Source organism: Bombus pascuorum, unplaced genomic scaffold, assembly GCF_905332965.1.
Source record: "Bombus pascuorum unplaced genomic scaffold, iyBomPasc1.1, whole genome shotgun sequence".
Taxonomy (NCBI): domain Eukaryota; kingdom Metazoa; phylum Arthropoda; class Insecta; order Hymenoptera; family Apidae; genus Bombus; species Bombus pascuorum.
The window spans coordinates 106,167-178,255 of NW_026869752.1; the positions used below are offsets into that span (position 1 = coordinate 106,167).

The 72,089-nt window shown below is 33.0% G+C and overlaps 2 protein-coding genes, 1 long non-coding RNA gene and 1 pseudogene across 3 annotated transcripts; 2 read left to right on the forward strand and 2 right to left on the reverse strand.

Annotated features, from left to right (window-relative positions):
* Positions 1 to 14,386: 14,386 nt before the first annotated feature.
* LOC132915903 (uncharacterized) lies at positions 14,387 to 16,442 on the forward strand. The gene is made up of 2 exons (XM_060975672.1): positions 14,387 to 14,723; positions 15,783 to 16,442. Exons 1-2 carry the CDS (start codon positions 14,418 to 14,420, stop codon positions 15,936 to 15,938), a joined length of 462 nt encoding a protein of 153 aa, XP_060831655.1. The 5' UTR covers positions 14,387 to 14,417; the 3' UTR covers positions 15,939 to 16,442.
* Positions 16,443 to 23,036: 6,594 nt separating this feature from the next.
* Positions 23,037 to 39,671, forward strand: LOC132915900 (uncharacterized; annotated as a pseudogene).
* Positions 39,672 to 41,007: 1,336 nt separating this feature from the next.
* On the reverse strand, positions 41,008 to 43,057 carry LOC132915898 (putative serine protease K12H4.7). The gene is made up of 8 exons (XM_060975666.1): positions 42,942 to 43,057; positions 42,672 to 42,872; positions 42,363 to 42,598; positions 42,147 to 42,282; positions 41,763 to 42,076; positions 41,556 to 41,688; positions 41,302 to 41,471; positions 41,008 to 41,229 (listed from the first exon to the last, which is right to left on the reverse strand). The coding sequence occupies exons 2-8, from the start codon at positions 42,800 to 42,802 to the stop codon at positions 41,120 to 41,122; spliced, it is 1,230 nt and encodes a 409-aa protein (XP_060831649.1). The 5' UTR covers positions 42,803 to 42,872; positions 42,942 to 43,057; the 3' UTR covers positions 41,008 to 41,119.
* A 2,451-nt stretch (positions 43,058 to 45,508) lies between these two features.
* On the reverse strand, positions 45,509 to 46,647 carry LOC132915899 (uncharacterized). Its single transcript, XR_009659979.1, has 2 exons — positions 46,145 to 46,647; positions 45,509 to 46,048 (listed from the first exon to the last, which is right to left on the reverse strand). It is a non-coding gene; the product is annotated as an uncharacterized LOC132915899 (long non-coding RNA).
* Positions 46,648 to 72,089: the final 25,442 nt, after the last annotated feature.

Consider the following 72,089-nt stretch of genomic DNA (forward strand, 5'->3'; position numbering starts at 1 on the left):
CATATTTCGTTCGATCTAATACTTCATATATAAAACCTATAGTACTCATTGCTACATATATATCTATTTAATTAATAGTTATTATTAATATTTGTAATAAAACAATTATCTATACAGGAAGCATAAAAGTTTCAGTAACGATATAGTACATGACATTAGCATTATGTTAGGCATTATTTTACATTAGTTTTGGATTCCCGTTTTCTCGCTTGCATGAAGGAAAAGGATTAGACTCTTGCTTCGTTGGAATTGAAACTTAAATAACTCAGTTTAATATTCCTTTGAAATTACTTAACTTGTGACTTAGAGAGTACACATAGATACCCCCCGACCATTACATTAAACAATTGTACGTCCCTGTTTATAAAATATGTACGTTGTCATTTACTATATAACATTTTGTTCAATCTTAATATCCAACTCAGCGATCTCACACCCACAAAGATATACCTTTGCCACTCGAGATATACCGATTACTTGAACGTTATCAGTTTGCTACTAATATTCCCTGCTTTCTGTTCGTTAGCCATAAGCGCGCGTCAATTTGTTCACGCGCCTTGGTCTTTCCTGTAGCTCCCGGCTATACGTCGCATTGATTCGTTTTCGCTTCTATTTCCTCAGCAGTCAGTGTAATTAACAACATTGGATTTGTCAAGATGGTTACGGTTATTGGCGATTTTAAAGTAAGATTTCCTCAAGTCCCCGATCAAGGGAACTTGGATGAAGGTGGTCTTATTTGCGCCTTTTGACGTTATATGAGATTTTCTTATTTCACAAGATCTTTACTAAGCAAATCCTTAAGACACGACCTTAAGATTAATCTTCAGTCGCAGTTATGAAATCAAAAGACATCTGAAGACTGTTCTTGAGACGATCTCAAGTATAAGACTGGGCTATGAATATCATCCATAGATTTATATGAAGCAGGTCATATGGGATGCAATTTTGAGCGTGAGAAACCTATCGTTGTATAGGACATAGTAGCAAAGTTCCTTTTGTCAAATATAATATGTGGAAGACAAAGATATTGTAAAAACAAAAGTACCTTTTCGTGTCTTTCGCGTAATTGTTATAGTTAAAGTATCTTCAACTAATTACTTTTTGACATAAATAGGTTAGTATCTTTTTGTAGGGGACGTTGGTACGAATCAATTACTTTATTTAAATCTATATGATTCAATAAAAAAAACGTATTTTGTCATCATATGATTTGCACATGGCCATATACAGAGAAAATTATTATACCAGATTATGTTTCCTTTGAAACTATTCATTTCTTGCCTTAAACATTTTTTCATACAGTGGGTAGTGTTTCAGTAATTTGCATATATTTCTTGAAATCAAACACCCTATATATATTTTAATGTTGGAAGTATAGCTAGAAAGAAAAATATCTGTTCCTTATACTTTTTATTTCGTATTTTCCATTTATTTCTTATTTTCTATCAAATATTATTATATATATGTCGGGTTCTTATTATGATTAGCGTTAGGGTCGTGTAACGAATCTTCGCCTGGGTTGTTCATCGTTGTTGTACAATCGAGATAGCGTTTATTATCACAGACATAGATAGTACAAGATTGACAAGTGGCTGCGGTAACTAGACGCTAATGACAATGACCTTAGGTTCGATATGACGAATCCACGGTCCACGAGCTAACTCTTTGTTAAACTGAGAATATATTTTGAAGCACAAAGTAACGTTCGCTGTGACGCTCGGTATATACTGCACGTAAAGACGATGTGTAATTCTCCAAGGAGATCGCAAAAATAAAAGACTGATGAAAACTTTTCTCTCCTTACGATCGCGTTCGTTTTGTTGAATATTGGCCGGGGATACCAACAAAACTGCAGCTGCCGTTGCTAAACTGACCCGCGTAGCTGAGACATTGCTCCTGCTCGAGGTTTGATTGTCAACACAACGTGTGTCTCATAATACTGGCACTTCTCTGTTAGGTGGAACGTTCATCCCGTGACCGTGGCTACGCTCGGCGAACGGTTGTCGCCTCGAGCCTAAGCTCATTGTCTCAAGTTTCGAATGACTGTGTCTGGATTATTTCGTAAATGCTACAGTATTGAGGTTTTCCAAGTAATTCCAATGGAGGGCCCCGTGAGATTCTTGCCTTTCAATGTAACTACTTATTTTATATAAACCATGGTCTTTGAATGCCATCCCTATCAACTTTCCCTATTTGTTATATATCTTTGAAGTATTTCCTGCTGAGACTACCTTATTTTCATTCGTTACTCTCGCATAGCTAACCAAGTTATTATCCATTTCTTTCACATAAAACACGTTAGACATTATGATTTTAATCATCCTTTTGTTTACTTCAAAGTAAGTTAGAATTTTTCCGACTTTTGTTCCTTTTAGAATTCTACCGCCTCCTAACTTTACATTTATCGGTTTTTTTAAATTTTCGTATTCAACAAAATAAGAGTCGTCATTTACAATGTGATCTGAACATCCACTATCTAATATCCAATCTATTTTTCGCGTATCGCTAGTATATACCGTAATTTCATTCTTACTATTTTCTCGCTCTACTCTCGTTAGGAAAGATCCAAAATTTTATGGTTGTCGTAGCCTTCGTTATGTGAATAATTTGCGTTGTATTGACTTGCCCCATTGTAGCGTTGTTGCCAGCCTCTGCCTTGTCCTCGTTGACCATATCGCGACCTCTGTTCTGCTCCGGCTGATACGCACCTCCTTGCCGTTGCGCTCCTCCGTTGTTTCCGCCATTGTTCCCGCTTCTGCACGTGTTTGTACAATTTCTTGCCACGTGGCCGTACTTTCCACAGCCATAGCACTTTATGTCCCTTTTTTCAGCTGTGAATACATTTGACCTCGTCCTATCATTATCCTTCTTGTTATGCGTTTCTCACATTGTAATTTTATTTTTTAAAAATTCACACGTTCGATCACTTTCTTTCACTGAGTCGATTAAGTCACCAATATAGCTCAATAATTCTGGTAGTGCTTTCAACATGTAGTCGAGTTTTTCACGTTCACTTATGTTTGCACCAGCACTCTTTAATTCATTTATCGTTTTTTCAAATTCCGTGAAAAATGAATTTGATTCTTCAAAGTCTTTCAGCCTCATCATGTCTAGTCTACTTCTTATACAGATTTGCAATGCTGTTGATTCCTTCATATACATCTCATCAAATTTTTTCATTATTTTTAAAGCAGTGTTCTGATCACCAACAAATTCTAATTGTTCATTCGTTATACTATGATTTTAATTTACACATGATTTACACATTCACTCCCGGTTACACATGGCACCTTACCCTTAAATCTCAGTAACCACGCTCTGCTACCATGTTAAGAATTGTGGATCTTTGGTGCCGAAACAATGTTGAATGAACATTGACTACACACTAGGATGTAATATTTAAATAATAATATATTTATTACTAGATGGATTTCTCACATGTTCTTCGATACATACTTGGACGCGTCTCCTCACTTTCTCTACACTCGACTGCTAACCGACTCTTCTTTCCAGATGCTTCCAAACTCTCGCCGATCGTCGTTTGTCCTGACAAAAGCCTGGACGCTCATCGACGCTTACACGCATGTATCCACACACTGATACTCACATACAAGTAACTCTAACACGCATTTAACCCAGTCCAGCACGAAAGATTATACATATCTCAACAATTTCATTAAACCATTATAATCTACAGGCTTTACAAAGAATACGACACGAAGGACTTTCTGTTGCACTTTTTGGTCCAGGTTGGACTCACGAATTTTTCGGATCTAAGACATTCCAAGAAGTAGAAGATCTATTTTGGGCACAGTTGTTTCCTTATTTATATGTTCATGTACCTATCTACGAAGAAGAAGTATTCAAAACATCATTTTGCCGTGGCAGTGGTAGCATGTATTATCGCTGTGGTCAGGTATGTCAAATTTTGACAAACACATTATTTTTAACAAACTGAATTTATCATAAAAGATATAACTTAGAAAACACGAAGTTGGCACCCTGCTGAGGGTAGCCACCCACATGTTATATTTATTTTTATTTTATTTTTTTTATTACCAATGAGATATAACACTTTACCAAATGTCCTTCATGACAAATTGTAAAAACCAAAATAAACCATATATATAAAAAAAAAAAAAAAAAAAAAACTGAATTTATCACATGAATATATTATAACTGAGATGCACATAGTTTATGCAGGCACTATATGAAAGGGATGGAAAAAGATTTAAACACAAACCATTTTACAATTTATCCCTGCAAAATCCACAAATTTCAGTACCTATACCGCACATGAAATTTACATCATCGCCTCAACTTCCAGAACCGAAAAGTGAAAACGATCGAAGTGAGTGTTCAAAAGAACCGATACAATATGTTTATGAAACGAGGAAGAATGTTATTCGAGTATTAAAAAATGTTGTAAATATTGAAAATAAAATGCCAATGCATAAAATTGCTACAAGACAAACACCGAATCTTCCGCACCTTAAATCGGCTGAAGAAGCTCTTCGGTACTCTATGTTACTCTATCCCATCGGTCATCGAACACGGCAAGGGATACAGAGCCATAAAAATGCTTATCAGTAAGGCCTCTGATAGATCCCGAGTTCTCTGCACTCAGAGAATTAAAGATTCCAAAACCACGTTTCCGCAAGTAAGACGAATGCTATACCTCTTGATCGGCGCCCTCAAATTTTCTTCGGACGATTCTCACCGTCTTCCATAGTTGAATAACCTCCTCGTATGACAGAACAGAAGATACATCGTTACTGGTACCAAGTTGACAAATAAGTCCACTTCGTGACGTCTCCGGTACCGCCGGCTTCCCAGAATTTACTAGTAACGCGATGACATGCCAAGAATAAGAATAAACGTCTACGCAACACGTGCTTCTGTTATTCACGATCTTGTGTCGTTTCTTCCTTTCAAGTTATAAACTGTTCTTTGTACAGGTCTTTAATTAGTATTGTGCTTGCGTGCTATTTCATCACTTCAAACTTGTTAAACTTTTATCACTCGTTCCAACAGCATTTGTTATTTGTATGTAGCGAAGCATTCTTTATCCGGTCTCCTTTCTACCGCGCGAAAAGTTTCGTGAATCCCACAAGACTACTGGGGACAAATTTTGGAAGTGTGCGCCGAAATGTGTATGATGATCTTCTCAGATTCCCAAATTTCATAATCTTGAAAATGCAGATTTTCGTTGAGCCGCTGGAACAGGGTCTGTACCTTCACCTGAGGAAACAGGGCTAGTAACCGCTCCGGCTCCGATGTCTCAGAGAATTATTTCACATCGGTAGATTCGTTAACGATTCAATTTAAGTTGCTGAATGGGATAGGTTATCAGGCTTCGATATCTTCAACGCAGTACCAATATAGCTATAGCTCCCGCAAAGATGCACATTCTTCTTCTCCTTGATGCTCAATGATCTCTGATACCAGCATACTTTTCTAAGATATGGAAGATGGGGAAAGTAGTTCCCTTGCTGGGGAAGGATAAGAACAAACCAACAAACCAAATCCAGCCAGGTACAGATCAATGAGTTAGCTGTTTGCAGAGTATCCATTAGTAAGGTCTTTGAGAGTGTGATACAGAGACTCATACCGTTTCATTGTAAAGAGGCTGCCATTCCTCTCGATCAGCAATTTGGCTTCCGGGTCAAATACAGTAAGGTCCACGCCATAATAAAATTCGTGACAGGCGTCTGCTGGTAGCAAAACTCTACTCATAGTCCTGGAAAGGGATTTTGACATGTTTCGATCGAGCGGTTTGCTATAAAAGCTGATACGATACGGTTTCTTTAAACATGCAGTTCAGGTGATTTGGTCCACAATCTTCGAAATGTGTCTCATTGGATGTCAAGCTCGAATATCGTCTTCGGAGTGAATAACGGTCTGCAACAGGGAACGTTCAACACCTCCATCCTGTTCAATTTGTATTTTAGTCGTGCTTCGAGCCTCTTCCATCTGAATAGCGACTTTAACCTATGCGCGTTAGTATTTGCCAATGGCCTCCTCATTTACGCGACGGGAATGTATTCATCCAAAATTAATTCCAAGCTACAGGAAATTTTCGATCGAATTATGGTTTGCTGTGGTAACTGAAAGTTCCGTACATTCTCGCTGATTTCTTATCACCGGCAATAGCCCCTATCCGTTCCGCATAAGAAAATGGTCAAATATCCCGGTATATATTTGTATTGCAAATTACAGATTACACAGCACGTTAAGACGCAAATGTAAAATAAATCAGAAAAGACTATTATAGCAAATAAAGGTTCGGTCCTCTCGAAGCATCTCTGCGTGAAATGTAGCAAATTGGGGCAAATCGGAATGAGATATGAGAAATGCACTGTTTACACAAATATTAAACGTTGCTATTTTATCGTTTGTTTGCAAAGGTGTATCTGAAATGACTGGCATTTCCCTGAGTCCAATTCGCGTTAGCTTTTCCTTCTGACATGCATCGCAATTTTTGATACAAGTCTCTACCCTTTCCATTAATCCTGGTATTTTCTATTTTTCTTCAATTCTTTGATAAGTTTTTTGTACTCCCAGGTGTCCTATAGTTTCGTTATGGTTTTCACATAGAATTGTATCTACTTCTTCTTCTGTCGTCTCTTTCATTGGTTCCCATGCAAAACTTAATCTTTTGTATGTATCATTGAAATAAAGAATTATGAGTTTCAACTGAATTTTTACAATTTACCGACCAAGCCGTACAAATATACTGTGATATAGCTTGTGAAACTGTGTGACCGTATGTTCCGAAATCTCTGCGATACAATGTATTTGATTCGTTACGCGGGCTTTCCCATCCAGGGATACGCACCACGCAAAATTTGGTGACGACGCGTTTCGTTTGGCCGTCGATAAACAAGCATTGTCGAAACAGGGCACGGCAATGTATCCCCTGCCAGCGATGTAAGGTCACCAGGCACATATCCACGCCCGTTGTAACATTCAAAAAACATATTAACCAATCAACAATATACACAGAGACATTATCGTGATGCAATACCACGTTTTGGCGTACCCTCGAAAATAAGAACCGATCAAGGACGTCAATGTGAATCAAAACTATTCGACGAATTATGCAAGCTGTTCGGCATCAAATACCATTGTAATGGTTTTCTACTGCTTTCCTTTTCAATAATGAATATCATCTATTCCTTTTGAAAAGGTTAAACTGTTAATATGACTTCAAACATGGTATACCTTGCTCCATATCACATTGATATATAGAAATATATAGCAATATAAAAAAATTGAGAGATTTTAGATAATTTTGTTCTTATAACACTTGGTATAGTATTAACATCATGCACAATACTGAACACAATAGAATCTAGTTAATTAATATAAATACTGAAGTATTTATATATAAAATTAAACAAGCATGAAATTTGTCTTTTGCATTTGAAATTTGTAAATAATAATTAGGAAAGGTAATGAATAAATGGAATTCATCACCTTTTTTAAATGGAATAGCGCATTCTACAATTAAGAGTGGATAAAAGAAACGGACTTACCGTGGCAGCATGGCGAAGAATTTATAAAGTCTTGACTTGCTCAGAAATCAATTTCAATCAGTAGACTCTTCAAATAATTTCCTAAAATATTATAGTCAATTAGAAGAATGAAGTAACTGTCGAAGTAAGAGCTTGAAGAAAACTAATATTAAAAGAAACAGAAATAAGGGAAGATTTGCATGCGAAAGGATGCGTAAGTGTTCATTGACAAATATCAAATTAACTGATAATATAATTAAAAAGTGAGAAAAAAATATCGTCCCGTTCATGTCAGGGGCATAAATGCGGGATTTTTCATCTAATTGTTTCTGTATGAACTGAAGTATCCATTGAATGTCTCCCTTTCCTCTTAATTTTATGTGACGATGACATATATAAAGTCGATTACAAAGATGTTGGGTCACCAGCATAATTTTGTCTTTTAAGCTCTATATTTTGAGTAAGTGTGCAATTATATAGAAAAATGTATTGAAGTATGTTAGAGTATAATATAGAAAATCTATGAATACCAAAACGACTGATTTATTACATATGTTTCAAGAAACATCAGAAAAATGCAAAATTTTATATCACAAAAATTTGAGGCATTTTATTACTTTGTTACAAAGTAAAAGTTATGCCTCCGGTATAATTCTTTAGTATTTCGTTAGATATTCTTTATTTTTAATTATTTCTCTTAAACGATTGGTATGTATAAGTTACTTTTGTGTGTGTGTGTGTGCGCGCGCGCGCGTGTAATTGTGTGTGTAGAAATATACTATAAACAAAAGATAAGAGTTAGATTTCATTTGAATCATTGTACCTGTCGCTATAAGGCTGCCGGCAACTAATTCCGACGCGTACGTTGTCACAGACGCACAATTATAGGCAGAATTCACTGAAGCGGTCTCGACAACTTTTTGCGCATATTGGGGAAACTATGGCCAAACGGCAATTATATATATAGACAAAAGTTATACAAAAAGTTAATTTCTATAACATATTCAGAAATCATCGAAATCAGTAAAGTGGAAATCTTTGAAGGTAGTTTCCGAGATATTATTAAAAATACTTTCGATAGTGTACATTGAACTTTGCCAATATAAACGTTACTAATATAACCGTCTTAAAGCAATATTACGATACGTTAAACACTGTATGTAATTAAATAAACAAAACAGTGTACCGCCTAAATCTTTCTCACGTTAAACTAAACTTTAGTAACTACTAACTAGTAACTAAACTTTATGCAAGTTATGTCAGACTTCAAAAATACACAACCAATGCATGCTTTTGAACCAATGGATTCCTAAACATAAAATCGTTATATTTCGTTTTTATCCATCGAGTACTACCAAAAAACATAAAAAATGTTTGCAAGAAGGCGATGATCTGAAAGCGATATTGCACTGCACGCTACCAAGTGTAAATCTGTATAATACGGAAGTAGAATCTAAAACATTCCTTAAGTGAGCAAAGTTTCAATAACCGATTTTACGTAGGATATCCTGTAGTAACGAAACCAATATCGCTATTGTGTTATATTCGTCGTTAAGTATAAATAGTACGAATATAACCCCTTTCTGTTTCTGGTTCTTTTTAATATGTGGACTTTTCAAAATGGCTTTTAACACTGTTAAGCTCGAATTATAGTTTTACTCAACGAATACTTAAATCTTTAATGGAAAATACGAAGAGGATAATCTTGCAACTCTTGAATACAGTTCTACAGAAGAAGAGATACTTTTAAGCTATTAACCAAGTATAGTGGTATAACATTCTAGCAGTGTATAACAATATACTGCCAGAGGATCAAGCATGATTCGAAACTAACAAATTCTGCGACTACAATATTTCTAGTGCTGGAGATTAAGATAACAGGAATAATGGTGAAACGAAAGCACACTATTATTGGACTCAATACTTTATAGATGTGTATTTTGCAGACAATGTAATGAGAAGGTCAGGAAACTTAATACATTTACACGGTAAAGGCGGCATATTTTAAAGTTATTGTATGCAAAACCTCCTTGAAAAGATAGATAAGCTAAAAATATTAATATAGAGCAAAAAGGAAGAAAATAGAGAAATAAGAATGAAATAAATGAAATTCAATGAAGGAGGTAGCGCCTATTAGTAGACCACCACAGGGATTTCGGTTGTTGTTGTTCCATCGAACTATTATGTTCACAACAGGTGTCCACAAGTTTCGAATGCTTTCTGCACAAAGGATTGGGATTATATATAATATATGTGTGGCAGTTTTTTTTTTTTTTTTTTTTTTTTTTTTTTTGTATAACATTAGATTGATATAAATTATTTCATAACGCTGATTAGTATTTTTGCATTAAATTTCAAAATTTCAAAATTTCAAAATTTCAAAATCGTTACGTCATTTTATTGTTTTTCTTAAATTAAGTAACTTTAAATTGTAACTTTTTTCATTGATTCTTTACAGTCGCATCTACCACTATAACAACTTATTAGCCACTTAGTTGAGATCATAGAGTTTTATCATTTTTGGGAAAGATTGATCCGTTGTAAAAATTTCAGCAATTACGTTTGATTAAAAGTTTGCAAGCGTTAGAACATTTTTTGTATTAATTCAAAGGGAAAAGACAAATTCTTTATTCGACAACTTTTGTATTTCCGATTTTAATGTTTTAAGAAGTAAGCAAATGTTGCATGATAAAACATGTATCTTAGTATTATTGTTATCTTAACAAATAGATAAATTTTCCACGATGAAATATACATTCCAATATATTATTATTATACTTATATAACTCTATATACGATTTACTTTTATATATTAAAACTTAATTGAATCATATTTTAATTGTTATCATGCTAAAACACATTATAATATAAATCGATTTTAATGTTTCTCAGGTTTGATTACCTTGGTATTCGTCGTTCTACTGTCGCCCTTCAAGCCTCTCGGCCAAGGTTTGCAGATGTGCGTAGGCGTAGTTGCCAGTTTCACAGGACTTGCTGGTACTTTTGATGCGTTGTGGACGCCGCGCAACAAATTTTCCGGATTTACCATTGCTTTCCTGGTATTCGACCTCGTTAGCCTTGCCCTTTCGCTAACATCTTTATTTGTGATCGTCGTTCACATTTACACAAACGTAGGGATGCCACTGGATGGTAACAAGTCTAATTCGGTACGTATTGTCCTCTCCAACATTTATTTGATCGTTACTTCAATACTTGTTATTTACTATATAAATAATTGTATAGATTATTAAATAATGAAGAATTTAACTGAAGGAAAAGAAAACAAAAGTAACGTAGAAAAATAGTAATTAACATTTCAGTAGTGCAACATAGTGTTCAGCAGAGAAAAAGAAATAGGAAAGGACAGTACCGGTGAAAGTACAGACAATACGTACGTTTGTGTAAATGTGAACGACGATCACACATAAAGATGTTAGCGAAAGGACAAAGCTAACGAGGTCGAATACCAGGAAAGCAATGGTAAATCCGGAAAATTTGTTGCGCGGCGTCCACAACGCATCAAAAATACCAGCAAGTCCTGTGAAACTGGCAACTACGCCTACGCACATCTGCAAACCTTGGCCGAGAGACTTGAAGGGCGACAGTAGAACGACGAATACCAAGGTAATCAAACCTGAGAAACATTAAAATCGATTTATATTATAATGTGTTTTAGCATGATAACAATTAAAATATGATTCAATTAAGTTTTAATATATAAAAGTAAATCGTATATAGAGTTATATAAGTATAATAATAATATATTGGAATGTATATTTCATCGTGGAAAATTTATCTATTTGTTAAGATAACAATAATACTAAGATACATGTTTTATCATGCAACATTTGCTTACTTCTTAAAACATTAAAATCGGAAATACAAAAGTTGTCGAATAAAGAATTTGTCTTTTCCCTTTGAATTAATACAAAAAATGTTCTAACGCTTGCAAACTTTTAATCAAACGTAATTGCTGAAATTTTTACAACGGATCAATCTTTCCCAAAAATGATAAAACTCTATGATCTCAACTAAGTGGCTAATAAGTTGTTATAGTGGTAGATGCGACTGTAAAGAATCAATGAAAAAAGTTACAATTTAAAGTTACTTAATTTAAGAAAAACAATAAAATGACGTAACGATTTTGAAATTTTGAAATTTTGAAATTTTGAAATTTAATGCAAAAATACTAATCAGCGTTATGAAATAATTTATATCAATCTAATGTTATACTAAAAAAAAAAAAAAAAAAAAAAAAAAAAAAACTGCCACACATATATTATATATAATCCCAATCCTTTGTGCAGAAAGCATTCGAAACTTGTGGACACCTGTTGTGAACATAATAGTTCGATGGAACAACAACAACCAAAATCCCAGTGGTGGTCTGCTAATAGGCGCTACCTCCTTTCATTGATGCTCGAAAGCTTTATTGGTAAGTCTATTTTTGACACATTTATGGATAATCATTTGAAAAATTATTTCATATTTCATATATGATCAGGTTGAAGTACACAGGCTCAAAAAAATATTCGCACACCTATAGACACGTTTAAGAATATATGTGTGTTACTGTACTTATATGTGCTATACGAAACATTTTGGATTTTTAATTAGTATTGGCTATAAATGGCCAACTCGCTTATCATGATTATGAAAGGAGGTAGCGCCTATTAGCAGACCACCACTAGGATCTCGGTTGTTGTTGTTCCATCGAACTATTATGTTCACAACAGGTGTCCACAAGTTTCGAATGCTTTCTGCACAAAGGATTGGGATTATATATAATATATGTGTGGCAGTTTTTTTTTTTTTTTTTTTTTTTTTTTTTTAGTATAACATTAGATTGATATAAATTATTTCATAACGCTGATTAGTATTTTTGCATTAAATTTCAAAATTTCAAAATCGTTACGTCATTTTATTGTTTTTCTTAAATTAAGTAACTTTAAATTGTAACTTTTTTCATTGATTCTTTACAGTCGCATCTACCACTATAACAACTTATTAGCCACTTAGTTGAGATCATAGAGTTTTATCATTTTTGGGAAAGATTGATCCGTTGTAAAAATTTCAGCAATTACGTTTGATTAAAAGTTTGCAAGCGTTAGAACATTTTTTGTATTAATTCAAAGGGAAAAGACAAATTCTTTATTCGACAACTTTTGTATTTCCGATTTTAATGTTTTAAGAAGTAAGCAAATGTTGCATGATAAAACATGTATCTTAGTATTATTGTTATCTTAACAAATAGATAAATTTTCCACGATGAAATATACATTCCAATATATTATTATTATACTTATATAACTCTATATACGATTTACTTTTATATATTAAAACTTAATTGAATCATATTTTAATTGTTATCATGCTAAAACACATTATAATATAAATCGATTTTAATGTTTCTCAGGTTTGATTACCTTGGTATTCGTCGTTCTACTGTCGCCCTTCAAGTCTCTCGGCCAAGGTTTGCAGATGTGCGTAGGCGTAGTTGCCAGTTTCACAGGACTTGCTGGTACTTTTGATGCGTTGTGGACGCCGCGCAACAAATTTTCCGGATTTACCATTGCTTTCCTGGTATTCGACCTCGTTAGCCTTGCCCTTTCGCTAACATCTTTATTTGTGATCGTCGTTCACATTTACACAAACGTACGTATTGTCTGTACTTTCACCGGTACTGTCCTTTCCTATTTCTTTTTCTCTGCTGAACACTATGTTGCACTACTGAAATGTTAATTACTATTTTTCACGTTACTTTTGTTTTCTTTTCCTTCAGTTAAATTCTTCATTATTTAATAATCTATATAAAATAAATCTATAAATTTTAATATGTCATCTCCATAGACGATAGCACAATAAAATAAAATAAATATAGCATGTGGGTGGCCACCCCCAGCGGGGTGCCAGCCTCGTGTTTTCCAAGTTATATCTTTTATGAAGATAGACATTTATACTAATGTGTTTTTAAATACTAATACATTAGTTAAATTACATATTCCATAAACAAATGTAATCGTACGTGTAATAAAACTATTTATTATTTATCTGTTGAAAAATATATAATAAACGTAAACATATTGAGTAATAAATATATAATTTTATTATACCATATAATAAAAATTATTCTATATTAATTATTACAATAAATTATTCCATATTTTATATTCTAGTGATAATAAAGATTATATATCTATAAATCGTAAATATATATTTTACAATATAATATGCACTAAAATTCCTTGTTGAAGATAATTACCATATTTAAAGTCGAAAAAGGTTCATAAAATGCCAAAATTTATAGAAAGTCTAAGGTGATTAATAACCCAGATTAATGTAAATAATCAAATGTAATTGTCGCTAATGACCTCGTAATTAAAGTAACATCAATCATTAATAAAATGAAAGTACCGTATGCCATTACAAATTGCAAAGACCATCATTTATAATATACTTCTAGTATGTTATAATTTTTTTTTTGTTTATGATTGTCCAGTGAATCTTCTTTTTCTCCTTTTTCTCCTTTTTCAATCTATTTAAGAATAATCGTGATATATCTTTGTTCTCTAACACTAATATCTTCTTTCTAATTCTTCCGAGAATTTTACGCAGTTTACATGTCTTTTACATCTCTTGTTATTTATCAAAATTGATAAATGACAAATTGATAAATGATAAATTGATAAATGACTACGAACCATTGTCTTTTTACAGAATACAGACGGTATAGTAACCTCTATAAACTATAACTGGATCATGTTATTGCTAAACATCAGTGAGGTATTGGCCCACTTCATCCTGGTGCTACTTAGCTGCCACTTTTATTCCGTCTTGTATCCGAGGGTATACAATTGTTTCCAAATAGACACAATCGACGATATACGAAACAATAATGAAATGCAGATGCATAACATGGTCCAGCAGTGGGTCGCCCAACTCAGTGAGGTGCCGGGTATTCAACCGCCTTGCTTGGTGCAGCCGCTTATGCAGGTGAGGCCGAATCCTCTCCCACGACCCTTCTCGGCTACTTACGGCTCGACCTTACTTAAATCGACGCTCATCGCTGAACCGACGCCCAGCGATGATCTGACGCCCAGCGATGAACTGACGTCCAGCGATGAACCGATGCCCATGGCTCGACCATCTCGTAGAACTTCCGCTATTATATCACGAAGCTGGCAATACCCTCATCCATTGCACGAAGTAGGTATTTCATTCGTCATCCTTCACGCTAGAAGATAAGTATCGCCGTGTAAAAATAGCCATCAGTATCTTTGACATCGATTTCTGCCGTTTCCCTTTCCATATATACTTATATGCGTAACCACGGAAAAAATTCTTGAACCGTTCTTGTCGCTCCTAATTGCTCTTTCGAAATCTTTTTTGGCAGATTTCAATATTTGTGAAAGCGAAACGTAGCGAATTCTATTTCTTAAGATTCCTTTTGTACTTGATTTGATACGTAAGTGTTCTTAAGATTGTTGAAATTCCATGGAAAATGGTTAATCCCCTACTTACTGTGGCTATTTCATACGACTCGTATGTCATTTAAACGTTTCATTTAAAAATGAGAGTATGTGTCAATACTTGTCATGGCCATTGTATTTATTTGAATTCATTGAGAAAATAATTGTCATATAATTAAACCATCAGATTTAATAGAGGTGAAATTCATTTAAGAGATATGTCACTTCAAAATTTTTCTTGTATCTTCTTCGAAACTACAATGCTCTCTGATCCAGCTATCGCGAAATTTCTAGAACTATACATCAAATTTTCATCAAATTTTATTCTGCATAATTTACTATTATTTTTTCAATTTAAAGCTTTATATCTTCAGAAGAAATTCAAAACCAATAATGTAATGGCACAAACTCTCCTATCCTACCATACTACCATTATATTTATTATTTCTTAAAAACAGACCAATGAAAATAACATACAAAATTGTTGTATTTTCATTACTGCAAGGAATAAGAATAGGCACATAGAATTGTCATTTACAAATCAATTCAGTTAATCAGTTAACTATTTAGTATTTTTTGATCTTTTAAATAATTAAATATAAAAACAAAAATATATGTGGAATGAATATAAGTTTTGGAAATATACTTATTATACACATATATTTACAGAAAAAATTTCTTTAAAAGAAAATTAATTTAGATAGAATATCATTTCATATATTATCATTTATATTCTTTAATGATAGTTAAAGGAATAATGAATAATGGTATTTAATTTTACATTCGACCCAAACAGAGATTTCAACAACGTACCAGACGGCCGATAATGAGAATGCCGACTATCGGCGAAGAAGAGGAGCACCATATACACTTGTATAATGGTATCGACGGTACAGCGGCAGAAGACTTTGTGCTGATATTGATTGCACCCGGCCGACAGTGGGACAATTAATTTCCGATAATGAAATGTATTTAAAACATTGTTAAACACTGTATCAATTTCTATCATGTTGCAATTGTTCTCTATTGTATCTATTGTTATGTATCATATCCCTTAATTGATTTTCAAAATTCTTCTTTCATTAACGTATCTAAATTTGGTTGATCTAGTATTAAAAGTAGAAAGTTTTTATCATTTCAATTATCAACGCTTTGAAAATTTGTTAGACAATTGTTGTTGTTACACATAGATACGTAGAATAGATATATAGATACATGTCGTGTTACTCGATGTATAGATATGATTATATTTAATAAGTAAGATTTAAAAGTTAGTAAATTTATATATTTTTTCTGTTGTTTATCATGTAGCTCTGTGTATTTGTTGTGAAATAAATTCCAAATATAAACTATAATTGTGATATTTCTCGCCAGTCACTATAGGTTCTTACAAGTAATAGCATTTCTTTGTTTAATTAATGAATATATTATGATTTATTTCTTTGCAATATCATAAACAGCATAAGTTAACTTAAGGAAATTGTATTTTCGTCCAGTCGCGGGGAGACGCGTTCGCTTTGAGACGCGTCAACAGGAGTCGTAAATTCCCGTTACGAAGTACGAATCGACACCGCGAGCAGGGCGATCCCCTGATTTCAGTTACGATAATAGGGGTGATTGTGTTGGAATAACTGTAGTCTACAGTTATCTAGTATATATTTATTTATCACCATTAACAACACTTGAGACTTACAGAAATTATTTTTACATCTTACCCGATCTAACCCAGCAAAAGAAGAAAAATTACAACAAACGCAAATACTAGGATGGCTGCAGAAACAGAAAGTAAGCAGTGGCTCCAAGAAATCTCACTACAAAACCCCTTCAGCATACTACCACAAGAGAAGGAACCAGAAACAACGGAAAAACCAAAACACAACGCCAAACCACCACCAATATACATCGATGGACAATTAATAGACCCCCTCCTCGAACTGCTAAACAATACGGCAGGCAAAGAAAACTACTCAATAAAACAATTAAAACTGGACCAGGTAAAAGTGCTAATCAACGCCCCAGAAACCTACAGAAAAGTGGTAAAAGTGCTAAAAGAAAAAAACGCCGGGTACCACACCTACCAATTGAAATCGGATAAAAGCTACAAGGTAGTAATCAGAGGATTACACCCAAGAACAAACACAAGCAACATATGCGACGAACTGGCCAAAATCGGACACCAGGTAAGGGCAATAAACAACATAACAAGATTTGATACCAAACAACCACTACCGCTGTTCCTAATAGAAATAGAACCGAACAAAAACAACAAGGAAATCTTTCACATTAAACAAATCTTAAACACAATAATCACGGTTGAACCACCCAGACAAAAAAAAGACATACCTCAATGCATGCGGTGCCAACAATATGGGCACACAAAAAATTACTGCAACAGAAACCCAGTGTGCGTCAAATGTGCAGAAAAGCACCTGACAACTTACTGCCCATATACGGGAAAAATAAACGAGGTAAAGTGCTACAACTGCAACGGAAACCACCCAGCCAGCTACAAAGGCTGCCCAGCCAGAAAAATACTCCAACGTAAATTGTTTCCGCCGCTTAGAAGCAGGACATATAACTACCACCACACACAACAAGACAGGGCAGAAGCTGAGACACCAATAAAAGTACAGTACGTAATGAACAACAACCACAACAATATCAACACCACTGGCAGTCGAAGCTACGCACAAGCAACCAAGGAAGTAACACCCGTAGCCAACCAAAACCACAACAATAACACCAACGACGCTACAGAAATAAAAGAACTATTAAAACAATCCATCAAAAGCACCGACATGTTAACAAGAACGATAAGCGAACTAAACGAAGCATTCAAACAGCAATCATTACAAATCACAGCTATGATACAACTGATAACAACCATGCTAAGCAAAAAGTAAAAACGGACATACTAAAAATAGCTGCCTGGAACTCTAACGGCCTACAACAAAGGGCCATTGAAACCAAAGCATTCCTATACCACAACAACATAGACAAACTACTCGTATCAGAGACGCATTTCACAACAAAAAGCTACACAAAAATACCGCACTATACCATATACGATACCAAGCACCCCTCAGGAAAAGCACACGGAGGAACCGCAGTGATAATAAGAAACGACATTAAACACCACCTACACAGCCAAGTTAGTAAAGAACACATACAAGCAACTACCGTTACCGTACAAACTAGCAGCAACCGTCTACAGCTGTCAGCAGTATATGCACCACCGCGACACAAAATTACAGCACAAATGTGGGAAGAATACTTCCAACAACTAGGTGACAAGTTTATCGCAGCAGGAGACTACAACTCAAAGCACACAACATGGGGATCAAGAATCACTACACCTCGAGGCAGAACCCTGGAAAAACACATCAGGAAAAACAATCTCAATATATTATCCACAGGAAGACCGACATACTGGCCGACAGACCTAAGCAAAATCCCTGACCTACTCGACTTTGCAGTCACAAAGGGATTAAACGGAAATAAAATAAATATAGCATCCAGCCTCGAGCTTAGCTCCGACCATACACCCATAATAATAACGTACAGAAACAAGCCAATACTCTACAACAACTCAGAGACGCTATGCAACAAATCCACTAATTGGCAAACCTTCAAAGAAATAATTGAAAGCAAAATCAACTGCAACATCCCACTGAAAACGCCCCAACACATCGAACAAGCTGTAACAACACTTACAAAAACTATACAAGAGGCAGCACGGGCAACCACAAAACCAGCAACTACCACTAGACAAACAAAACAAATCCCATCAGACATCCTCGAAAAAATTAGAGATAAAAGAAAAGCGAAAGCAAAATGGCAAAAACATAGAACAAAAGAAAACAAAAAACACCTAAACAAACTCGCAAAGGAAATAAAAAACGAAATAAAAGAGCACAACAACGACGAATTCACAAAGTTCATAGAATCACTATCTGCACACGAGAACTACAACTACTCACTATGGAAAACCACAAAAAAAAATAAAGAAGGCGATAAAACCAGCCCCAGCAATCAGAAAAGCAGACAACACATGGGCAAGAAGCAACGAAGAGCAAGCCGAAGAATTTTCCATCCACCTATGCAACACATTTACACCACACAACATCAATAACAGCAACCAGAACAGCCATACGGACGACGACGCGATAGCCACTAGCACTGCAATCGACAAGCAATACACCATACCCAAAACAACAGCACAAGAAATAAGAAACATAATAGAAAAAACAAAAAACAACAAAGCACCAGGAATCGATCTAATCAATGGCAAAATATTGAAAAACCTCCCTCCAAAAGCGATACGGCTAATTACAATAATATTCAATGCAATACTAAGAATACAATATCATCCTACATTATGGAGGCACAAATCATAATGTTACCCAAACCAGGCAAAGACCCACATGAAGCAACATCCTACAGACCAATATCACTACTCCCCGTGCTCTCCAAAATACTAGAAAAAGCAATATACGCCCGACTAAAACCAATAATAGAGAAGGAAAAATTAATACCAGACCATCAATTTGGATTCAGAAATAAACACTCCACCATAGAACAAATGCACAGGCTTGTCAACGAAATAATACACACAATAGAAAACAAACAATATTGTACAGCCCTATTCATGGACATAGAGAAAGCATTCGACAAAATAAACCACGAAAGCCTAATACAAACAATCAAGAAACAATTCCCGGAAGAAATATACCAAATAATAAAATCATACATAAGCAACAGAACCTTCACAGTAAAAATCAAGGACGCACACTCCGAAGCAGAAGACATCAAAGCAGGTGTTCCACAAGGAAGCGTCCTAGGACCCATACTATACACATTATACACGGCCAACATTCCAACAACTACCAATAGCAAAATACTGACATTCGCGGACGACACAGCCGTGCTAGTCAGGCACACTAACCCTGTAACAGCAGCCACAATACTACAAGAGCACATCACAAAAATAGAAAAGTGGCTACAGGACAAACAAATCAAAGCTAACCCTAACAAATGCAACCACATTACATTCACATTGAGAAAACAGGTAACACTAAACATCTTCCTGAACGGCACGCAAATAACACAAACAAGGCAAGTCAAATACCTTGGACTTCACATGGATACACACTTCACATGGAAACAGCACATCAAATCAATAATAGACAAGATACAGATAGCAAGGAGACAAATGCACTGGCTAACAAGCCGAAAATCCAAACTAAGCACAGAAAACAAACTGAAAATATACAAAATAATCATAAAGCCAATCTGGACATACGGAATTCCACTATGGGGAACAGCAGCAATGAGCCACATAAACAAAATAGAAACAATCCAAGCCAAAATCCTTAGAACAATGGTAAACGCCCCGTGGTACGTTAGAAACGAGGACATAAGGAAAGACCTCGGAATACCAACGGTCAAGGAGGAGATTACCAGATTCGCAACAAGATACAGAACAAGAATAGAAACACACCCGAACCAGCTGGCAGTTGAAACGTGCAACACAACAAACATCGCAAGAAGATTAAAAAGGAAACACCCAATAGACCTCATAAAAGATATAACTTAGAAAAAAACGAAGCTGGCACCCCGCTGGGGGTAGCCGCCCACATGCTATATTATTTTTTATTTATATTTTTTTTTTCTTCACCAATAAGATATAACACTTTACCAAATGTCCGCAAGGACAAATTGTAAAATAACCAAAATAAAAAAAAAAAAAAAAAAAAAAGAAAAAAGACTGACTCGAGATGCTACAACGGACTGTTTTAGCGCTGGTTAGGAAGGTACTTCTACCGAGGGTCTAGTCCCTTTGGAAGGGCCTTTTTAGTTATTGTTTCAACAGACGTGGCATGCAGGGTGTTCGGTCTATCTGGTTACTGAGCGAATGGTTTCCTTGAGTGTGTGACACATGCAACGTGCATGGAATGCTGTGTTCTCCTTCGCTGTTCTAAAAAAGAGATATATTTTAAATAGAGATCGCTTTATACATGTAACGCATACATGTAACACCGTTTGACTTGTATAGATCATGCGCGGTAAATATTTTTAAGAGTTTTGACTGAAACTTATTTGGATTAGATTTAAATTTATTTTTTGTTACGATACCGGAGAACGTAAGAACACTTTCTCGTAGAAACAAGGAAATATTGAGTAACATTAATTGAAAGATCTGAGAGAAAGATCTTCTAGGTATATAGGTATTATCTTTTCACCGACTTTCCCTTTTTTCATTTTTTAAGCAGATTCAGATTTGTATGCAATTTAATATTATCACGTATAAGTATCAATCACCTACTAATCTATGTATCACAACTCACTAATCAATTCACTTACGATACCTCCATACTAATAATAATTTTCTAATTATAAAACCTGCTTATTCCGCGTTTTTATAACGTTATGTCTTCTTTTTAATTATTTAATTTTTTGCGTTTGTTCCAACATTTTTTCTAATATATATAAAGCACTTTGATAACAATCTAATTTTTTTAATTTCCTGTTTTGTTTGATTGTTCAATTTATTTGATTTCCTGGAAAAAAAAGTTACACTTTTGCATTAGAAATCACTTCCATCTGCTACAGACTGTTTAGAACCGAAAGTTAGGAAAATAAATTAAAAGGCTAAAATTAAAGTTTTAAGTTATAGTTTTGCTTATCCAAAACTTATTATCTGCGTATATAATGCTTATAGAAATTCTATAAGTTACTAGCTCTGGAAAACGTAATAGGAAATTTTATTAACGATATTTTATTTTATCTATTAATTTCTAATTATCTGTTTATCATACAATTTTATCAGTTTTACGGATTCAGCACCTTAACGCACCCGTTTATTTTAATAAAAGTATGAGAGATCGTCCGCGAAAAAATGTTTGGTACATATTTTTTTTATTAATAACATGCAAAACATCTTAAAAACCAGAAGATACAAGAATAAATTTCCTTTAAATCTCATATTGTCGAATAAGGATCCAAAAATTTTAAAAACAAAATTCTCCAAGCAATCATTTATATATGTAATTATATATGTAATATGAATTATTCAGATAATTTTTCTAAATGTTAATCCACTTTCGCGTAAATTTTTGTATGTGGACGTGTATTTTTCGAATGTGCCATATTGTAGATTTTTACTGCTGTAGATAGATACTGCTCACCTGTAAAATACTTTAGTCGCAACCTGTATACAAATAAATCAGGAACAAAATAAAAATACAAGTAAAATATTTAGCAGATAATATAAATATAAATTTATATTCATAAAGTTCGAGAAAGATTTCAGAACAAATTTTCTTATTTTTATTACATTACATTTTATCTGATTCACACTAAATTCAGCAATCGTCTTCAAAAATAAGTGACATACGTGTGTAAGGACCCTAATTTCAACGCTATTTAATATACTATACAAATTAATTCAAATGATTATTAATATTAAGAATATTGTATATAATTATAAATAAATAAAAATAATTATATTATTTCATAAATACCCAATTATACTAACACATAAATAAATGAGCACATAAACATGTAAATAAATATATATTAAACAAATTCAAAGAAGCGGAAACTAAACTATCGCTGCAACGATGCATCGTTAGAAACGCGATTTCTAATATCGCAGAATGACTCGAGAAATTTCTCTGGCTGGATACTTTTTTATGTAAACGAGAAATTGTCGCCATTTCGAAGACGATTACAAGGGACAAAGCGTGGAAAGCATGTAATTGGAGTTGGTGGTGGCTATGAACTCGGCGACGACTTGACCATCTGGTCACACCTGAAATGTTTTCCAGGTCGGAAGATGTAGTCCTTACCTAGCAGCGGATTATTGCAGATGATTTTATCCGTTCAAATGCAATTGCCGCGACAGGATAGCAATTTGAGACGCCAGTGAAAGCCTAGATCGATGCGAACTGCATTCTACTAGATTGTTTCTGAAGTATCCTCTTCAGTAATGTAATATAACACATTTTATTATCTTAATACCAGGGTATTCTTCTTCCGTCTTTGATCGATGGAAGCTTGTGAGTAGAATCGAGTTTATCGATAGAAATAAAGAGGGTTATTTTCTGTATATTCGTTCTTGTCGATTCTAGTCTTTTATTTGTTGTATCGTGCATTACTACAATGTAGTTGTTTCAAAACTTGAAATTTCATGAGATCATTTTCTTCCACATTTAGATAAAGGCAAATTTGTCTCGTCGGTGGAAATAATTGTTCTTCGTATTATGGAAGTTTCAATTTGAGGGCATTAGACTCTATCTAACGATTTTGCCAATTTATGATTTTAAATCACTGTAATAAAAAACTGTGTTTTAATGGAATACTAATATAGGAATACTAATATTTACAAGAAAAGGAAATCGGGCGTTTTATTTAAATTGAATTAAAATACTGATAGGATACTAATATATTAATATATAGCTATCGTCATATTTTTTGCTTCTCAAATCACTTTCTCTTTCGTTAGTAATTACAATATTCGTATTTAATTACGATTACCACACTCACAGATATTAAATTTAGGTACTTTTAATTAGCAATAATCGAGCATACAAATAAATTAATAATTTAACATTATTACCCAAGTGACTGAAAAAATACATCAATTTCTATAACAATGTTAAAAAAATTACTTAAATAACAATAAAAGTAATACATAAAATAAGTCTAAAAGTATGCAAAGTGCATTAATAAAAAAGTTCCGCTAATCTACATTTTCGAAAAAGCTGATATTTCAATGAAAAACTTGATCTTTTATATATATACTTGATTTTATACACGTATGTATGCATTAAATCAAATATCAATAACTCACTGAAGATATTATTATACACAAATAACGGTGCTTTTAAATTGTCGAGAAATACAATTTCTGAATCACTTTCTATCACTCGAAAGATATCAAGTTCAAATTTTTCACACGTTCTCTGATTGCAGGTGATGGTATACCCGGAACAATTGTTGTTCGTGTGGGAAACAATCGGCCGGACTTGGGAACGAATCCAATTTGCAATCGTTTCACCGATCCCCTCGAAGAAGGGCAACCTCTTTTTTTACCCTGTAATCCGCCTATGCCTGGAATTTTCGTTTCCGTACACTTGGAAGCAAATACACCGGCACTAGTTCCAGTGCAACTTTCATTGTGCGAGTCCTTCGTGTACACTGATCAGGTACGATCAATTTGCTCTACCTGTTTCAAACAAATAAAATTATCCAAGTATCATAAATAGCTTTGTTGTAAGTTATATAATCTATACAATATATATAATATGCAAAAGATATACAAAAACTACGTATAATGCTTGTTATAATATTTAGCAGGTGCAACAAATCTCCACGTAAGTTCAATTTTTTAAATTGTGTTTATAAAAATATAAACTTTCACGAAACTTCCCCTTAGTTACCTTCATAAATTTTGAATCCATGAATGTGAATTATGTTTACTACAGAAGGGACTAATTAATGTGAATTTCAATTGTTAAAAATGGATAATCAAGTTTTAAAAAATATCACATTTCAAAAGACTCTTTATATATACCTTATTTATCATTTCTTATATATATTTTGATAATGTAATTCATTTTGTAGATATAATCAGTATTTTAACACTTTCTACTAATTAAAATGTACCAGGGTTATTAGAAAAACTTGAGTTTTAGGGTTTTTATACTGACTTTTACACCGATTATTCTTTTCTTATGTGTATATTCTTCTTTATGTAAGGTTTTTCCTTTTTATAATTTAAAGAAACGTGACTACTTTTTTATATAGGCTCTTCCCATCGAGAGGTGTCCACAATTTAGAGATCAGCCACCAGGTTCGACAGCAACCTACAATGGAAAATGTTACATATTCTACAATCGCCAACCGATGATATTCCGAGAAGCATTGGCATTCTGTCGTGCACGAGGTGGTACTTTAGTGGATGAAAGTAATCCTGCGTTACAAGGGTTTATTTCGTGGGAACTATGGAGGAGGCACAGGTACCGAATTCATTAATTGTCCACCTCTACGCTTCGCTATCTACTTTCAACTCTTTTCTGTAACATATAACTAGTTCAATTTAATCAAAATCAGACTGATCTATCTAGTTCGTTACAATAGACAATTTATTATATTTAATACTAATAGCAACTTTCATCAAACTGTTATTTTCATATTTAATAGTTAATAAAAATGCTACAGGAAAGGTACAGATATTATTCTATACGGTAGTAATAAAATTTTAAAATAAACACTTTAGCTTCAAAACAAGTCAATTTTCCTATTGTACCATTTGTACCTTGTAATTTGAAATTACTTCTATTACTACCATGAAATAAACTAAACCTACCTTCTGACGTAAATTGTTTACAGTGGCGAGTATAAAAATAGGATAACTTGTACTCATAAATACAAATAATATTAGAGTGAAAACTTTCGTTTCTATTCTTCTTCTTTTATATAGAATTCAAAAATACATCTCTTGTAAAATATTAAATAAATTTTAATCAATATGTAGCAGTTAAATACGAGCAATAACAAATACAAATAATTAGATTAGAATCTTAGATTCTGATACATAGATAATTTAATAAATTATTATAGAAATAGTTTAAGCGAAAGGTAAATTACCATAAAGAGAGTTATTATCATAAACGAAAAAATGTTCAATGTTCATTGTGTAATAAGTGTGTTTTCAACAAGCATTTCTAAAAAGATATACCTTATCTTTATTAAGGAGTGATACTTCGAGTCAATATTGGATGGGTGCAGTAAGAGATCAAAAGGATCGTACGGTTTGGAGGTGGACAGGAAGCGGCGACGAAGTTTCTGTTTCTTTCTGGAGTCTACCTCAAGGCAGCGAAGAAGACTGCGCCCGATATGATGGTAGTAGAGGATGGCTTTGGTCTGATACTCCTTGCACAGCTCGATTAAATTTCATCTGTCAACACCGTGAGTAACAAGTATTTTCTCATTACTATCGAATTACTATCGAATGTCATCTATATAAATGTCATCTTCATTACTATAGAAATATATATATATATATACTTAATTCTTCATAGATATCTTAATACGTACATGATGACACATTGCACAAAACAATTAGAGGACCTTTTCTCATATCACTTTGTCTTTTATATTCGCTTCTTGTGTTTGTACATTGTTTTTTAATTACCATTCAAGATCAATTTTTAGAATACATCATGATATCGTACGAATAGCATGTTGATATATTAGGTTTATAGAACTTCTCCGCTTTTATTTACTTGATTGGTGCGATAATATAGTCAATCCGTTTACTTTTTTTTAGCAACGCGTAAAGAATAGAAAGATATTAAATAAAGGGTGAAAAATATTATGCGAGCCTCTCAAAAGCTAAACTGAACAACTTGGCTTATTGTTCATTTCGTAATTTCATTACACAAGTACACGATTAACGTTCAACTCTCAAGACACGAATGATTTCCTTCCATCAGTTCATTTATCGCAAAATGATGACACTAATGATAGTAAATTCTGTGATAGTAGATTTAAAAAATAATGTTTATATCATCATCAACTTGTTGTATTTTAGAATTTATGGAATTGATCAATATGGTTGCTGAAAAGCTTATGTATAAAAAATGAAGTTCTTATCTCTCTCTTCTGAAAAAGATAGATAGAAAAAGATAGAGAAAAGTAAGCAAATGTATGGAATATCATCTTGTTTTTTAAACGTTACTCATATAAAATCAGTCACATAAAATACAAGATTTTTGTAGGTATTCAATCATACATTTACACTCAATTTAAGAGCAGTCCCATATTCCTAACGTTACGAGCAATCTTCAGTATTGAACTAACATTTAAAAACGCATAAATTATATCTAATAAGAAACAGGTACTCAACTACTGGAAGCTTAACATCAGGTACAATATTTTCATGGAAAACAAACAAAGAGTATTCTTTTTATTAATTATTCTCCTTATTAATTAAGAAGCTACTTTGCTTATAAAATTTTTAAAAAATTACATACCCAAGTATCAAACTCTCGACCAATACGTTCGTCATGTGCACAATGTCCGCGCTATTTTTCTCCGTCAGAGTATCGCGAGAGAAGTTATTGGAAAAATAAACGGTGCCAAGTGAGGCAGTGAGAGAGCCTCATGACGTTTCACAGATAAGTCACCTGTCAGATTCGATTCGTACAATTTATTTATCGGATTTTTACAAATGTCTCTATTCTATATTAGATAGATACTATTCCATACTTGGTCAAACAATGTGAGACAACAAGTAAAACCAAGGAATTCTTTGTTTGCTCTTAGAACCACGAGCGTGTGGTCGACCAGAACAGCCTCCGAATTCCACGATGACGGTGACCACAACAACAGATCGGAATTCCGGAAGCGCATATGAAGTTGGCGCGACGGTGGATTACACTTGTAACGCCGGCAGCCTTCTTATAGGACCGTCGACTCGTACATGCCTCGATACTGGCTTCTACAACGAGTTTCCACCGGTGTGCAAAAGTAAGAGAGCAAGAATTAGACACAGAGGCCACTCGGTGAACCATACACGATCGTCCTATCGATGTTAAATTCAACATTCTGCTCGTTTCAGGCATCGAGTGCGGTTATTCAGCGAACATAAAACACGGAGGTTACACACTTATCAACAATACCGTTAGTTATCTCAGTCAGGTGCTTTATTCCTGCGATGAAGGATACGAGATGACTGATGTAATATCGTTTGATACCTGTGTTGAAACGCTTCGCCAACGAGCATTTTGAAGGAAATTGGTAAGAATATTAGTTGGTGTTGGATCCTGATGACATCATCTTTCTGATTGTTTATTGATCCTCTCGTTGCGGCTTGATTTTGTTCCTGATTCTAGAATCGTTTAAATTGGTTTATCATTTTTAGAGATTTATGGTAGAGATTGAAATTAATCTGATTGAAGATAAGCTTTGAATGCGTGCATGATTTTAATATGAGAATTTTTATGTTGCACAACTGACAAATTCCTGTGTCAGTTGCACTGTGTAGTGTTTATTCATGAAAATGAATAAATAGTGTAATAACGTAATGCAATGAATCTTTTCCTTTTTTTCTCCCCATGTTGCGAATCATCTACACAAGCGTTTCATGCGACCGTAAGCGATAAAAGTAAAAAGAAAATCATGGAGTACATTCAGTTTAAGCAGATATAAATATAAATATGTACGCATGTACATTTTCCAAGATACTCATCGATACATTATAATAATATATTATGATCAGATTTTTATACTTTCTCTCTAAGATTTCTAATTTGAGATTAAAACAAAATATTTTCGATTTTTATGAGACATTAAATGCTACAATATTTATTAATGAAACACCGATATAGTAGTAATAAAGCCAAAATGTTGTATAAAACAATTTTATAAAACGGTTTTATAAAAAATAATATAGAAGGATATGTATAACTTATATAAATAGACTTTTCATTTTTAGTTTAACGCTACATAGACATTGTTTACAGCTTATTAATAAATTATAATGGATTAGTAATTTGCAGAAGAAACAATTTGTTCCGATTACAGGTCGTGCAAGACTGACATGCGATATCGATGAGCGCTGGAACGGACCGCCACCACGTTGCGAGCCAATTCTGTGCGATCCTCCTGCTCCTGTTCCACATAGTTATATTCAAATCGATGAAGTCAACGAGACCGAGACAGTACCATCGAAAACGAACTTCAGTCGAAGTCTTCTCGTAGGCAGTATCGTTACATACACTTGCGAGAAGGGTTATAGACTTTCTGGCTTCCGACAAATATTATGCTTGCCTACTGGCTTATATGATCATGTCGCACCCACTTGTACGGGTATGTGATTTAATTATTTTTATGGAATAAATACAAATTTAATTATTTCTTTAGAAAGAGAAGCAAGTCATTTTTCGTGATAGTGTTTGCAATCTTCAAATACGAGGATAATTTAATTTCATAATTAATTATTGAATCTTTATTAATGTAAATGATATAATATGAGAATATTCAAAGGTTGTTTTTCAATCCAATTCATGAGATATTTATTTTATACTTGGAACTTAAATTCATTTATGCATATAACTGTTATGCGCGTAGCAACTCAAAGAATTAATAAGTAATTCATAATTGTTTTAATATATACATATATAAATTTCAAAATGAATTCTGATTTACAACAGTATTGTTTTCAACCAAATTCTACTTAACTATTGTGTACCTTCTGTACCTGACTGTTATATGTGTGTGTCCGTGCGTGTGTGTGTATAAAAATAGTATAATACATATACTATTAATATAATATAAATGCTTATATATTAAAATATTATTTTAAACTAAATCACATATAATACGTATGAAATCTGTATTATAATATATCTGCAATAACTGTAGTTGCAATAATTGCAATAATTAATTTCAGTAATTTCAATAACGATATATGTAGATTATCATTTACATTTAATTTTTTGTTGAAATCGCAAACAATAATCTTTTGTCGTATTGACCTCTTAAGGACTCTTGACCTCTTACTCTACAAAATTCAATCAAAAATGTACTCAATTTTTTCGTTATCAATTTAAAACTATATTAATACGCTAATATATCATAATTAGAATTACAAAAAGGCTCTTTTCACTTAAACCAATACAGGAGGTCTAAGATAAGATTACAGAAGAACCACGTACCACCGTGACTGTGTCTTCCCGAACAACCGTGCGACCAACGAAGAACCAGCAGAACCCAACACACATTCCTACCACCTCGAGTTCGAACCACAACAATCTCGACGACCACAACCACAACCACCTCTGTGCCACCACGAAGAGTGGCTAGCACCGCCGAATTACCCGCGACGGTTCGGGAAACCATAGCAAGGAAACCAAATATTGGTCTTCAGAGACCAGCACCGCCTCCGTCGCCACCTTTGAACGACGACACCAACGATCATCCTCAGGACAATGAAATTTCTGGCAGTGGAGTGGACAATGCTCAGGCTGGCATTGGAACTGGTGTTCCTGAACCTTCTGGACCTTTCAGGGTGGACAACGCCGACCAGTCGAGTAACACTCATCAAGCAAAATTAAATCTAGGCGCGGTGATCGCCTTGGGTGTCTTCGGTGGTTTCGTATTCCTTGCTGCTGTAATCACCACCGTTGTAATACTCATACGCAGGTAAAAGCAAATCACTCACCTAAATCCGCGAATCGCGTGTAGAATGATGGCATTATCGAGTTGTTGTCGGTTCTTTTGATTTCTGTGATTTGGTTGCACCAAAAGTAACGCCTGTTTTGTGATGTCAGATTATATTCATCTTTGTTTTTATTTGTTTGTTACGTTTTGCTCGTTTTCTAGCGCGTTGTTTATTCGTTTCTCATTCGTTGCTGGGAGCAATTTGAGGATTATTTTATTACGAGTAAGGATAATTAATTAAATTAATTAAATAATATTTTTCATATATTTCATAGGTAATTTCAATTCTATATTTTGAAACGAAATAATTTGCGTGTGTTTAAATGGAAATATGAATGTTTGATAGAGATTAACATTCAATTTCTAATCGTTGAATTTCAAAATTAGGAAAGAAATTTAAATATTTTTCATTGCATTAATTGGAAAATTAAATGGAAAAAAAAAGAACTTGATTTGAAACTTTTACTGATACTGATACTGAAAAAGTTTATTTCGTGGCAAAATACATTTGTTTTAATCTTTGGGATTTGTTTAATTTCGTTCAATTTCTAATATCTCTACTTTAAATTAAACTTCCTAAAATTAGAAATATCCTGATATTTTCACATACTATCAGTTATGGGAATTAAACAAATTTCGTATCACTTCAAATGAATAGAAATCTTAAGATATAAATGGTGGAAGCCAATAAAATTACTCTTATACATATACTACTTCCTTTTATCGTATTACTCTATTAGAAGGAGGAAATTTCTTACTAATTCTCTAATGGCTCGATGGCAACCTACTTATTTAAAAGACTGGTTTTCTCGTCCTTACCATTGACTGACTATCAATTACCGTAAATATTCAAATATACGTAGCGTAGATGCATGTTACATTGTTCCCATTTTGACTTTTAGATTCTTGTGTCATGAAACATGTTATATTGGTAATCATCTGATTCTCTTGTTATCTGCAATTTAAAAATTGTATTGCCTTCGACTTCTCTAACAGGCATTATTTCTTGGACAGACTATGCATAACTGTAGCTTCTATATACATACAATACATTCGCTCTTTGACCCTACGTGTATATATTGTATCGCTTACTCTACATTTGTTTAAACTTTCTTTATTCTTTCATCTGTCTTCTTGCCTATTTTCTTCTTATCTAAACTCGCGTTTCGTAGCTCCCTCGAAATATTGTAATTTGTAATTCATTCCGGGTGTTGTAATTAGTGTAACAAAGAGTTGTTACGTAAACAGTCTTTGCAGAAGAAAACGTGTAAGAATCAATAACCTCCGAGCCCTCTTAATTTCGATTATATTTTTGTTTTTAATATTGTCGACTGGTAATATTATAAATGTTGTTTCTATGCAGCATGCTGTAAAACATTACATTTTAAGTGAAAAAATACAACGTTACTAGACCAAGATATCTTCTGGAAAATTTCCATCTATATCTAAAATACGCTTTTACGATGTGCATTGTGAATTATTTTGGATGCAGATTAAAAGTTTACAACGAACTACGCTCCAGGTTTTGGTTGATAAAAGAAATATTGTAGAATCTTTGTTATTCGAAAGATTGGAAATTTTTGAATTCATGGAAACGCAATATATTTGTTCTCTTAGTTTCATACATTTTAGAAACATAGGAATCGCAATTTCTTTTTGAATGCAGTTTTAATCCAAACGTTAGTTTTTATAGACATTGAAATCATTGAAATTTCGAATCTGCATAACATTATAATATAGAACATTATATTACCATTGAATTCGTGTAAAGTAATCTGGTTTTGAAAAAAAAAAAGGAAAGAAAAAGAGCAAAAAATGCGTTATAAAAAAATTACGTACCTTATAGAATGATTTAACACGAATTCTTAACAGAAATTCAAATGAGAGGTTCTATTGCATCTTTTATCAAAACATGAATTATTTTGTTTGATTAAAAAATTGACATAAGACGTACATATGATTTTTGCGTTAGAAAATGTAGAACAAGATTTTTGTAAATTTTTGTTATAAGAGAATACAATTATAAGAAACGGCAAAATGATCGACCCTTTCGAAGGTGATTAACACTTTCTAAATTGAAAGTCCATGTTTGTTAATCAAACCATACATGTTCCTAATTATATTCATTACAATTCTTTAAAATTGATATTACTAACATGATCTATTCTTTTCAAAAAGCATAATAATTTAAAAAGTTCTCTGCATCTTTCATTACGTCGAAGATAATTTATTAATGAGATTGCGTACGATATTCTTTTTTTCTCAAGAGAACAAATTATTGTAGATTATTTTCCGTGACGAAAGGGTTAGAAATTTAAAATTAGACAAACTTGTCTACATGGGACATTCAAACTAATCCTTTCATTGCTGTTAATTACCTATTTACCTACACGATATACATATAAAAAAATTATAATTAACTATAACATCGAAAATTACAAATTTTAAAGTATAATATAACATTTACCTCAATATTTACATTGTATAATTTAAAAAGTTAACAAATCCATTTATACACTGCGTTTCATAATTATAAAACCATCCAAAAACTTTCAATTTTTATGTGTCATATTATAATTTTTATATTTCGTCATAATGTCATATTTCAATAAGCTTAATTGTTCGATTTTGAACTTTCGAATATAATTCTAATTTATTTGTATAAGAATTGAAGAGTTTAGAATGGTTTTATAGTTATGGGACGCAGTGTATATAGTGTCTAAAATACTCACTTTTCTTTAACAATATATTTGCCATGAAGATTCAATTATTACATACATTAACAGATGAAGATTTACATTTAAAAATTATCTCAGCAACGAAAGGGTTAATCCAAACAATCATAATAAAACAATCATTCAAGGGAAGAGAAAAAATATCAGCATTAACCCTTTGTGGTCGTATGTTTATTCTCAGCTACCAAAAAGAAAAAGAACCGTTCTAATTGTATAATAATATTAACTTTTCATATTGACAACATATTTCATTTCGAAGATACACCCTAATAGGATTCTGCAAATTAATACAGTTAAATATTTTCTTATCTTGAATTATTTGACAAAGGATGCTCCAAAATGCTCCAAATGCAAAAAGAAAACTGAATGATATAATACATATATATATATATATACAGTAAACTGCGAATTTTTATGCAAATGCATATTTTGCATATATTTTTTACATATATCAATATAATTAAAAAGAAATAAAATCAAGACAGATATTTGTTTCATCTATGAAGTGTTATAATGAGCACAGTATTTGGATTATTTTTTATATATTTTCGCACATTATTTCGCACATTCTATAAATTTTTACGCCCTCGAATTTGCAATTTAATTACCAGTATCTGTTCAATGAAAATTAATTCCAACTAGCACGGTGCCCATATCTCGGCTGAATAAGATCGCAAAGGGTTAAAAAAGAAATAGTAACGTCCGCAAAAAAAGAAATAATTTTAAAAAGTGGAAAAAATAAAAGAAAAAAAAAAAGAAAAAAAAGGAAAAGATTGATCGGAGGAAACTAGGTAACGATCAAGAAATAACAATTAACACTGAGCCCATTTGCGTTGCGGTGGCTAGCGGCAGTGGCAGCGTCAGAGGAAGGCGTCGCAGGGGGCTTGGCGGGATTGGTGCGTTGAGGGGTGGCGGTAGTGGTGGCCTTGGAAGGGGTGACACCGGGATGCCCTCGCGTTGGTATACGCTACTGGCGCTGCCCTTCCCCGACCAGCACCTGGGGCGCCGCGACTTGACGGCTCGCCGCGGCACCGATCATCCTTATTCCTTCGGCCTCTCGGCGGCCCATCGCGCTGGGTACCTTTCCAACCCTATATAGTCTATATATATACATATATAGTCCACCATTATCGCCTTCACCCTCCACGCAACCACCGCCCACCACTACATCAACCATCACCACGTACCACTACAACCGCCATGCGCCACCCTCGCGAGTGATTACTAGTCAAGGTAAACGAGCAACGTTTATAATGAGCACCCATATATAGCGATAGCTCGTTCACCACCGCTCACCACGATTACCACGTATTTTTAAAGCTTCTCCTCTTCTTCCGGACGCACACAGGTCAATGCAGCGTTCACGCACTTTCTTCCCCCCAAGTAGCTTCATCTATGTGTACTGTTCTCTTAGCACATCGTTTAAATAGGATTGGGCACTATCCTTTTCGTTAATGGAAGAGATTCGATTTAAGGGAAGAATATACGTATAGTGAGAAGTTTAGAGTTTGATGGGATGAAGTGTTCTATGAAAAAATTTGCTCAGTTTCTGAAAATTATTTGTCTCTGAATTAAGATAACTTGCCCATCGATTAATAATGGTTCGTGATTTAAATAAATAAAGGAAAAGTAATTGCTAGATAGCTTAATAAGACGAAGTAATCGCAAATAAACGAGTAATTAGCGGAAGAAATATAATAATATTTTGTTGACTGTTAAACATAACTCAATTCGCATGAAAAGTTGTTCTAAACTGATATTCGCACTGATTTTTTATTAACTCTTTAACGTTCAAATCTTGTTGTCGAGGGACGTTATACACCATCGCTCAAAAGTCATAAAACAGTTATTATATTAGCTCAAAATTGGAAAAAATTAAATATATAATAAAGACATCAAGAAATAGTATTTGTACAGTGAAGAAATTATACACTACTAATATACATAATGATTTTATTAAAACAGGCTTGTAATTGAAAATTCATGATCTATAACAAATACCAACATTTTATTAAAAATACGAGATGTCCTAACACTTTTGAACAAGGGCGTTCAAGAGATAGTTTCGATTCGATAATATCAATGTTTAAATCAAATAAACCGGCACGTGATCAACCTATTGACTCCATTCGTCAATTATACGGACTTGAGCAAACTGGATGTTTCTACTTGCTTGCTGGTTTATGTTATAGGTTTGCACAAACTAGATATTTCCACTATATGCCAATTTATGCAATATAGAAATATATATCTTTTGTTTCCTTTTTTGTTTTTAATTTAATTTTAAATAGAATTTGTCGTTACATTTAAATTAGATTATATATTTTGTTAGTGTATTAATACCTAATTCTAAGGTTTTAACTTTTCAACTTGAAATGTCGCTGTACTTCCATATTTTATTTCCCACTATGTTCCCTCTGTTCAATACATGTGAATTGTTTCAACAATTTAGTACTAATGCACATATTCAACTGTTTTCGAACTTTCATTTAATTATTTGTATTTCGATATTTCATTGGTCGTAAAAATACTTCCTGTTGTTATATTTGATATAACTCTTCTATTACTTCGGGTTAAAAACGTGGAGCATCATTAAATTGTCAGATAACTTTAATTAACTGATATTTATAGGCTTAAATAATAAGAAATAATAGCATGATATAATTATGACTGAATACGATAAAACTGAATGTATAAAATTCCAGCGACATTCAAAATTACCATACCCATTGAGACTGAATAACCTTTTTAAAATTGGACCAAATGATTTGGATTTTTTTTAGAAATTAGGAAGATTATTTTACTAGATCAAGTATAAAAAAATTTTTTGAAAAAACTACAACTGGTCGGAATCGCCAAGAAAGAAAGTAAACATTATATTTTCCGCAACTTCTTTGTCTGAGCTTGTAATGAAAATTGAAACGATACATTTTAGACATTTATATCAGTTACATACATGCTGAAAATTTCATCGAAATCGGTTAACGTTGCTATGAGCTGCAAACGTTTAAAGATGGTGAAAAATGGCCTGAAATTTACGTCTTTCGGTGCCTGTCGCTTGTTTTCGCGTCAACCAATTTTAATAAAATTTTCGGCATATATGTACATGTATAACTGATAGAAATGTTCGAAATGTTGTTTAAAGTTTCATTACAATTCCAAGAAAAAATTTTGGGAAATGCTTACTTTTTCCTTACTTTTTTTCTTGACGATTCCAACCAATTGCAATTTTTTTAGAACTTTTTTTATACGTCATCTAGTAAACCAATCCTCCTAACTTATCAAAAATATTCAAACCGTGCGGTCCTATTTTTAAGCAGTTATTCAGTTTTAAAGAGTGTTACAACAATTTTGGAAGTTACTGTAAATATAGAACTTTAAATTGACAACTAAACATATTTGTATAATCTCAACAAATTAAAATTTACTATCTCTGTATTCACAATTATATCTGTGAATATTAAAATTTATTTAATAGCATAGTTTGATAATGTTTCATAAAGTTTCTGGTTGTACAATAAGCTATGCTGAAGGAAAAATGCGATGATTACTAGAAAATGGCTCACTATATATAGTAAAATAATTTTAATAAAAATCACAAGAGATTTAAATTATAATAAACTCCTAATATATCTATATCTAACTATTTGGTGCTCCTTCCATCTTCAAATTGGTGATGGTATTGCTAATGATTTCACTACAAATTGCTTCAATTACACTTCGCTAAATTATGTTTCCCAAACAAACATACGTAATACAAAATGAAACAATCGATTTGGCTTCAGTTTCTCAACTTAAGTGTTATAATAAAAACCAGAAATATTTGAATAAGAATTTTCTATAAGGAACAATCTAAATATCTGAAAGCCAAATCGATAATACAACAAACCGCATATATATCTTGCTTACTGTATATATATGTTCCTAAGAAGAAAGAAGGAAGATCATAAATTATTAATTAGAAATACACTATGGGTCTAAAACGAATGAAATCAGCGAGATTCTAAATTCAAAATAAAAATAATGTTAATTCGTCCTTTCGCGGGGAGACGCGTCTCCGTTAGGCGCGTCAACGGGAGTCGTAAATTCCCGTTACGATCTACGAATCGACACCGCGAGCAGGGCAATCCCCTGATTTCAGTTACGATAATAGGGGTGGTTATATTGAAATAACTGTAGTCTCCAGTTATATATTTTTATTTATTTCACACTTTTCACAACACTTGGAACGTATATAGAAATATGTTGAAATTGATACCGTTTAACGCGATGAATCCCGATATCGTGTGAAACTATTAGACTAGCTTGCTGAATGAGTGCAAGAACCGTCCGAAGTATGTTGACGCCAAGAATCGACTGTCTCGTTGGCGTGAATTGAAGTTACTGCCTCGGTGGCTAGAATTGTACTTGACTGACTCAACTCATGCCATTTAGGGGGAAAGATCGGTTTGGGTGTGCCCTTACCGAACCAAGGACCCGGATTCGTTGTTCACACGATCCGCGATGCCCATTGGTTATAGCCGAAGTTAATAAACATAATGCGAGGAGAAAGTCTCCTGCATATTTGGCTCATGGGTGGCCTTGGTCTTGGGAAAAACCCGCCATTTAGCGGGACACATCTGCTTTCCCCGTAATTAGCAAGAGAGTGCAATAAACCTAATGACTGTTCAAATGACCATCCATAAACCGAATAATATTTGTATGAATCGAAATTAAGTTGAAAAGATTCGGTTTATGGTGGTTCCTTAGGTTACTGCAGGTCAGTTTGACGAGAGATAGGCGTCGGCGGTCAGACCGAAAGGTACGTCGCACTGACCGTCTAGCCCGCCGTAACAAATAACAAAATTACATCGAAGCATTTATTTTCGAAAAAATGTATATGTGTTACTTTTCAAGTACATATATATTTGCTTCATTCCCAGCTATACAGGAATAAATAATCGACAAGAGACTATTTTACGTATAAAAATGTAAAATAGAAATTTTTCGTTTGAAGCTTCCTTTTGAAGAAAATAAAGTTTGATCCTATTCGGTCAAGAAATCGCATATTCAACAAACTTTCAAATTTTATTTTCTTGAAAATTAAACTCTAAGCGAATAAATCTTATTCTATATTTTCGGGTCGAAAAAATTTAATTTATTTTCGTATGTAGAATAACATCCTGTCAATTCCTTACTCCTACCCAGTCGAAAATCAATCAAATACATGAATACCTATGTGATAAGTTTCCAAACACGATTTTCTATAAAATGAAATCTTCGACGCAATTTTATCTTTTTATTTTCGTGTTATTTTGAACTAGAGAATCTCTCCTGACTTCATTTATGCTATAAATTTAGATCCAAGGTGTATAAATTAAACACAACAATAATATTGTATTGTTTTCAAGTTAGAAAAATAAAACAGTAATATAAAATATTACTTGGCCCCTCTTGCACAATACAACTAATGTTATTAGTGAAATTTTACATATTACAAATTATAAGTTACCTTCTATACATTAGTTTTCTAGAAAACTACTTCTGTACATCAATTTAACAAATTACCATTCAATAGTCTTATTCGACTAATGTTCTATATAAAATAGAAAAATTGTACAACTTATCATTTTGTCAACCTACAGATATTACCAGTAAATCATTATGCATAAAGGTCTCGAAGTTGAAATAATAATAAATATTTGTTAAACTATTCACACAGAAATCGCGGTAGAAGCAGCAAGCATTACCGACACCGTGCATCTCCAGATTGCAATACCGTGGCCAGCTTTGGAAGCAGTTCCTCTGAGAGTCGAGGAGGACTGAATCGATATTACCGTCAAGCTTGGGAAAATCTGCATGAGACGGCCGGTCATAAGACCAATCATCCTCCTCTTCGTCGCAAGGAGACCCTGGATGAACCAGGATACCGAGAAAATTACCGTGGCAACAACACCGAGAGAGATGGTTCAGAATTAGTTGTGAGCGATGTAGCCACGTACCCGTCTAACAAGCACGCCAGCATTTCTGACAAGAAACGCCATCATCATCATCATCATCATCACCACGGTAACTCTACGCCCGAGTGGAGGCAGTCTCAGTCTCATCACAGATACTAAACATAAAATCGGTTACCTAGAACCGCTTATTTTTTTGAGATTTTCGGTGAATCGATTATTGTGACGAGTCGCGATTAGATCACGAGCAAGTTGTATTTTTTATGCTGTATGCATATTTTATAAATGGTGACGCACTGGAAGATGGTGACTTTATGTTAGGAAATACGTACAAAATGTAAGGTAAATTTCTTTCAATATAGAGTTTTAATTTCAGCAAATGTATTTTTGATTATTTGTTGAATGTGAAAGATATAATTAATTGAATGTTTATTTGGTAATATTTGGATTTAAAAATATTTGTACAGACAAATTTGTTTACATAAGTGAAATACTTCTTGTGTATGTGTATTTTTATATATAAGAACATCTCTTTTTTATTTCTTCAATACAGTAGTATGTGAATTTTATATATTGATCTGATTCTTTAAGAAAAAAATTGATGAATTCATACATTGCTTTAATTTCAATTTTAATTTCTAAATAACTTTATTTTTTATAGAAAAGCACATCTATCTCAAAATCTTTTGAGGTGGATCGTTGACATTTTCTATAATATTCTAGATCTAAATTACACATATACATTTTGAAACATGTATAAAATCTTGTGTTTAAAATTCAACTAACTGTTTCTAGTAATTCAGCTAATTCTAAGTTAGAATATCAAAAATGTATATTGTTTTTCATTTACAATTCAAAGTTTACTTAGAAGAATGTATATTTAACATGAATTATAAATCTTTGTCCCAAATTTTTTCAAGAAATATGTATATGTATATCTAATATTCTTAGAACAATATTTTGTAGTCATTTGACGAAGAAATTAGTAAAATAAAATATTACCAAATGCATATATATCATAACAAACGTTTAACAAATATTTAAAATCATTTTTTTTAGAAATAAAGTTTCATGTGGATAAATTTTCTTATATTTCATCTTATTTTTAGCATTAAATCACCATCCATCCATGTATTCTGCTATATCATTTATGAAATAATTTGTAACTCCATTTAAAATGGAAACTTAAAACAACATGGTGAACAATTCAAACGTTGCGTAGGAGAATTTTTAAGCGTGATTCATAGATAGAAAAACTAATTCATCCTACATTTATTGTTCTGTTATACAGTAAATTATTTACGACTACCTTGTTACGTAATGTAAATACCGTATACTGCAGTAGCGTAAGTCAAAGATGAAAGTTGTGGATGTAGGAGGATCACGAGTTGATCGAAGGATATGCCAAAAAAATGAGAAAGTAATATATTCGATACAAACTATTATAAGAATGTTCGATTATAATAGGATTGACAATATTTTATGAAAATCATACGCATACTCGGTTGATCAATATCTGTAATGGGCACCTTGGCCTCGCCTTAAAGGAATCGAACAAACTCATAACGAAACGATATTCGAAGATGGTACCGTTAAGGAAAGGCCGACGCTATACATATCAGAATCAAAATTCATTTAGTTATGGTGCTCATTTTAAGACACTTTGCACTTATTCAAATTCATGTCGGATCTGTTTTTGCAGATTTTAAAACACCTTAATTAATTATTTGTGTTTAGTATTATTTTAACCAGTTGAACATCTTTTCTCATGCTTGTCAAGAATAGAACATATATAATTAATAGATATGTATTTATTCATTGATTGACGTAAGATATTCGTAGTAAGTTTGTACATGTATTTATTTAATACTTCAATAATCTACAAAAAATTGTAATAGTGCCATTATGGGCAAACTTGTTTGATTGTATCTATACATGCATTCTAGTTCTTTAAACATAAACACAGAATGGTGAACACTCGTGTATCTTCAGTAACTTGTTATGTACGTACATAGTTAGTTTTAGTCTTAGTTATGCACGAATTGTTTCAACTAAAAATATTTATGTATCATAATTGTTTCACAGAGGTTCATAAAGGAAAATACAAATTGTTCAAAAAGTTAATAAGATAAATTTAATTCTTTTAATACATCATTTTTGTTTAAAAAAATAAAAAACTACTTATCATAAAGTAGTTAAATGTAGCACACACAGCGTTAAAAATATCATATTTAATTATGCAGCCATTCATCTATTAAATGTCCAACCTCAACTCTGGCAGCTTTCAACTGAAGTGGATCATTTTTGGAAGGAGGATACATGTTGGCACAATGAGCAGTACCTATGGTCATAATAATAAATAAATTTTTTGTATTACACGAAAAATGAAAAATTTCAATTAATATGTACACACCATCAATATAAATGACAGGTATTTGCGGATTTGCTGATTTTGTAATTCCCAAAACATGCCAAGGATCAATTGATCCATGTACAAATACTACATTTGTAGTCTTTAAATCTAATCCTCCATACAGAATATTTGTTCTATTCACTGCCGAATTCAGCAAATGAATATTGTACCTGTTAGAATACGGAAATGTTATAATTTTATAGCTGATGATTTATCATAATTGAGAAATGTATTTATCGTAATTTTAAATAAACCTTGGGCCAAATATATCAATGCATTGTTGTACAAAGAAATCTACTGGGAAAGTTTCACTAAATAATTTTGGGGGTGCTGTCGAAGTTTGAAAGAATCCAAATTCTGTACACGTTTGGTACGTCCATTGACGTCCTACAAGAAATATATTTTAAAATACAATAAATAAAAATTAAAACAGCAATAGTATAAGTAAAAAAATACATTACCCCCTTCTGCTTCTTCGCTAGCCCATGTTATGTTCCGAAGTTTATGAATCATTTTATTATACATATAATCCAAACACTTTTTTTCTGATGCTTGTAATATTTTAGTGCTCAAAATTGCAAGTCTGTCAATAGCAATACCCAATGTTTCGTTCGTTAATATGTCGCAGGCACTATCGATAGTTAAATTAGCCATTGCGGAATTATTACGATTGTCTTTATTGTACTGTACAATACCAGCAAAGATGCTTGCTATTGTTTCATACAAATTCGAAATATCATTACGTTTGGTATGTTCGTTGATTGGATCACATAAACTATAAGTAAAAATAATTTTTCAATAATGATATAGTTGATTTGTAAATGAAGAATTTTACTTTTACTTACATAAATTTTTTAGCTATTCCTTGTTGACCGATAGGACGATGTAACATTATATGAAATTGTTTGTTTGCTTCTAGTATTGCATTTACACATGCTTCAGAATATTCTTTGAGGGCATTTTCAACAACAACAAAGTATTCTATAAAGTATAATTATTAATATAAAACACTTCTGTTTTAAATAAAATATTTTTTATATTTAAGTGTATCTTATATTTACCCTGAAAATCAATTTCTGCTAATAAAGGATCACTAGCAGAAACTGCCCCGTGTACTAAATGAGGATATTTATTACGCAACCAAGCAGCTAATGATCCAGCATATGATCCTCCAAATGCAATCCATTTAGTACCAGCTGGTAACTTGTAATTAATATTCATGAATTCTATAAAGTAAGCCAAATCTGCAAGTGCCTGTTGCGATGAAAGATACATTAAATTTTTCACGCCGAGATCCCTGCAGATAACAAAAACGTAACATTATAACTTAAAATGTATCAATTATATATTTTATAAACAATGTTACATACGAAGTAGGATGACTTTGTCCATAAAAGCGGTGTTCCACTTGAAAACATAGCGTTCCAAATTGCTTAGCATATTCGATCCATTGACCTTCTGCCATCCATTTAGCATTTGCTGCAGCTTCACCACTTATCATCAAAAATACTGGACCACCTTTCTTATAGTGCTCTCCAACCTAACCCCAACCTAACGTTTACGAAATATCTCTGAAAAAATAATAAAAAGATTTATATTATAAAATAAAAATTAAGAAATATTTAATATATTCTTATTACCTGTTGCCAAACACGCGCATCAGTTGGATCAAAGTGATCTAGAAACTGTGTAAACCATTCAGCACTTGGAAGTTCATGATCTTCAGATAAAATTGGAGCACCCAGATTACCATATTTGCTTCGACCCCTCATAAAAGTCTACTAGTAAAGAAGACAAACGGGCATTGCTGAAAGAAGAAACAGTTGATATAGATATATCAAATGCCAGTTAAAAATAGTTCAATTGTTTTATTATCAGAACCTACGCAAAGCAATATTATTCCAAATTTAATGTAATTTTTATATAGGCAATAGTTTGCCAGAAAGAGTGCAGGTCGTACTTTATGAACAATTAATATTTCCTTTGTGCATCAAAATTGAAGATTGTGAGGCTGAACTGAACAAGTGCCTTGTATATATCCTGTTTATTAAACTATGAATTTGATAACTTAGTGTAAAGATATAGAAGGGATTCGGAAATTCAAATAGTTCACTTTATTCAACACACAACAGTTATACACATATGTTATACTCTGAAGACCTCGTAAACCTACTCGCACGCTCGCTTGTTGTCAACCGACTCTTCCAGATGCTTCTTAACGACTGCTTATCGGATTTACATGATTCGTCGAATTACTTAATAGAACCTTTAAACCTTATTACTTTATTTACATTCCTCTTAGTTTACATTCATCCATGACCTAAACCTTTCAAATTTCTCTCTACACAGTGCCTTCGTAAAAATATCCGCAGTATTATCGCCTGTACTTACTTTAATTATATTTATCTTGTTTTGTTGTTGAAGAGTGTGCTATATTTCGCGTCCTTTATTTGTTGATAATATATACGTTCCAAGCAAGGCGGTTGAATACCCGGCATCTCGCTGTGTCGGGCGACCCACTGCTGGACCATGTCACGCATCTCGATTTCATCATTGTTTCCTACGTCGTCGATTGTCTCTATTTGGAAACAGCTGTGCACCCTCGGATACAAAGTTGAATAAAAGTGGCAGTTAAGCAGTACCAGGATGAAGTCTGCCAATACCTCACTGATGTTAAGGGGTAACACGATCCAGTTATAGCTTACAGAGTCTGTATTCTGTAAAAAGACAATAGTTCGTAGTCATTTATCAATTTATCATTTATCAATTTGTCATTTATCAATTTTGATAAATAACAAGAGATGTAAAAGACATGTAAACTGCGTAAAATTCTCGGAAGAATTAGAAAGAAGATATTAGTGTTAGAGAACAAAGATATATCACGATTATTCTTAAATAGATTGAAAAAGGAGAAAAAGAAGATTCACTGGACAATCATAAACAAAAAAAAATTATAACATATTAGAAGTATATAATAAATGATGGTCTTTGCAATTTGTAATGGCATACGGTACTTTCATTTTATTAATGATTGATGTTACTTTAATTACGAGGTCATTAGCGACAATTACATTTGATTATTTACATTAATCTGGGTTATTAATCACCTTAGACTTTCTATAAATTTTGGCATTTTATGAACCTTTTTCGACTTTAAATATGGTAATTATCTTCAACAAGGAATTTTAGTGCATATTATATTGTAAAATATATATTTACGATTTATAGATATATAATCTTTATTATCACTAGAATATAAAATATGGAATAATTTATTGTAATAATTAATATAGAATAATTTTTATTATATGGTATAATAAAATTATATATTTATTACTCAATATGTTTACGTTTATTATATATTTTTCAACAGATAAATAATAAATAGTTTTATTACACGTACGATTACATTTGTTTATGGATTATGTAATTTAACTAATGTATTAGTATTTAAAAACACATTAGTATAAATGTCTATCTTCATAAAAGATATAACTTGGAAAACACGAGGCTGGCACCCCGCTGGGGGTGGCCACCCACATGCTATATTTATTTTATTTTTTTTTTTTTATTTACCAATGAGATATAACACTTTACCAAATGTCCTTCAGGACAAATTGTAAAAAAAAACAACATTAAAGAAAAAAAAAAGAAAAAAAAATGTCTATCTTGAAACCTTTGTCAATCGATATTCAGCCGAGCTGAATTTGTTTCCTCTCCTATTATTTCTGCAACCTCACTGCATTGAGTGTCACACGAAAATATGATGTAATTTAATGTACTAACTTGAACTATATAACTATTGTTATATAGTAATATAAACAGCAAGTTTCAATTTTCTTCGTTTGATAAAAGTGTGAGGTTTGATTGATTTTTAAAAAATCTTTTGGTAAAAAAAGGTGGGTCATAAAGTTTAATATTATCTCGATGAAAGACAAATGAGGCATAAAGACGTATGAAATATTCGGAATAATTAACGAGGTACGTTACTGTAGAAGAATGGTAAGCTGGTACTTGTTCGACTGAAAAGTAAAGATAAATATACAGGTACAGGGTACCTACTTCGGAAGAACTCTTGTACTCTTGTTAGGCGGTTGAACGAAACTACTATAGCAAATTTATATTCGTCAAAGTCTATTTACTTTGACCCAACAACGTTACATTTCAGACTCGTTTAACACCAACAACAACAAATTAATTAAACACAAATTATATTTATCTTGTTTTCCTCTAAGCACTCGTGAACGTAGTGGTAATTCATACTTGAGAAATGTATAAAGTATATCATAATAGTTGTACATAGATATTAATGAGTTGTATGTAGAAACAGGGTTGATATTTTAAGATGTTCATTTTGCAACGAGCAACAGTGCAGTCTATCTGTTATTATAGTATTATAATTTTAATTAAAGGGAAAGCGCACATTACATTATAATGTTCATAATTTTTGGTGACAAATATAAGTTCTAGATTAATTGTCACTGGGAAGTGGTATTTGTAGCTTATCTCATCAAACAATTGTATTTATTTTATATGTGATTATATATAATTATATGTGATTACATATAATTGTATGCAGTTTGTAGCGAATTAAATATGTAAATAATACTTGCATATAGGCTATTTATAATTCATTAGTAAAATGTTCAGTATTAAGAGAAGAGTGTGCTGTATTTCGCGTCCTTTATTTGTTGATTATATATACGTTCCAAGCAAGGCGGTTGAATACCCGGCACCTCGCTGTATTCTGTAAAAAGACAATAGTTCATAGTCATTTATCAATTTATCATTTATCAATTTATCATTTATCAGTTTGTCATTTATCAATTTTGATGTAGCTTACTCTATCGGAGCCTCTTCCATTTCAATGTCTCCTTCTTCCTCCTCACTAGTCGTGATAACATGAATGGGGGCCTGGTGGTCCACCCCCATCCGGCCACGGTCACAAGCTAACGACACAGCGGAGCCCGCTTGTCCACCCACGTCTGCGCCGGTACTGGGGTATCCCTCCCCTGCACCGTAAACTTCATTATTTATATTTTCCGACATATCATCATTATCTTCATCATCAAGGGTTTGTTTTATCGTCTTCTCGTCTTGGTGCCACTCACTCTTTCGCACCCTACCCCGGTCGGGACCGATGCAGGGTGACGGGGAGCCCCACGTGAAGGTGAGGTGAGTGGTCTTGACAGATATGGGCCCACCAACTTCTCCGAAGTTCTCCGCACCGGATCAGCGATCTGACGGGCGCCACAGCGCCGACCAGCCGCCACCCGACTATAGGTGAACATCAGATACATCGGGGTTTCTCAAGGCATGATGCTACGCACTGAGAACCCATACCCGCCTCGTGCTCCCCATATGAAGTGTGTATCTATGTAAAGTCCAAGGTATTTGACTTGCCTTGGTATTCATGGTTGCCTTGGTTTCCATGGTATCCACGGTATCCATGGATCTCATATACGCACACAGGCAAAGGCACTTTTTAAATCTGAGAAAAAATTAGGCTAGGGTTGCGTGGGGTTAATAATGGCCATTCGCGCGATCCTGATTGGTCAATACTCGCTCGTGCGCGTTGCTGCTTTTTCGCAAACGGTGCAAGCAGGCTCCGTGCGCTGTGCTCTGTGTTCAGTCGAGTTCAATCGTCTGCCGAAGAAAGTAGCCAGCTGGCGGAAGCTGAAGAAACGTGAAGTGACCTCTCTTCGTCAGAAATCGTCATTATGGCCACGCTCACGATCATCCTTGTATACTGGCTCGAAACTCACATCGGCAGTCGATACCATTGTAAGTAATGTTTTTTGTCAGTTTTCTCACCACTCCTTTTTACTCACCACTGAATCCACCACTGAATTAATGTGTTACAGAGAAATTCTACCCGACTTTACGATGTCTCTCGTATTATATATGTTATATTAATAATATAATTAAATTTATTAGAGATCGGGCTTACTTTAATTGTTAGAATTTGATCATAATCACTTGCGTTAACTACTAAAATTGTTTTATCGTCTTCTCGTCTTGGTGCCACTCACTCTTTCGCACCCTACCCCGGTCGGGACCGATGCAGGGTGACGGGGAGCCCCACGTGAAGGTGAGGTGAGTGGTCTTGACAGATATGGGCCCACCAACTTCTCCGAAGTTCTCCGCACCGGATCAGCGATCTGACGGGCGCCACAGCGCCGACCAGCCGCCACCCGACTATAGGTGAACATCAGATACATCGGGGTTTCTCAGGGCATGATGCTACGCACTGAGAACCCATACCCGCCTCGTGCTCCCCATGTGAAGTGTGTATCTATGTAAAGTCCAAGGTATTTGACTTGCCTTGGTATTCATGGTTGCCTTGGTTTCCATGGTATCCACGGTATAACTTAACTTTCTTAACATAACATACTTTCGATCCATCATTAATTCTCTAATTCCTTTTAACCTTTTCACCTTTTCACCTTTTCACCTTTCACCTTTTCACCTTTCACCTGTATACATTTGTATAGATTGGAATTAAATTTAGAAGATTTATAAATCTTTTAATCCATTGTTATTTTTATAATCCTGCTTTCGTGAAAAATTTCCTAGCTTCGAGTCCTCTTATAAGGATTTATGCATCTTTAAAACGGTGTACTTTGAAGTCATCGTTACTTCGACAATCCTCTCTTCCAGTGCTGTTTAAACTCAAGTTAAATCCAAAGATTTATAAATCCTTCGATGAATTATTACTTTTGCAATGCTCTAGCTTTTTAAAAAGTTTCTCAGACTCAAATTATATTAAAAGAACTTATGAATCTTTCAGATCGTACACCTTCGATCCATCATTAATTCCGTAATCCGCTCTTTCGCGAAACTTTACATTTAGATTCTTATTACATAACAAGAATTTATGAATTCTTAAGATAGTACATCTTTGATCTCTACGAATACACACGTACATATTATTAAAGTTTAACTTTTTACGAACAAGTTTTTACAATAGAAAACTGAGTTTCACAAATAATAACAGACATTTATACAAGTATAGTAATTGAGTAGGTGAATAATTGCTGATATGTATAAATTTTCGGTAAAATTAACAAATTTAGTAACAGTGGTCGTTTTCAAAATATTACATTCAAGGTATAAATGTCGAATTGGAGAATAATATAAAACTATATAGTTCATATAAAACATGAAAAGATTCTCTAATTTTTGTTCTTCTCTTTTTTTTTTTTTTTTTTTTTTTTTTTAAGAAATATTTTAGTATGAAACAGTTAAAAGAGAATAACCTGACAGATTCAAAGATATGAATCTTTCAAAAATAGATGACAAAAACACAGTAATTTGTAAGGAACGATTAACATTATTTGTAAAATGATCTTATTAATATTTTTTAACTATCCAAGAAGCTTTAATTATCCAAGAAGTTTTAACTGTCCAAGAAGTTTTAACTACCCAAGAAGCCAAGATTTAGAAGCTCATTTAACTCGAAAATAAAATGACAGTATAATTTTCATATAGAATTGCTTGACAGCGTATTTTTAAATTACTCTTCCATAAATGATAGATAATATGGATTATCATGGTTTTCATCTCAGACCTTCATATATCATTTCAGCCAATTTAGTTGGAATTTCCTCGATATTTTTCTCATTACCATTTCTTTCCATCGTACGATCTTCTAAAATTTTATGAAATTGAAATATTTTGAATCGTTGAGTTTCTATTTCAATAAGATATCGTGCTTTTTTACATATAAACTGCATCAAATTCTTAAAAGAAACAGGAAAAGATATACTGATATACACATTGGAAAATAAAAATCTATTAAATAAGAAAATATTTAAAATACGAAAATTTCATCAAGCTTCTTTACATTCCAATTACGCTATAACGATTTCTTAATCTTTAAAACATTGCAGTTCCGATCCATCGATTCCCTCCTTTAAAATTCAGGTTACTGCATCTCGAAAAATGTATCTCGAAAAATAGATCATTGAGCGTAAGAGGCGCGACGCGTTCCATCGGGGTCTAGAGGCGAAGTAATTTTGTGAAATTTCACGATGGTGCGTGCCCTGACCGCGTTTTAGCCTTGGCATTGGAAACTTTCTCCGGCGATCGAACGGTTCCAGCGGTTTTAAGCCCTGTTCTGGTTGATTTGCGACGCCGAAACTCATCGACCCGACCGATGAATGAGAAAACGATCGGAAACGAATTTGCGCCACCGACGTTGCTTACTAATTTTTCTTTTTTTTTTTCTTTTTTCTTTTATTTTGGTTTTTTTACAATTTGTCCTGAAGGACATTTGGTAAAGTGTTATATCTTATTGGTGAAAAAAAAATTAAAATAAAAATAAGTATAGCGTGTGGGTGGCTACCCCCAGCGGGGTGCCAGCTTCGTTTCTTCCAAGTTACATCTTTTATGGCTTACTAATTAGCGTATGAATCGATCGTTGCACTACAAGCTTAAGCATGAAATATAATATAACGTTTGCTATGTTAATCGCTTTCTGTTTTCGCTTTAAGAATTTTTTTATACGATCGATCAACAATTTTTCAGTACAGCTCTGAAATGACATTTTTTCTGGAATTATGCTCTTCTCGCAAATGAAATAGTGCATATGCATCAGCTAGTTAAAATTCTTCTGGTAGAGACAATAATAACTTATTATTACTAAGTAGTAAATATTAGTACATTTTCGATAACAATTTTAGCTACTTTTTTAATATTCGTAATACTTTTTAAAAAAAACATTTAATTAATGTAATAAAGCATTGAATACTTTATCTAAGGCGAAGCTATTTTGATAGATAAATTTTAGTTTAATGAAAAAGCATTTTTAAATATATACAATTTTTATCCGGATGAAATTTAATTTAGCATTGTCCTGGCAACAATGTGAGATTTGGCTTACATGAATGTTATCTTATAATTCAAATCGTAATACAAAATATTATTATAATTGTATCATCTATAGTTCAGCACAATTATTGAAAGTTTTCAATAAAAATATGTATGTCCTCTCCAACATTTATTTGATCGTTGTTACTATATAAATAATTGTATAGATTATTAAATAATGAAGAATTTAACTGAAGGAAAAGAAAACAAAAGTAACGTAGAAAAATAGTAATTAACATTTCAGTAGTGCAACATAGTGTTCAGCGGAGAAAAAGAAATAGGAAAGGACAGTACCGGTGAAAGTACAGACAATACGTACCGAATTAGACTTGTCACCATCCAGTGGCATCCCTACGTTTGTGGAAATACGAACGACGATCACAGATAGAGATGTAAACGAAAGGCCAAAGGCAGCGAGGTCGAATACAAGGAAAGCCATGGTAAAGCCGGAAAATCTGTTGCGCGGCGTCATCAACGCATCAACAATACCAGCAAGTCCTGTCAAACTGGCAACTCCGTCTGCGCACATCTGCAAACTCTGGCCGAGAGACTTATAGGGCGTCAGTAGAACTGTGAAGACCAAGGTAATCAAACCTGAGAAACATTAAAATCGATTTATATTATAATGTGTTTTAGCATGATAACAATTAAAATATGATTCAATTAAGTTTTAATATATAAATGTAAATCGTATATAGAGTTATATAAGTATAATAAGATTACAATTACATAAGTTTAAAATACCAATTAAAAAGCACAAACTATATGAGATACTCTGATTTGAAAATTTTCTTTAATTTTTTAAATGTGTAAAATTTTAAACAGTCTTCAAAATTAGAAAGCAATCTATATTATTAGGATATTTAAAAAGCTTGGGAAACCTTTTATTGCAAAGAATTATACATATACATGGTTATCTTAGTTTACTTTCACTTTAGAACTTAATCCTTCTAAAACATAGTAATCAACTTTTTGAAACATTTTTAAATCAATTATGATTCACAATGCAATGTGAAAGATAAAACGTGTGTCTTCTTAAAATATATGAAATTGGTTTAAGAACTCTCTTATTCTACAATGAGACTCACTTTTGTCTCTTATACAAATAACAGAGTACACATGAACATTGAAATAATTGTATTCATTAGAGTGTCGCCAGAAAACATCGAATAACAATGAATTGCAGCGCTGCAATTCTCTACGGTTTGCAAACCCGCGGAAAGAGTTACACAAGTATGACCTTCTAAGTGAAATGTTTTCACTTTTACGCCGATTTCTATGCAGTTTGGAGAAATGTATGCTCGGCCGGTCAATGGAATTCGTGTATTTTTCATGTATAGAAATCCAAACCAATCAAGATACTAAGCATGCTCGTGTTACTTGTTCATGTACTATGTGATAATTTCAAAAATATTTTTCCTTTCTTATCGTAAGTAAATGTTTTCTAATATTATTACGGACTCGATGATCAGAACATCAAGTAATCAAAAATTTAAAGATGCTCCCTTGCAAGAAAAGATTTGAGAAACATTGAAAGACATTGAGAAACAAGAACAGAATGTTAAAGAAATTATTACATTCTTATTGAAAAGCTTTGGCGCTCCTTAATACTAATATTTATAAAATAGTTCAAACTAAATTACCTTCTGTCTTTTATTTACAATAAGAAAAAGTGATGAAATATATGGAATAGATAATATTTCGGAAAAATTCAATTCGACAGCAGATCGTGATCAATTCGGATAACCAAAGTCCTAGGCTTGATAAAAATATAGATCTTTTGTGATTGTATGTAATAAATTGTTCATATTTAAATAAACTACAGGTTACATTATTATTTAAATAAGTACAGAATTACATAAGGAAGAAATAAATATTGTAATATCTGTTGTTTAATTTTTGTCCGCAAGGACAAATTGTAAAATAACCAAAATAAAATAAAAAAAAAAAAAAAAAAATGTACAACACACGCCATCACAGAGCCAATATATAAACCCAATATGATATTTATGGGATGGAATAGGTAGAAGACTAAATAATTGTAAAATAAGTAAGGAAACGATATGAAAACAGATAATTACTTAAATATGGAATAACATTGACATAAATGTCACAATGTCCTAGAGATGTTATTCGAGGCAAAAGCGATCGAACTAAATATTAAAATGAGGTAAGAAATAGAAATAGAGAAACTTTTATAACTCTGTTTTTGCGTGTTACTGTAACGAGTATTCTCTAACTTTTACAAATATTATCCAATTCAAATTTTACACGCATAATGTTGATATCTGTATCTTACTGTAGTTATGAGAATACTTTGAAATATCAAGAGCATCAGACACACACACATATATGTCTTTAATATTTCAGTAGCGAGCTTTCAAATACCTTCGTGTGCCGTTGTACATAACACATACATGTATTTCATATATTTTGCTATACTATAACCATATAAAAATTCGGAGTATAATAATCGTTATTTTCGGTATTAAAATCGTTATTAAACATTTATTTAATTAATCTTCAAATTGAAATACAACCATGGAAAATTAACAAAAGAATCACATCTAGATTTTACAAGTGTGCCACAAGGTGACTTCTGCGCAATGATTGTGTACATATTCCACCGGTAGTCCTAAAGCGTAGCCAATCAGCAAGCAGCACCACTCCTTTGTCTTCACTGATATTATAGACATCGGTGCTGTTCAATCGTCTTTCGTATTCGAGTCAAGGTAGAATGTACATGGTATAAAAATTTACTGAACGTTATAACTTGTTAATTTACCAAGCATTACTTGGTAATGAGTATTAAGTGGATAATTGAATTTGATTAGAAACTTGAGCTGCAAAGTTTCTATATAAAGAGATTTAGCGAAGGTAAATATTTTGTACATACAATTTTATAAAATGAAAAGATTCGTATACATATTAGTTTTGCATAAATAATTTTAACCTAAAAATTTGTTCCAGGATGAATGGGGTAGTACAGTAACCGGATAGGAAATTATTCTACATGTAAAAGTAAGTCGTAATAACAAATACAGTTTTCTTCTTTTGTTTTTTATATTTTCAATACATTGTTGATTTTCATATACATAACCATCTTTCCTTTAAAGAAAAATTTACTTTCTCCTAATCCTAGCTATATGTCCATAGATATATATATATGTCCTGTATATGTGTGTATGTGATTTACTTTGTTATTACTTGGAATGTGTCTGTTTTTGTAAATATAGCTACTAGATATATCTTCATTGAATTTCATTTATTTCATTCTTATTTCTCTATTTTCTTCCTTTTTGCTCTATATTAATATTTTTAGCTTATCTATCTTTTCAAGGAGGTTTTGCATACAATAACTTTAAAATATGCCGCCTTTACCATGTAAATGTATTAAGTTTCCGGACCTTCTCATTACATTGTCTGCAAAATACACATCTATAAAGTATTGAGTCCAATAATAGTGTGCTTTCGTTTCACCATTATTCCTGTTATCTTAATCTCCAGCACTAGAAATATTGTAGTCGCAGAATTTGTTAGTTTCGAATCATGCTTGATCCTCTGGCAGTATATTGTTATACACTGCTAGAATGTTATACCACTATACTTGGTTAATAGCTTAAAAGTATCTCTTCTTCTGTAGAACTGTATTCAAGAGTTGCAAGATTATCCTCTTCGTATTTTCCATTAAAGATTTAAGTATTCGTTGAGTAAAACTATAATTCGAGCTTAACAGTGTTAAAAGCCATTTTGAAAAGTCCACATATTAAAAAGAACCAGAAACAGAAAGGGGTTATATTCGTACTATTTATACTTAACGACGAATATAACACAATAGCGATATTGGTTTCGTTACTACAGGATATCCTACGTAAAATCGGTTATTGAAACTTTGCTCACTTAAGGAATGTTTTAGATTCTACTTCCGTATTATACAGATTTACACTTGGTAGCGTGCAGTGCAATATCGCTTTCAGATCATCGCCTTCTTGCAAACATTTTTTATGTTTTTTGGTAGTACTCGATGGATAAAAACGAAATATAACGATTTTATGTTTAGGAATCCATTGGTTCAAAAGCATGCATTGGTTGTGTATTTTTGAAGTCTGACATAACTTGCATAAAGTTTAGTTACTAGTTAGTAGTTACTAAAGTTTAGTTTAACGTGAGAAAGATTTAGGCGGTACACTGTTTTGTTTATTTAATTACATACAGTGTTTAACGTATCGTAATATTGCTTTAAGACGGTTATATTAGTAACGTTTATATTGGCAAAGTTCAATGTACACTATCGAAAGTATTTTTAATAATATCTCGGAAACTACCTTCAAAGATTTCCACTTTACTGATTTCGATGATTTCTGAATATGTTATAGAAATTAACTTTTTGTATAACTTTTGTCTATATATATAATTGCCGTTTGGCCATAGTTTCCCCAATATGCGCAAAAAGTTGTCGAGACCGCTTCAGTGAATTCTGCCTATAATTGTGCGTCTGTGACAACGTACGCGTCGGAATTAGTTGCCGGCAGCCTTATAGCGACAGGTACAATGATTCAAATGAAATCTAACTCTTATCTTTTGTTTATAGTATATTTCTACACACACAATTACACGCGCGCGCGCACACACACACACACACACACACACACACACACACACAAAAGTAACTTATACATATCAATCGTTTAAGAGAAATAATTAAAAATAAAGAATATCTAACGAAATACTAAAGAATTATACCGGAGGCATAACTTTTACTTTGTAACAAAGTAATAAAATGCCTCAAATTTTTGTGATATAAAATTTTGCATTTTTCTGATGTTTCTTGAAACATATGTAATAAATCAGTCGTTTTGGTATTCATAGATTTTCTATATTATACTCTAACATACTTCAATACATTTTTCTATATAATTGCACACTTACTCAAAATATAGAGCTTAAAAGACAAAATTATGCTGGTGACCCAACATCTTTGTAATCGACTTTATATATGTCATCGTCACATAAAATTAAGAGGAAAGGGAGACATTCAATGGATACTTCAGTTCATACAGAAACAATTAGATGAAAAATCCCGCATTTATGCCCCTGACATGAACGGGACGATATTTTTTTCTCACTTTTTAATTATATTATCAGTTAATTTGATTTTTGTCAATGAACACTTACGCATCCTTTCGCATGCAAATCTTCCCTTATTTCTGTTTCTTTTAATATTAGTTTTCTTCAAGCTCTTACTTCGACAGTTACTTCATTCTTCTAATTGACTATAATATTTTAGGAAATTATTTGAAGAGTCTACTGATTGAAATTGATTTCTGAGCAAGTCAAGACTTTATAAATTCTTCGCCATGCTGCCACGGTAAGTCCGTTTCTTTTATCCACTCTTAATTGTAGAATGCGCTATTCCATTTAAAAAAGGTGATGAATTCCATTTATTCATTACCTTTCCTAATTATTATTTACAAATTTCAAATGCAAAAGACAAATTTCATGCTTGTTTAATTTTATATATAAATACTTCAGTATTTATATTAATTAACTAGATTCTATTGTATTCAGTATTGTGCATGATGTTAATACTATACCAAGTGTTATAAGAACAAAATTATCTAAAATCTCAATTTTTTTATATTGCTATATATTTCTATATATCAATGTGATATGGAGCAAGGTATACCATGTTTGAAGTCATATTAACAGTTTAACCTTTTCAAAAGGAATAGATGATATTCATTATTGAAAAGGAAAGCAGTAGAAAACCATTACAATGGTATTTGATGCCGAACAGCTTGCATAATTCGTCGAATAGTTTTGATTCACATTGACGTCCTTGATCGGTTCTTATTTTCGAGGGTACGCCAAAACGTGGTATTGCATCACGATAATGTCTCTGTGTATATTGTTGATTGGTTAATATGTTTTTTGAATGTTACAACGGGCGTGGATATGTGCCTGGTGACTTTACATCGCTGGCAGGGGATACATTGCCGTGCCCTGTTTCGACAATGCTTGTTTATCGACGGCCAAACGAAACGCGTCGTCACCAAATTTTGCGTGGTGCGTATCCCTGGATGGGAAAGCCCGTGTAACGAATCAAATACATTGTATCGCAGAGATTTCGGAACATATGGTCACACAGTTTCACAAGCTATATCACAGTATATTTGTACGGCTTGGTCGGTAAATTGTAAAAATTCAGTTGAAACTCATAATTCTTTATTTCAATGATACATACAAAAGATTAAGTTGCTCGTAACCTTATGCTTGTATTCGCAGTATTTTGGAGATAAAAATTAAAAATATTTTTCGTATTGCTCTGATTTTAAGTGAAGCTCGCTATATAAATTATTCTGGACGTAATTATTTCATCGTAATCGCCTGTAATTAATTTTAAATGATACTGATATGTGAAAACGCGGCGACTGAGATTACGTATAGAGCTTGTATTTTCTTCACAATAGATGTTTCACTCATTTTCCATTATTTAATTGCATTTCCCCTTTTTTTGCTTAATATTGATTATAGTATAAGTTGTCACTTCATTTGATGCAAAGTTCAAGAAGAAATGAGAATGCACTTAATATTTATACAAATTTCACGAGTTTGTATTTTCTAAATTTTACATTTTGTAAATTATATATCTTCTATCATACGTAAACATACGGAAAATCGTCGTCGTAAATTGTGAAAAATCTAGAAAAATTTACCGAATGTCCAGCTGGACAAATTGTTAAGTACAAATTAAGTAATAAAAAAAAAAAAATAAGTTATGAAAGTTATAAAAGGAAATCTGAGTAAAATCTTGCTATATTTCTTACTAATTTGTGTCAAAATGTTTTAAAAGCAAAGTAATAGAGTACAGGTCTACTCATTTTTTTTGTTTTATTTTTTACTAAATTTTGGAAATCAAAAAAGTGTTAAATATTAATCACGAAATTGACAGAATTCTGCTATTGCAAAGAACAAATAATTATATCGTCATAGAAATTACAAAATTTTTTAATAAAAATCGGAAGATAGCAATATAATCATGAGAAAGTTTTGCAAAATATAACGCAAGAATGAATAGAGAGCGATCGCCGGTATCAACAAAGCAGGATTTGCTAAAATAGTAGGTCTTGCAATAAAATGTTCCACGTTTCTTACTACATGTACATAATGTAAACATCTGAGACATCCAATTCTGAAACCTTGCATATTATTCACGTCTTATCATAGAGAAAAACGTATAGAATTGGCGAAGATACGAGTACCGTGTACGGTGTAGAAATCGAAGAAAAGTTGTATTTAGTGATGAAAAAAAATTCGATTCCAATGCGTTAGTTGGGCGGAATTGCAGAATATCCAAGAAGTTCTTATTTCATAATGTTCTATGAATTATATAATATTTGCACCGCATCAACATATGTCGAAAATATTTGTAACATATCTGAAAATATGAATATTGGCCACCATATTGTCGAAAATTTGGCGCAGATTGGTCACTGCCACCATAACGTTTAGAATTTGTAATATCTGCTTACATGATGGGAAAACTGAATAATTTAAAAGACTTGTACTCATAATGATCAAATAATAAAAATGAGTGGTGTAATACAGAATAATTATTGACAAAAAAGAAGAAAAGGGGAAGTAGAAACGGAAACATGGAAAGATTAGAAACGATGAACTTCATTTCGAAGTTGCAGTCGAAGAAGCGGAAATCGGAAGAAGATCCATGCGATGCCAGTGTTAGAAAAATGAAAATGAAAATGAGAAATATATAGATATATAAGAAGAAGAAGAAATTATAACGATTCCATTCTTTCCTTCGTGTATTAAGTATGATGACCACGTGATTAATTTGTAACTACGTTACTGAAAGTATTAGACTCCAATCTAATTCTAATCTAATTCTATTGGATTGTAATGCTAATTATTCCTACACAATGTGTAATGCAGTACGGTTCAATTTTCTGATAGTTGAGATGAGGTTGTCTTCATTTCACAGACGAATACATTTGTATACTTCGAATACAGAACATATGCTTCATATGTAAAAAAAACTGTATCGAAAATTTTAACTTCAAATTTTTAAAATTTAATTATTAAAATTAAAATTTTAACTTTAACTTAAAATTTCTCTTCACATAAAGATTTGGCAATGTGATGAAGCAACGATGATAGATAGATTTCATTATGATTCCAATACAGAAGTGCTACTATTTGAGTAGAGCTATTTCATAATCTTGTAATGTAGCTATTACAGACAATCTGAATTTATACAACTATTCACCTTCTATACTACAGCTCACAACTCATAACTGACGACTAACTTACTTTCTCCACGTCCTTCTATACCACAGGTTTCGGCTACCAAGCAGGAACCGTTTTGCAGCTGTTGTCGGACTATGATGGCCACGTACACGTTTTTCGATCACTTATTGTCCTAGAGGGCCTATTGCGGGCATATTGCTGGGTCCACACAGCCCATTTTGATTTCCCATCCTTCCCGACCCGTCAGCACATTCACTTTTCTTTACCTTAGTTCAGTAGGATTTCCTCAAATGGCTTTTCCACGATACTACAATATGAAATAATATCAACTTTTAGTTTAACTGAACGAACGGATGAAACATCTTTTGTATACTCATAAATAAAATTATGCAATAGTAAGATCGTTGTTGGAAGGAAGGAGCGTCTAAGTCACGTAGCGTTATGCTAGACTTCACAGCATCGACTCTACTGTTTTTTTAGATCCTTCATGAGCAGTACAGAATCAGACGAAGAAAGAATCTCGACGCGTCTTCTAAACGAGAAAAGGCAACTAAACCTGAACGCATATCACAAGTCGTCATCCGGGATTTGCTGGAAATGTTATCCAATTGAATCTGTGCTGCATTGCGCTTCATTTTCCAGATAGTGTGATAATTTATAGATTCGTTCAATTTTACAAGTATATCCAGATAATATGTACAATATTGGTATTATGTTCTGAAATAGATGCAATTACCCTCTGTTTATGTGCCCACCGGTTACAACGAAATAGCTTGTCCTTATAGGTGATTGGGTCAATCCGCAATTCACCTACGTCGTAATACTTCATAGTGAATGCGCAAGGAAAATCTGTATTTACATACTTATAGTGTACAAAATGTAGAATGAAATCAAAATAATCAAATGAATTGTCTGGGGAGATATCCTGCATATAAACGCATGAAACGCATTTATGAAGAAGTGTGATTTTTATTATATAATTTCTGCAGATGCATTTGCGTTTTCCTGCAAAGAAGAGGGTAATTCAAGTAAATGGATCTCCAGTTTCAAGATCTCCAGATCATCAGCACGAAGCTTCTCCGTTTTGGCAACGCACTCTTCGTACCATTGACTGCCAATCATAGTCACAGAATAGTGGACAATAAAATCAATACAATACAGTGCAGCCATACGTACTACTGTCATAAAAAGAAGACTGAAGAGAGAACACCCCACTGATCTCACTAGAGAAATAAAATCATACAGACTCGAAAAAAATAGACAAACTCGAAGATGGTATCCAGCTGAGAGTAGCCATCCTCATGTTATTTAGCAACTAAGTTAGAAAAATTTGCCATATGTCCAGCTGGACAAATTTAAAGTACAAAATAAATAATAATAATAAAAAAATACGTACTGTCAACAGCTGCTTTTCTCCCTAGAGCATAAGTGTCGAGCTTACTCAAATTTTATAGCCAATAGCAACGTTATTTCAGAAATAGTATAAGTAAACAGTATAAAAACTTTTTAATACTAGTAATCATACAATGGAAGACTTGAAGACACTCAGTTAAAAAGGTTTTAAACGAAAGCATGTAGTGTTTTCACCCAAGATTGAAATCCTTCAAGAAGTTATTTTTGTAAGAAAATTGCAACTGCTCATGAATGCATTTTTGACACGGATTTCAAAATCTTACAAGATATTCTTTTTAAGATTTGAGTCTATTGGAACAACCGTCTCAAATAAACTCCCTTCAAATACATGGAGTATATTGTTTCGTATATCGAGAACGTTTTTGTGAAGAGGGAGTGCCGCCAAATATTAAGCACAGACGTTTTGTGGAACTAAGTTTTTGGACTAAGTAATCAAACAAAATTAAAAAATAAGAATTGGAAGTCAGGGAACAATTGTGGCCAAACATTTTGAATCTGTAACTAACACCACAAAAGAAACCGCGAAACCGAGAAGCAGGGATCGTGTACCAGTAACAAGCGCATCCGAAATGATATTTGACTCTGACAGCGATAACGATGAAGAATACCAAGGCTACGATGAACCGCGACAACACCAGACTATGTTATCAGCGAAAGACGCGATAAGTTACATTCCATTTTAAACGGTGACGATGATGCTGGAGTGGAAGATTTCATAAAAGAAGTACATGCTATGCGAATGCGTTGTTCACAAAATGATTTGTTATTGAAAGTCATTAAAATCGATAAAATAATTGGTAAATCCAAGTATTCGGAACATACCTATTGAAAATTATGCAGATTTTCATGACGCTTCGAGATCCAACGTAACAGTTTAAGTAACATCTGACGAATACGGTGAACAATTACGCGATTTGAAACAAGGACGCGGCGAATCTGTTCAAAGTTTCAATATCCGATTCCGCCGCATATTAAATAAACTTGCGTATGCCATAGCTAATGTAAATCCACAACCACTTACACGACGAATAGTGATTGAAGCCACCATGAGAAAAGTAGGTCGAATTCATTTGAAAGGACTTCGACACGACATAGGACGCATACTGTTAGCAAACGAACTAGTTTCATTGAGTGAAACAGAAAAGAAAGCCGCCTACATTGAAAAATACCTACGAGAAGAACAAAAGGAATGGAATAGGACAGCTACTCGACCAACAGCAACGTATGTATAACCGACTTAGTAACAAACCAATGCAGACAAACAACCGACCACTACCGGTCACGCGTAATAATCCAATCAACAAAAATGTTTTATCATTTTATAAAACGGTACGTATACCATTTGCTGAGCGACAAGTAAAATGTTTTAAATGTGGTAAACGGCTGGAACATGTTGCACCGCAATGTCAAAATTTTCAATTAACCAGCCAAAGAAACCTTTCTTTTTTTGTACTTGGAGAAATCCTCGTGGACACTCCGCCGCTGTAAGCAACAGCAGAGCAGTGTCGGACTCTTACCGATTAAAACTGCACGATGGCCTGTCTCGGTCTCTTGTGAATTACTACCGGTGCACTCCCTGCGTCCTCTTGATCGAGCCGGTTCTAAAATCTGCTAACTGATGAATTGGCGCCAGAGGAGGTCATTGCCCCTGGCGCCACCCTCCCCCCTGCTAGTCACAACCCGTCGTGGGTGAGCCAGAGAAACCTACCGCCTCCACGAGTAAACCAGGTCGGAACAAAACGAGAACGAGAATCAACAGCAGCAGAAAGAAACGACAACGGAATACCAGGAATACCAAGGGTATTATTAACACAACAACCAGACGACTACTTACAATACCATTCAGAGGAATTGCAGGAGAACGAGCTCATCTAATTGATACCGGAGCAGGGATAAATTTGATTAAAGAAAATAAATCGGACACTAAGATATTCAAATCAGATGAACCTCACACTTTTTATATGGGACAAGAGAAATATTTCACTGATAGATTTGTTAGAATCATTATTTTTGGTAAACCTCATAAATTTTACGCAGTACCTAACGATTTTCCTCTGATTGAAGACGAAATTATAGGATTACCATGCCTTGAACATCAATATGAAATTTCAAATGATAAAATCAAATTGGGCAATAATATCTTGTAGTATCAAAAACCTAGGGTTGTACAACCAGAAGAAAAAAGTGTTCAAACCATCTACCTCGAAGGCAAACCGACGCGAGTATGCTTCCTCAATTCTAGTGAGACAAATCAAGAAATCTTTAACGAAATTGGTAATAGTAAAGACCTAGAACAAATTGCTAAATTGAAAACCATAGTGAGAACAGAACATATGGAACTCGAATTCCGTATACCGATTGAAAATATTTTGATTCATTATATCGATGTATTCAATTTAGAGACTGATTTTTTACCTTGTACAAATTTAACACAACACACGATAACTTTGAAATAAGACAAAATCATAAATACTAAATCATATAAGTACCCGGAATGCCATAAAGCTCAAATCGAGAAACAAATGGAAGAAATGTTAAGTAAAAATATTATTGAAGAATCAAATTCGCCTTACAATTCACTTGTTTGAGTAGTACCTAAGAAATCAGACGCTTCAGGTAAACAGAAAGGGAGAATCGTAGTAGATTTCAGAAAATTAAAAGAAACTAACCGATCAAGACGCATATCCTTCACTAGATATTATTATCAAGACATTCTTAATCAGTTAGGAAACACGAAATTCTTCTCAGCGTTAAATCTGTCATCAGCATTCCACCAAATTCCTATAAATTCCAACTCAAAGAAATACACTGCATTTTCCACACCACAAGGCCATTTCCATTATAATCGCATGCCATTCGGATTGAAAAACGCACCCGCAACTTTTCAACGAATGATGGACACAGCATTAAGAGGGTTAGTCAATGTTAATTGTTTCGTATATTTAGACGACTTAATTTTCGGAGACACAATTCAGAAACATAATCAAAATTTAGCAATAGTTTTACAAAGACTTAAAGAATTAGGATTCAGGATACAGCCAGACAAATGTGAATTCCTCAAACGTGAGCTTGAATATTTAGTAACAGTCGATGGAGTTAAACCGAACCCAGAGAAAATCAAAGCAATGAAAGATTTTAGGACGCATAAGAACCTAACCGAGGTTCAATCATTTTTAGGACTGACAGGATATTATAAAAAATGTATACGTAACTTTTCAAAGATAGCCAAACCATTGATCGAATTAAATAAGAAAGATATTAGCTTTTACTGGACGAACAAACAACAAGACAGTTTTGAAACGTTGAAACAAAAATTATGTGAAGCACCGATTTTAACTTATCGAGATTTTACAAAGACCTTTACGCTAACAACCAACCAAGGAGTAGAAGCAGTTCTTTCACAAAAATGACACCCATGTTGTTTTATTTCAAGAACTCTCAACCCATCTGAGAGCAACTACATGACAACTGAAAAAGAACTTTTAGCAATCGTGTGAGCAATAAAAAGGCTAAGACAATATCTGTTAAGACGTCAATTCATAATTAGGACAGACCATCAGGCTTTGAAATGGTTGAACAGTTGTAAAGATCATCACGTTTAATGAAATGGAGATTAAAATTAGAAGAATACGAATACAAGATTGAATACGTAAAATTTACGTAAAGGTAAAGATAACACGGTAGCCGATAGTTAATCCAGAGTTCACACGATCACAAAAATAAAAATCCTCAAGAATTAGGTGAATACAATGAAACAATTTAGCTCAAGAAGACCCATTCGATTATTCAAAATCATACCAAACTTGGAATAGGTGACAACACATTTTCAGAACTAGAAAAAATTTTACGGAGGCGCGTAAAGCCGCCAGCGACCTTCGAAGAGGAAGAAAGTTAGGTGCTGAACCTCTTCTTCCAGCACCCGGGAGGCAGCATGCAGTCCGGTTGGGGATCCGGACGACGGCCCCTGGGAGAGGGCGAAAGAGACATAGTATGGACGGAATAGTGTGTGGGGGGGGTGTCGCCATAGCGGTTCCCGGGCATCCCTCGGTCGTAATGGGACCGGTCATCGTGGAGGTTTTAGTCGGTTGGAGTCCGACACTACCACGCCGCTCTTCCCCCTAGAGGCGGCGGGTGTCCGTGCGAATTTCCTCCACGTTAAAATAAAAAAAAAAAAGGACACCTGGGAGTACAAAAAACTTATCAAAGAATTAAAGAAAAATAGAAAATACCAGGTTTAATGGAAAGGGTAGAGACTTTTATAAAAAATTGCGATGCGTGTCAGAAGGTAAAGCTAACGCGAATTGGACTCAAGGAAATGCCAGTCATTTCAGATACACCTTTGCAAACAAACGATAAAATAGCAATGGATATCATTAGATCAATGACGAAAATGAAAACGGGAAATTAATTCATATTTTCCATTCACGACGGACTGACGAAATATTTAATATTAGTACCTTTAAAGACCCAACAGAGAGAGTCAATTATTAACGCTCTTTTGGAACACTGCATTTATATTTTCTCAGCACCAAGAACAATTTTGACGGATCAAGGACAGAATTTTGTAAGCGAATTACTGATTAAGTTTGACGAAGCTTTTAAAACCACATGCTTTCATACTTAATCCAACGGATCCTTAGAAAGAACACATGCTGTAGTAAAAGATTTGATACGAAGTAGTTTACACGATAAGAATAGAGAATGGGATGAAGTTTTGAATTTTATTTCTTTAAGATATAATACATCGATTCACGAAGCCACAGACTTCTCGCCATTTGAATTAACTTTCGGTAGAAAAGCTAATTTGCCCTCCATGATAGCCAAAACTATGGGTTTAAGCTATAACGACATGTTTTCACTTTCACTGCAGAAACAATTGAATAAATATTAGAGAAATCGCGAGAGATGCCTTGATGTAAAAAGAGATATCTTCGAGATCAGAAACGAAAGATTGTTCGAACTCAAACTGTGTTTAAAGAGGGAGATTATGTTCTTATTCATAACGATCATAAGAAAGATAAGTTGGACACTGAATGGTTAGGACCATACAGATTCCACCAAATTAAAACTCCATATTATGAAATTCTGATTGACAATGTTATTAAGAAAGTAACGGTAACCGTTCGAAAAATTATTTTTCAGGACGATCACCGCAATGTTAGATCTAGGAGTAAGTTTACAAGTCATACCATTAGAAGTCAATTTCAAACAGTAAAGGAATCAAATTATAAAGTTAAAACTATTAAACTGAGTACGTCAAAACATTATAAATATTTTACAAGGGAAATAAGATATGAAATATTATAAATAATGAATCATTTATTCGCTGCACGACATATTTTGCATGATATTTCGCATTGTCTTTTATTTATATTTTCTTACATAATTTTCATAACACATTCATGAATTAAAATGTGTTTTCATAACTTATGTTCTACTAACGATTTTCCATATGTTGAATGAGATGTGCTATATATAATATATATGTTTCTTATTTATCTCCAGCTATAAACCAGAATATTGAGTGTACTCCAATTCCAATTGATAAATTGATAAATTGTAGAACCATCGTAACTCATTTTATTAGCGAAGAAACTATACAAAACTTGTCTATCTATATTGCGTAGTGCAAGGCGCAAACGGTTACGGGCTTTAGAAGCTAAGCTTAGCTGGGGTCCTCGGAGCACTTCGCCTAATAATCGTTAGGTCGGCTTTCGTAGGTTCTCGTATATGCTAGGTTTCAACTCAATAAGACAATCCTTAATTTTAGTGGTTCTTTTATATACTAAATTCAACCAATTAGAACAGATCCATAATTTTATAGATTTTCCAATATGCTAATTTTCAACCAAATAGGAGAATTCTTAACTTTACTGGTTCTGGTATATAATGAATTTCAAGCAAATAGGACAATCCTTAATTTCACTGGATACTGTATAAGTTAAATTTCAAACAAATAGGGTATTCCTTAATTTTACTGTTTCTTGTACATACCAAATTTCAACCAAATTGAACAGATTCATAATTATATAGGTTCTTGAACATGCTAAGTTTCACAATAGAACAGAACCCTAATTCCGTAGGTTCTTGTATATGCTAAGCTTCAACCAAATAGGACAATCCTTAATTTTAGTGGTTCTTGTATATACTAAGCTTCAACCAAATAGGACAATCCTCAATTTTAGTGGTTCTTGTGTATACTAAATTCAACCAATTAGAATAGATCCATAATTTTATAGATTTTTCTATATGCTAAGTTTCAACCAAATAGGAGAATTCATAATTTTACTGGTTCTTGTATGTAATGAGTTTCCACCAAATAGGACAGCTCTACAATTTTATAGGTTCTTGTACATGCCAAGTTTCAATATAGAACAGAACACAAATTTCGTAGGTTCTTGTATATGCTAAGCTTCAACCAAATAGGACAATCCTTAATTTTTGTGGTTATTGTGTATACTAAATTCATCCACATAGAACAGATCCATAATTACATAGGTTCTTGTACATGCTAAGTTTCAAAATAGAACAGAACCCTAATTTCGTAGTTTCTTGTACATGCTAAGTTTCAAAATAGAACAGAACCCTATTTTCGTATGTTCTTGTACACGCTAAGCTTCAACCAAATACTACAATCCTTAAGTTTAGTGGTTCTTGTGTATACTAAATACAAACAATTAGAACAGATCCATAATTTTATAGATTTTCCTATATGTTAAGTTTCAACCAAATAGGAGAATTCTTAATTTTACTGGTCCTTGTATATAATGAATTTCAACCAAATAGAACACATAAACAACTTTATAGGCTCTTGTACATGCCAAGTTTCAATATAGAACAGAACACAAATTTCGTAGGTTCTTGTATATGGTAAGCTTCAACCAAATAGGACAATCCTTAATTTTTGTGGTTATTGTGTATACTAAATTCATCCAAATAGAACAGATCCATAATTACATAGGTTCTTGTACATGCTAAGTTACGAAATATAACAGAAAACTAAATTCGTATGTTCTTGTACACGGTAAGCTTCAACCAAATACTACAATCCTTAACTTTAGTGGTTCTTGTGTATACTAAATTCAACCAATTAGAACAGATCTATAATTTTATAGATTTTTCTATATGCAAAGTTTCAACCACATAGGAGGATTCTTAATTTTATTGGTTCGTGCATAGGATGAGTTTCCACCAAATAGGCCAGATCCACAATTTTATACGTTCTTGTACATGCTAAGTTTAATCAAAATAGAACAAAACCCTAATTTCGTAGGTTCATGCATATGCTAAACTTCAACCAAATAGGACAATCCTTAACTTTAGTGGTTCTTGTGTATACTAAATTCAATCAATTAGAACAGATCTATAATTTTATAGATTTTTCTATATGCAAAGTTTCAACCACATAGGATAATTCTTAATTTTATTGGTTCGTGCATAGGATGAGTTTCACCAAATAGGCGAGATCCACAATTTTATAGGTTCTTGTACATGCTAAGATTCAAAATAAAACAAAACCCTATTTCCGTAGGTTCCTGTATATTCTAAGCTTCAACCAAATAGTATAATCCTTAACTTTAGCGGTTCCTGTGTATACTAAATTGAACCAATTAGAACAGATCCATAATTTTATAGATTTTCCTATATGCTAAGTTTCAACCAATTAGGAGAATTCTTAATATTACTGGTTCTGGTAGATAATGAATTTCAACCAATTAGGAGAATTCTTAATTTTACTGGTTCTAGTATATAATGAATTTCAACCAAATAGAACAGATAAATTATTTTATATGTTCTCGTTCATGTTAAGTTTCAAAATAGAACAGAACTCTAATTCCGTAGGTTCTTGTACATGCTAAGCTTCAACCAAATACTACAATCCTTACCTTTAGTGGTTCTTGTGTATACTAAATTCAACCAATTAGAACAGATTCATAATTTTATAGATTTTTCTATATGCTAAGTTTCAACCAAATAGGAGAATTCTCAATTTTATTGGTTCTTGCATAGAATGAGTTTCCACCAAATAGGCCAGATCCACAATTTTATACGTTCTTCTACATGCTAAGTTTCAAAATAGAACAGAACCCTACTTTCGTATCTTCTTGTATACGATAAGCTTCAACCAAATACTACAATGTTTAACTTTAGTGGTTCTTGTGTATACTAAATTCAACCAATTAGAACAGATCCATAATTTTATAGATTTTTCTATATGCAAAGTTTCAACCACATAGGATAATTCTTAATTTTATTGGTTCGTGCATAGGATGAGTTTCACCAAATAGGCGAGATCCACAATTTTATAGGTTCTTGTACATGCTAAGATTCAAAATAAAACAAAACCCTATTTCCGTAGGTTCCTGTATATTCTAAGCTTCAACCAAATAGTATAATCCTTAACTTTAGCGGTTCCTGTGTATACTAAATTGAACCAATTAGAACAGATCCATAATTTTATAGATTTTCCTATATGCTAAGTTTCAACCAATTAGGAGAATTCTTAATATTACTGGTTCTGGTAGATAATGAATTTCAACCAATTAGGAGAATTCTTAATTTTACTGGTTCTAGTATATAATGAATTTCAACCAAATAGAACAGATAAATTATTTTATATGTTCTCGTTCATGTTAAGTTTCAAAATAGAACAGAACTCTAATTCCGTAGGTTCTTGTACATGCTAAGCTTCAACCAAATACTACAATCCTTACCTTTAGTGGTTCTTGTGTATACTAAATTCAACCAATTAGAACAGATTCATAATTTTATAGATTTATTATATGCTAAGTTTCAACCAAATACGAGAATGCTTAATTTTATTGGTTCGTGCATAGAATGAGTTTCCACCAAATAGGCCAGATCCACAATTTTATACGTTCTTGTACATGCTAAGTTTCAAAATAGAACAGAACCCTAATTTCGTATCTTCTTGTATATGCTAAGCTTAAACCAAATAGGACAATCCTTAATTGTAGTGATTCTTGTACATACTAAATGCAACCAAATCGAACAGGTCCATAATTATATAGGTTCTTGTACATGCTAAGTTTTAAAATAGAACAAAACCCTAATTTCGTAGGTCCTTGCATATGCTAAGCTTCAACCACATAGGAGAATTCTTAATTTTATTGGTTCGTGCATAGGATGAGTTTCCACCAAATAGGCCAGATCCACAATTTTATACGTTCTTGTACATGCTAAGTTTCAAAATAGAACAAAACCCTAATTTCGTAGGTTCATGCATATGCTAAGCTTCAACCTAATGGACAATCCTTAATTGTAGTGATTCTTGTACATAGTAAATGCAACAAAATAGAACAGATCCATAATTTTTAGGTTCTTGTACAGCTAAGTTTCAAAACAGAACAGAACCATAATTTCGTTGGTTCTTGTACATGCTAAGTTTCAAAATAGAACAAAACCCTAATTTCGTAGGTTCATGCATACGCTAAGCTTCAACCAAATAGGACAATCCCTAATTGTAGTGATTCTTGTATATACTAAATGCAACAAAATAGAACAGACCCATAATTTTACAAGATCTTGTACATGCTAAGTTTCAAAATAGAATAGAACCCTAAATTCGTAGGTTCTTGTACATGCTAAGCTTCAACCAAATAGGACAATCCCTAATTGTAGTGATTCTTGTATATACTAAATGCAACCAAATAGAACAGACCCATAATTTTATAAGATCTTGTACATGCTAAGTTTCAAAATAGAACAAAACCCTAATTTCGTAGGTTCTTGTATATGCTAAGATTCAACCAAATAGGACAATCCTTAATTGTAGTGATTCTTGAATATACTAAATGGAACCAGATAGAACAGATCCATAATTTTTAGGTTCTTGTACATGCTAAGTTACGAAATATAACAGAAAACTAATTTCGTAGGTTCTTGTACACGCTACGCTTCAACCAAATACTGCAATCCTTAACTTTAGTGGTTCTTGTGTATACTAAATTCAACCAATTAGAACAGATCCATAATTTTGTAGATTTCCTATATGCTAAGTTTCAACCTAATAGGAGAATTCTTAATTTTACTGGTCCTTGTATATAAAGAATTTCAACCAAATGGAACACATAAACAAATTTATAGGCTCTTGTACATGCCAAGTTTCAATATAGAACAGAACACAAATTTTGTAGGTTCTTATATATGCTAAGCTTCAACCAAATAGGACAATCCTTAATTGTAGTGATTCTTGTATATACTAAATTCAACCAAATAGAACAGATACATAATTTTTAGGTTCTTGTACATGCTAAGTTTCAAAATAGAACAGAACCCTAATTTCGTATGTTCTTGTAAACGCTAAGCTTCAACCAAATACTACAATCCTTAACTTTAGTGGTTCTTGTGGATACTAAATTCAACCAATTAGAAGAGATCCATAATTTTATAGATTTTTCTATATGCTAAGTTTCAACCAAATAGGAGAATTCTCAATTTTATTGGTTCTTGCATAGAATGAGTTTCCACCAAATAGGCCAGATCCACAATTTTATACGTTCTTCTACATGCTAAGTTTCAAAATAGAACAGAACCCTACTTTCGTATCTTCTTGTATACGATAAGCTTCAACCAAATACTACAATGTTTAACTTTAGTGGTTCTTGTGTATACTAAATTCAACCAATTAGAACAGATCCATAATTTTATAGATTTTTCTATATGCAAAGTTTCAACCACATAGGAGTATTCTTAATTTTATTTTTTCGTGCATAGAATGTGTTTCCACCAAATAGGCCAGATCCACAATTTTATACGTTCCTGTACATGCTAAGTTACGAAATATAACAGAAAACTAATTTCGTATGTTCTTGTACACGCTAAGCTTCAACCAAATACTACAATCCTTAACTTTAGTGGTTCTTGTGTATACTAAATTCAACCAATTACAACAGATCCATAATTTTATAGATTTCCTATATGCTAAGTTTCAACCAAATAGGAGTATTCTTAATTTTACTAGTCCTTGTATATAATGAATTTCAACCAAATGGAACACATAAAAAAATTTATAGGCTTTTGTACATGCTAAGTTTCAAAATAGAACAAAACCCTAATTTCGTAGGTTCATGCATATGCTAAGCTTCAACCAAATACTACAATCCTTAACTTTAGTGGTTCTTGTGTATACTAAATTCAACCAATTAGAACAGATCCATAATTTTATAGATTTTTCTATATGCTACGTTTCAACCAAATAGGACAATCATTAATTGTAGTGATTCTTGTATGTACTAAATGCAACCAAATAGAGCATGTACATAATTTTTAGGTTCTTGTACATGCTAAGCTTCATATTAGAAAAGAACCCTAATTTCGTAGGTTCTTGTACATGCTAAGCTTCAAACAAATAGGACAATCCTTAATTTTTGTGGTTATTGTGTATACTAAATTCACCCAAATAGAACAGATCCATAATTACATATGTTCTTGTACATGCAAAGTTTCAAAATAGAACAGAACCCTAATTTCGTATATTCTTGTACACGCTAAGTTTCACCCAAATACTACAATCCTTAACTTTAGTGGTTCTTGTGTATACTAAATTCAACCAATTAGAACAGATCCATAATTTTATAGTTTTTCCTATATGCTAAGTTTCATCCAAATAGGAGAAGTCTTAATTTTATTGGTTCGTGCATAGAATGAGTTTCCACCAAATAGGCCAGATCCACAATTTTATACGTCCTTGTACATGCTAAGTTTCAAAATTGAACAAAACCCTAATTTCGTAGGTTCATGCATGTGCGAAGCTTCAACCAAATAGGACAATCCTTAACTTTAGCGGTTCTTGTGTATACTAAATTCAAACAATTAGAACAGATCAATAATTTTGTAGATTTTTCTATATGCTAAGTTTCAAGCAAATAGGAGAATTCTTAATTTTACTGGTTCTGGTAGATAATGAATTTTAGCCAAATAGGAGAATTGTTAATATTACTGGTCCTAGTATATAATGAATTTCAACCAAATAGAAGAGATAAACAATTTTATAGGTACTTGTACATGCTTAGTTTCAAAATAGAACAGAACCCTAATTTCGAGTCTTCTTGTACATGCTAAGCTTCGACCAAATAAGACAATCCTTAAGTGTAATGATTCTTGTATATACTAAATTCAACCAAATAGAACAGATACATAATTTTTAGTTTCTTGTACATGCTAAGATTCAAAATAGAACAGAACCACAATTCCGTAGGTTCCTGTATATGCTAAGC

Excerpts from the sequence above, each read along its gene's own strand:
- LOC132915903 (XM_060975672.1), top strand. The coding sequence starts at position 14,418 with ATGCAGATGCATAACATGGTCCAGCAGTGGGTCGCCCAACTCAGTGAG. Across the intron at positions 14,724-15,782 it reads ACCCTCATCCATTGCACGAA|AGATTTCAACAACGTACCAG; the intron begins GTAGGTATTTCA and ends CGACCCAAACAG.
- LOC132915898 (XM_060975666.1), bottom strand. The coding sequence starts at position 42,802 with ATGATAAGTGGTGAAGCTGCAGCAAATGCTAAATGGATGGCAGAAGGT. Across the intron at positions 42,283-42,362 it reads AGCAGAAATTGATTTTCAGG|AATACTTTGTTGTTGTTGAA; the intron begins GTAAATATAAGA and ends TATACTTTATAG. Across the intron at positions 41,472-41,555 it reads ATTGATATATTTGGCCCAAG|GTACAATATTCATTTGCTGA; the intron begins GTTTATTTAAAA and ends GTATTCTAACAG.